The sequence below is a fragment of the Hirundo rustica genome, chromosome 5, assembly GCF_015227805.2.
Source record: "Hirundo rustica isolate bHirRus1 chromosome 5, bHirRus1.pri.v3, whole genome shotgun sequence".
Taxonomy (NCBI): Eukaryota; Metazoa; Chordata; class Aves; order Passeriformes; family Hirundinidae; genus Hirundo; species Hirundo rustica.
This window is the reverse complement of record NC_053454.1, coordinates 18,881,832-18,953,920: the sequence shown is the minus strand read 5'-3', so window position 1 is coordinate 18,953,920 and position 72,089 is coordinate 18,881,832.

Sequence of the window (72,089 nt, the reverse complement as noted above, 5' to 3'; positions counted from 1 at the left end):
AATCTTCTGCTAGACCCACAAATGTATAAAAAGTAAAAGAATAAACAAAGGGGTCTCTTCCTCTCTCGGTTTTCAGCTGTGAGCTGGGATCGGAAGGACCTCTGCCTTGCGAAATCTCGTCTGCGTGTGACTGCTTTGTGTGTCTCTGTGACACTCACCCACCAGCTGCAACAAAAAGTTGTCCTCCGTATACTCTAAAAATTTCCTGGACTGCCTCTTTTCTGCTGTATTAAGTTCCCAGCAGATGTCTGGCAGGTTGAAATCACCTACAAGAACAAGGGCTGATGATTCTGAAACACTCTCCAGCTGCTTATAGAATAAGTTGTCTACCTCTTCCTCCTGGTTGGGTGGATGATAACAGACTCCCAGTAGGATGTCAGCCTTGTTGGCTTTTCCCTTAATTCTTACCCATAGGCATTCAACTCCATTAGTTTCAATACTTTTGGTGTCAAAAGCCATCTTAATATAAAGGGCCACCCTGTGGCTGGTTCTGTCCCCGCAGTGGGCGGGCGCTGACCTCTGGCTAGCTCTGGTCAGCACAGCTACAGAATGTTCCCAGTTCGGATAGGCACGCAGGTTATTTTTACCTGCTGGTTCGGCTTCTCAGCAGCAGCTGGACCAAGTAGTGTCTTGACAGCAGCAGCAGCAGAAGAAAAGGCTGGCTCTCAGCTTGTGAAAAGATGTTTATTCAGGCCGGGCTGCGGGAAGTCCACAGCCGGTCCAAACCTCAGGCCAGAGAGGCCAGAGACCAAGAGCAGAGAGCAGAGCAGAGACAATTTGAATCTCCCTCCTCCACCTTATAAGCGGGGGAAGGGTTCAGGGGAGGTTACAACAAGACAACAAATCAGGGGATTCAGGGGGTAACAAGGTGTGCCCACCCCCAAGCCTCTGACCAACTACCTCCAGAGGAAAGGAATCCCCCCCCAGGCTACCTATTGTGGTGGTGTGCGTTTGTTTTATCTATTTAATGTAATTCATATTGAGTTTTCTGTAATGGTTTGTTCCTTGTACCCCCCTGTTTTTAGTATTGGTTGTAACCTGTCTGCCCGGAGTTAGAGAAAGTCCGTTATATGTCAGTCATCTCTTCCCCCTTTTATACCTAATTGTCAATCTCCTCTCTCTCCCCTTGGGCGCCCTGTCTGTCACCCCAGGACCCTTCCCTGGATTCTAGAAAGCTCCAGGGAGGGGGTCGAGAGATAGGCTGGGGCCCTGGCAATCCCCTCTCTTCGTTTTTTGGTTGGCCCCCAGTTATTAGGTTCATACCCCCAGTTATACCTCTCATTATTGTAATTGGCTGACTGGTTGTCGCCACCCCGGTCCCCTCCCCTGTTTTTAAGCTCGTGCACACCTGCTCCCGGGGCTCTTCTGGGCAGGGGGTCAGAGAGTGCCGAGCTCCGTGCTCCCCCTCCCTGCAATAAACACCGTTATACCCTGCCTAGAGGAGTCGCCCTTTCTTCGGCAGCCGCGGTTGCGTTCTCCATCGATCCGCTCGTCGCTGGTGTGGGGGAATTGAGAACCCACGGGGAGGAGGTGACTTGCCCGACTTGCTGCCCCGACCCATCCACGTTGCTGTAGTGCATAAACTGAGCTGGCCTGTGGCCGCGCTGGCAAGCGTGAGGACTGACACTGCATCAACCTATCACCTGAAGCCCTCTCCCCGAGATTTCACAACCTGGGAGGGCTCCTGGAGTGATAGACAGGCTGCCCCCGAGCGAGGGGGGGCAGAGGGGATGGACACGGATAGGTGGGGGGTGGGATGATTGACACAAAACACCTTATTATACAGAAAACACAAAAGGGTTACAGAATTGGGGATACAGTGAAATGAACCATAACATAAACTTCTTATAAAAACCTAACAAAACAATTCTCGCACCACCACACCACCCCTCCACCTCTTCTCCCTTTCCTTGCTCTTCTGAAGAGCTTGTTGCCATCAAGTGCAGTGCTCCAGCCATGTGACTCATCCCACCATATCTCCATGATGGCGACTACATCGTAGCTTTGCTGTTGCACCATGGCCTCCCGCTCTTCCTCTTTGTTACCCATGCTGCACACATTTAGTATACATGCACCTCAGCTGGGCTACTGATTCCACCCCTGACTCAGGCTTACCACCCTTGGGCCTGCTTCCAGAGCCCAGCTGCATCCTCTTCTCCCTTCAAACCTAGTTTAAAGCCCTCTCAATGAGTTCCACCAGTTCATGAGCTAAGAACCTTCTACCCTTAACAGAGAGATGTATCTTGTTGTAACGCATTAATTGGGTTTATATTGTGTTTCATTTGATTTGTAATGTTTTTTCTCTGTATCACACGGTCTGTCCTTGTGCAGCAGTGCCCATCCCACACACTGGAATGTAACCCAACTCTGTTCCACTCCCACTTTATCCCTGATTGGGCAGTGGCTTGTCGCTGCCTCTGGGCCCTGCCCCCTGGGGAAAAAGCCCCAGCACGGGCGGGGCCTCGAGAGATCTGGCTCTGGCCTGGACAGGAAAGGAGCTAAAACTGGCTCCCGGGCAAATAAAGCAATATTTTCCCTCCCGGATGAAGAGCAGGCTCTTTCCTTTTGCCATCAGTGGTCGTCTGGTCCCATAAAGAACCACAACAGTATCCCATCTGGTTCCAACAGAGCAGGTGCCATAAAAGTTGCCCCATGATGAAATTCAGAAATTTTGTTGATGACACCAACCCTTAAGCCACTTTTTAATGCTGTGAGTTCTCCTATTTCTTTCATTGTTTTTCTCCCCACCAAAGGGACTGAGGAGAACACTACCTGGGCCCCTGTCTTATCAGCCACTTGACCCAGCACCCTAAAGTCTCTTTTATTTGCCTTGATACGCCTCTTTTCGCTCTCATCACTGCCAGCATGGAGAATGAGCTGTAGGTAATAATCAGAGGGCTGAATCAGCCCAGGAAGTCTCTCAGTGATATTTCGTACCCAGGCCCCAGGGAGGCAGCAGACTTCCCTGTGGGATGGCTCCGGGCGACATGTGGGGCCTTCTGTAGGGAGTCACCTACTACGATTACCCTTCTTTTCTTCTTGATGTTAGAGGTGGAGATCTGTCTTACAGTTGAATCATAATTGGGAGGCTCACTGGGCAGGTAATTTCTCTCTAAATCATCCAAATCATCTGGCTGGCTCTCTAGATCCAGGGCCTCATACCTATTCTGAAGTGACACCTGGCTAGGGGATGGGGGTTGGGAGGAATTTTTATTATTACCTCCCCGAGCAGGGACCCGATTCCACTCCCCTTCATCTACCCGGTGCCCTTCTATTGCCTGGGAGTGGGAGGCATATGAATCCTCTAAATCTTGATGGGCCTCCCTTAAAGATGGAAAGGCTGAACTCCACCAGTCTATTTCCCTTTGAGTCCTTGTTTGTTTGCTGCTGTATCCCAAGTTATTCCCCCTATCTTAAGGGGAAGAGTATTAAATGACCTCCTGGTTAAGACAAATATAAAAAGGCAAAATTTATTCATACCAGCTAGAATAGATAATAGAGTAACAAATTTTCTAAAGACACAGATGAATAAACAAAAGGGAAAAAAATCACATTTAATTTGATCATATCAAGATTACCTCATAAGAATATCTCTCCCAAACAGCTGATTTGCCAACTGCTTCTTACAAGATGGCAGTCATGATTTCATGCTTCATGCTGCATTTCTATTTGGAGACTATGATAAAAGCACCCATCCAAGAGAAAGAGTGTCCTTTCTTTCACAGAGCACATTTCAGGACTGGGCCCCCAGGGACTACCCTCAGATATTCATCATGAAAAAACCTGTTAACTGAGTTAACCTGTTCTCCCTTCCATTCTTCTGGGGAGTTCAGCCATTTAATGTCTTGTCTCAAAGCTGATTTTATCTACTTTTAACCAGAAGCTACTCTGGCTGCACTTCTTAACTGAGATATGTATTGTTCTTCTTCAGATATACAAATGATACTGGCTAGACTTGGTAAGATATCCCATGATTTACTAAACAATCCACTGACTCAACAGAGGTTAAAACTTCCTGACAGAAGCCAGAATCCATCTTCAGTTCCATGAGTTTAGTTAAGACAAATTAAGGACTTCAGCTAGCCAAGGCCAATGTCATCCTCCTGGCTAAGAGCCTTTGGGAAGTGAGAGAGAAACAAGGATTTTAATATTTTTTTCCCATAGGAGCCTTGTTTAGTCAGTGGATCTGCAGCGTGATCCTGAGCTGCACCACAGCTGGAATGCTTACACCTGAACCTGGTATTATGCCTACCTGACCCAGACCTGGACATGACTTCCTGATATGACCTTGACTCATCACAATGGACTTGCTGAATTATCACTGGCCTCAGACTGGCTCTGATACCTCTTTCCAGACTTGTCTGACCCTGACACGCTGACACCTTGCAGGTGAGCCAACAACTCCAGCTGCCTTGCTGCCATTCTATCTTCCTCTGGAGTACAGCCTTCCCTGGGAGTCCCTGCCATGCCCCTTCCTACAGTGACTGAATGACATGCCTTGTTGTGGAGTGTGTTAGGACATTTTAGTCCACATGAATCGGTGAAACTATTACCTTTGACAGAAACTTCAGATGCAAGTAGTTCAACACTACTTCCTAAGAGCAGGATTTGGCTTTCCATCTTTGTGGTTTCAGTATATTTGAAATGACTGGTTCTCAATGTTTTTGCTACAACAACAAGTGCTGTATTCTCCATCCCATCCTCCAAGCACCACCTGGGGCTTGGTCCCTAAATATCTGTGCATCTGGAGCCCAGTTTCTTCAACAAGGGAGCCGTAGTCCCTGTCAGATGCAAGTGCCAGACAAACACGCTATCTACAGCATGTCCTGGACCTTTTGGCATGAGCATATGTATTATTCCTTGTAGTACAGCAACTGGCATTAAGTTTATCCCAGTTTTCCATATCTGAACATTTTGAACAGACATAAGAGAGATGTTACAGGCCATGTTCACAAGATGTTAGTCTAGATTTGCATCTAACCTCGGAGATGTACATAATGCTATTCATGTTAGCCTGAGGACAGCATGGCACAGGAGTAGAGAGAAGTACAGTGACACAGTAGGGAATAGCATAGATTAAAATAGCAAATGAGGGAAGAATTTTCAAAAATTATGGAACTAGCAAAATGCATTAAAAGAAGAATGCTAGAAAGTCAAAGGAGATATAAGCCATTTTCATGAAGGAAGATTATATTAACCCAGAAAAGCTTGATAATCATTACCACCAATATCTGGAAGAGCTGCAAGGGGACAGTTTAATAATTTATTATTACAAAGCAGAGTTCAGCTTCTCAGTCTTCTCTGCAGTGAGTGCTAGTGTGCTTCATCAAGTTCAGGATGAAGGATGTGATTGTAATTTCAGATATTACATAAAGTCCTCTAGTAACATCTCTTTCTAATTACACTGTTTATAAAATATAAAAAAAAATGCTTAAAATAACTCTACTTTTGACTATCTGTGCACACTTGAAAGGCAGTGAAATAAAATTTTTAAAATGTAGGTATGTAAGAAGTCTAAATAGGAAGAGTATTATATCCTACCTTATAATAGCTCCATCATAGTTCCTAACAATTGCTACAGAAAAATCTGTATTTTCTCACCTTTTATTCATTCTGTATTTTAACAATATTTCCCAAAATTTCTCTGTCCTACTTGTTTCCCCAAAGCAGCTTTATGGAGCTGAGACTAAGATCAGTGCTTCTATTCCTGCTCTGCTACATACACTTAAATACAGTCCTATAAATGAGTGAAGAAGTCTACCTTATTCAAGGGCCATACCCATGCTGCCAATTCAGAGTTCAAATAAAGTCACTGATGAATCAGATACTGATTTTCTACCTTGACTTCTAGAGAAAGACTACAATTTCCTGCTGCAAACCACTTTAGGAGTCCTTAGATATATCTGTGAACATTTCTGAGAGGAATTATATCTTTGTTTTCAGCAGTTCTTCTTCTTCAAATTAAATATATCCTAAAGAGATTTGCAGGCCTCAGCTCTATAAGCAGTTAAAAGTTCTACTTTATATTTATATTTATATTTAGACAATACCTACTTTAATGACTTTCTGATAGAAATTCAGCCTCATGGCTCTCAAGGAAATTTGAATTTTAAGAAATCAGGATTTTTTGTTCATTAAAGTTGAGCAGGAAGGACTTTTCATTGATATAATTTTTTTTCTTTTCTTTCTTTTTTCCCTCCCTCAGGAAGTGAAATAAATGACATGGGATGGTTTGGGCTAGAGATCCCTAGAGGATCCTCTTGCTGAAGAGCAACTCCTCATGGACATTACATTAGAACTGCCTACCTGTGTGCAGCATATCTGTCACTTCTAATGATAGGGGATCACAAAAGTGTATTATGCCATTCATATATTTCCTGAAAACACTTGCATCACCAGGTTTTATAGCATGCATTCAGGACATTGAAATTCCTTTCCTGACTGCTGGCAGCTCTGCATCTGATGCTGGATTGAGGAGAGCCTAAGCATGGGAGAGACTTGGCCTTAGGTCATCTCAGTATCTTCAAACCTTTGCAAGCAATTAAATTGGAAACCATAAGGATATTTCTTATCTACATTTATTATCTAGCATAGGAAGGAAGCTGTAGTAAAATGCAATATCTTATGCTCTCAAGTAGTATCCAATATTTAAAATCCAATTTAGAATGGCAGATTCCTAAAAAAAAAAAAAAAAAAAGATGCATGTAGTCTGAGTATAATTACCAGACCATGGGCTATATGTTTTTTTCTGGATGGTTCTTGAAAATAAAACTTAAATATGAAAAAAGCTGAAATAGTAGGAATAACTCTTTGAAGATTATTTTTATATATGCCTCAGAAAAATATAGAATGGAAGATAAATAAAAATACTCGCTGCAACACAGTATAAATCTGACACTTCAAAACAGTAGGTTCTTTTATCCCCAGGGAGATTAGCAGAAGTGTTGAAAACTACATTAAGGACACTTTATGGTATAGTCTTAACATCTAGGAAGGAAGTTTGGCTGTATGCCACAACCTTCTGAATTAGACAAGCAACTTAGAGCAAGAAAATTCATGCTTATTCAGCAGCACTTTAGGGATTTTTTCTTTAATATTTTAGCTTGCAATGAAAGTTTTCTTTGAGATGTTAGTAAAGTCAGATGAGATTTTAAAACTTTATAGAGTAGAAAACAAAATTGATGTATAATTTCTTTTCAGTTTAGACTAGTTTATTTTCTGTGTACCACATCTTGTCTCTCAGGTTCTAGCTTTCAGGTTTTGAATATGTATGTGAATTCAAAACACATTTCAGCCTAAATTTCTACAGATTTTATGAAAATTTTCATTTGGTGACTGGATGAGAGACAGACTAAATATCTCCTTCGAGGTGATAGCATGATTGTACTGCATTACTACTGTTATTCTTGTTATTCTTTTGGTTAATTATTCTTGTTGCTGCTATTATTGTATAATAAAAAATACATGAACATATGCAAAAGAAAGATGTTATAATCTCCACAGCAATTGAAAATATTAAAGCTTCTTCAGTGTAGGTGAATGCAAATAGAAAGTACAGAATCAATTAAACAAAAATTGACAGTTTGCATTGTTCATGAAATGAATTTATATGTAAATTCCCTTAGAACTACATCTTCAGGGTTTTTTGGCTTTTTTCAGTGTTTATAGGAAATGGCTACCATCCAAATAAAATTTACAAGTTAGGCAAGGCAGGCCTTTTATCCTCATTCCCTAACATAAGGTTTTATCCAGTTATGACAAAGGACAGAAGCACTCTCATTAATTTGCTCTTCCATGTTACAAATAAAGCATATGAAATAATATTAAATGATTGCTGCCACTATGTTAAAATTCTTGTATGGAAGAGAGGTTGATTTCTGTTGGTGCCTATAATTACCCAAGGAGGGAAGAAACTTCAGTAAATAATATTCCTTTCTTATTCAAATACTACAGACCACACCCTAGGGTGTAATGGGTATCTGTAATAATGTCTAGTTATTTAAATCATCTTTTTTTCTTTTGTCATTTCCATAGTTTTCTCTTTTTTTTCTGTGTGTCCTGGATAACTCCCAATTTTACCCATCTGCAGGTGGTTTTTTAATAGGTTTATTGCTACTGCAAGGACAGAGCTGAGTGGGCTGTCACATAATTGCAGATGGGTTGCACACTGTGAAAAAGCTGATGTTTTAAATGTCAAGTCAATTTTTAAGGGGAAAATGGCCCAGAAAAATATAGATCTATGATTTAGGGGCACTATTTTTAAACAGCTGGTTGCTGGTAACTGAAATGATGTTCTAACTTCAAGAAATTATGAAATAATCCTATGATTCTGAAATTCAAATTGATACCTTGTAAAAGGAGAGTCAATTTTCTTTTTAATATTACCAGATGACTGACATTAGAAGCATTGAAAAATATATTAGTAAATAATAATTTTAATGGGTGTCATAGTTTTAATTTCAAACCGGGTGGAAACACCAATTAATGTAGTGGTTTCATGTTCACTAAATTTTGGTCTTGGTACTTACTCTTTTTGTGAGAGAGAGACTAGGAGAAAAACAAAGCAGGCTCAACCTTAAAATTAACAAATCGTTTTATTAGCATACACTGAAAGAATAGAAAAAAAGAAAGTTGGAAAAAAACTAAAACAGAATGAAATTTAAAAACACTTTTCCCTCCCCTTACAAACTGTTCACTTTCTTACAAAACAACATAAAGAGAAAAAACTTGTAATTTTCAGTCAGTTTCACTATCTGACAATAGTCTTTCGTCAATTCTTTAGGGGAAGAGTATCTCTTAGAGTCATGGATCCCACTGACAACTTAGAACAGTTCTCTTGTGGGTTTTAAACTGTCACAAAAACAACCGCCCAGAGAAACTTGCTTTTGTGACCCTCCCATTAGCAGGTTCCCAAGCTGCTTATGGGTCATGGGTCTTAGACTTTTGCATACTGGGGTGTCACCTTTTAAAGATGAATAACTCTAAAACAAAGGATTCTTTACTTCAAGGTACAGAGGTATCTTCTCACTTCTTCACTGGTGCAGGGGGTTTCTCATCCTTTTCTCTGTTCAAGCATCTTACAGGATATTACTTAGTTCATCACAAACACCTTTGCTTAAATCCACACACAAATTAAAACAATCATCTCCCCAAATGCATATCTTTCCAATGATTTAAAGGAATGACCTAAATATAGAGTTCATTTCCATGGCTTAAGTAAGAATAGAACAATCAACTGTTTAACCCTGTGTCGCAATAGTCTTTTCACTCTTGCTCTACTGACTTCATCTTATTGTTCTTTATGTTCACTCTGTCCTTTTTTACTCTCTCAGAGAAGGGCTAAACTCTGGAAGCTTCATGTTGCTAAGAAAGAGTTAAATCTGCTCAGAGTCTTTGTCCCTCTCTCTGTAGCTTGTGGTGTTAGATGTTCAAGGCTGCACTGGTGAGGGAGGAAGAACTCACAGAAACATCAGAGATCAGAGCACTCGGGCAGTCCAGAATCACAAAAAACCAGGCAGGATTATAAACGACTTCTCAGCCCACCCCTCGGTGTAAATCAGGGTGGCCTCGGCCCAAATGGTGCCCATAGCTCCCATCAGGAGCTCAGTAGAGATTTCTCTCTGCTTTAGAGAAGTCTGAAGAAAGTAGTTGTTGTAAAGCAGCAACCTCTCCTTCCCCTCCGCTTCACTCAGGAGCCGATGGAATCCGGCCAGGCCTCAGGCCAGCTCCCCCCCAAAAAGGGGAGAGCAGCAGGCCCAGCTCGATGTTACCTGTCTCTCTCTGGCCAAAGGAAGGAAGAAAAAAGACCCACCTACAGGAAATTCACGGGGTTTTATATGGTACTTCTCAAAGTCACAGCTAACAATTTCAGTGGTCAGAATAGATGTCAGTATTCCAACTAACTCTGGGATAGGTCTTTGTCTCTTCTAAAGCAATTCCCAGGTCCTGACCTGGAGAATTATTTTACATTTTTCTATAGCTAGAAAACCAAACTGTACTAACCCATGACAATGGGATTATATTTTAATTTAATTCCATTAAACCTTTCAAAAAGCTTTATTTACTTTCTTCATTCTTACATACTAATTTAAATTACTCAGTTCTACTTTGTAAGAAAGTTTAAGTTGAATTGGAGCTGTAAATAGATAAAAAACTGGTAAATTCTTAACAGTTTTAAGTTTTTCCACCTGTGTGCAGTCAAATGTAATTATTGTTTTTCCCACTGCATATGCTACTTCTGTTCGTATATTTTTGTCCACTTTTTCAAGACTTTTTTAACTAGACCTTTTTTACCATGTATTATCCAAAACTGCATTTCATATAAAAGTCATTAACTGGTAGTGTTTTTAGTAAAATCTTTTTAAAAACTACTGTTATGACATCAAAAACACTTCCTAGATATACCAATGCATTTCCACAGACCCTTGAAATTAGACGAATTATTTTTTCCCTTTCTCATGTTTATAAGTAGAGATGAAAACCGAAATTAAGGAAACAAATTTTTTGTTAGTTTTGTTTTTCAAGCTTGCAAAAGAATAAACTTAGCTTTTCAGCTCCCTAAGCATTTTAATACATTAAGATATATTCAAAGCAAAAGTTTAATTAGTTTAAAATGCAATGAAAGAACCCAGAAATTCTGAAAATATGGTTTCAGGTTGCGTCTCTATGTTAATGTATTGCAAATATTGTCAGACAGAACTTTGTTCAGAAGAGAATCACAAGACAGGAAAATAATATATGTTTCCCTAGTTTGGGGGTTTTTACTCTATTTGTAAGAAATTTACCTCATTTTCTCTTTGCTTTCTACATAAATGTTTAAAATTTCTGCAACCATAATCATTGAATGTAGCATGGATCCTAAGCGTGTGGTCAAGTCATAAGTGTCATTCCGCATGTGTACAAACAGGTAAATTTACATTATAGAAATTTTTTCAAATTCCAAAAATCCTATATTTCAGCTCTTTGATTTTTTGTTTTAATTATATAGCAGAATTCACGTTGTAGTTATTGAATTGCGAAGGTCATTTACAGGAGTAGTTGTTGCTCCTGATCTGTATGGAAATACATTAAAGGTAGGCTATTTGAAGCCAGCTGTGGTTTCTAGACTTCATTTCTCTGATTTTAGACCAGCTGGATGTACAGGCATAGTTTACACAAGCTTATCAATGTGCCATGACAACTTCCTAGCTTGGGTTTGCTCCCCACTCCAGGCTGTCAGGAGCACTGGAACCCCCCGAGGGCTGCCTGGGCAGGTTTGTGGTGGATCTGGAAAGCAGCATCCTACCACACCCTGCATCAGAAATGGGAATCCCCAGGCTGGCAGCTGGGATGGATCTCCCAATGGGCTGGAGTGGGAGAACCAGACAGATGTATTTGTGTCCTCAGGACCCCAACTTTGGGAGGTGCAGTAAGGTGAGCACTCCCCTATCCCACATCACCACACTTCTGTCCTTACTTGTATAAGAAGTTTCTAAATGTGTCTGCATTTATGCAACAGAAGTTGTTTTCAGCCTTGTGTAAATGTTTTAGATCCAGCTAAAGAGCAGTTTTAAACACAGGGTACCGAGTTTGCAAACTATTATCAACCATGCAAAAGATTGGCTGGTCAGAAACAGAAAACTGATTTTCCACATTTTCTTAAAGCTGCTTTTGAAATAATGATAACATGTACAAATAAGTTAGAGGAAATCTAGTTTGTGTTTGTGCATCCTGGGATATTTAAGGGAATTAAAATATATACAATTAAAATCAGGAAAAATTTAATAACATTTAGTAACTAAGTAGTAATTTCCCTTCCAAGTATCCCAAAGCATATCATGTATTTCTGTCTAGTAATGAAATCCTAGTATTTGTTAGATGAAATGTGGCATCTGATCTGCCATAGCCCAATAAACCAGTTTGCACAAAAAATGGAGAAATATTTCTTCCTTTGCAAGGTAAAAAGTTTGCAACTGTAGAATATAAAATGAAAGTGTAAATTGGGATCCAGCCAGAACTAGAGCATAAACATTTATTTTCTACTGAAAAATATCATGAAATATCTTTCCTGGCTAGGAGTGGTTTCAGCATATCACCCTCAGTGCCCATTTGAATGATGCACTTAAAATTACAAATGTCTAAACTATTCATTGCAATAGGTAAAATATCTTTTTTTCTTTAAATTCAGGTATCAAAAATATTACAAAAGCACTTCATTTTCTTTGATTTTATATCACAATTTTTTTATGCACAATAAGAAAAATGTGTCTATAGGTTCCTTGTGTTTCACTGATTCTTTTTAAAGCCATGCATGTCTTTTGCAAGTGCTTTCATTTCAGAATCAAGATTTTCTTTGGAAAGTGATGTATTTCTAAACAGTCTATGTCTCCAAACAATTTGAAACTGTGCAAAGCAATTCTGAAGGATAATAACTTTACAGTCATTGCAAAAGAATTCATTGATTTCTCAGTTTTGAAAACCCTTTTTTATAATTATCCATTTGTAAGGATATGTCATTTGAAGTACATTATCTCAGAACAGTTTTTTCCACATTTATCCTTCACCAGTTTGAACTGGTAGAAGTTTAACAAATTATTTTGAAGCTTAGAGAATTAATTCTGGTTTCTCCGCTGGTGTTATAGGATAGATAGTATTCAAAATATCACTTTCTATTCCACTCCAGTTTTGAAGTTCATTTATTGTTTAAACTTGGTCTTTGAAAAAACTAACCAACACTGCATATTTTACAGTGTGCTTTGGACAATAGATGGTACTGGCATAGAATACCATCAAATTTCAAGTGGTTTCATGTTTCATTTTTCATGATTATCAGTAAATACTTCAAAGTTGCATACTATCATTTCCTATGTAAAACATGTGAACAATTACTATTTCTGAGAGGAGCGCACAAATAAACTATAAAACCTATTTCACATAAGCTATAAAATTTAGACTTATATAAGAGGACAAAATACATTTTGTTCAGAATCTTTTTTTCAAACTCCATTTCTATTTTTGGCCTAGTTTGAGTTTAATTAAAACAAAAACAAAAACAAAACAAAGCAAAACAAACAAACAAAAACCACAAACAAAAACAACGAAACAAGCAAACAAACAAAAAAAATGGGTGATGCCAGTGTCATGGGAAAAAGAAAGACAAAACAAAAGCACTCTTGTTCTTAATTGACTAGTTTTACTTTTTACTGATGTAGTTAAGGAAGAATACCATAATATTTCCAGGAGCCAAATGTTTTCCAAGCCTAAAGGTCCTTCCTCCATGACCCCTACAGTAGCTGAAGAGAAGGAACAGTTATGAGTACTGTACACTGGTACTCAAAAATTCACAGCCAAATTTGTTTCTAAGGAAACTGTACTAAATAAATTTTGACACTTTTTCATCAGGGCTACTGTTTCAGTCTGTCCTAGGGAGACAAATTTTGTTTCATATTTTTATTCCATCAGGATGGTAATAGCAGCAGTTTAGAGTCATTTTAACATCCTCTCTATGTCACTTTTCACTGAGTTCTTAAAACTGCTCTGGGGATTATTTTTTCTTTGTCTACTGGTGGTTTATTTCCTTTAATCCCAAATCTTTCAGACTCTGAACACTTCAGATGTACAGAATTAGCCTCTCTTTTTAAATTACTCTTCACATCATGATATTTCACAAAAACAGGTTCTCTTCCAGAAGCATACATTTCCACATATCAAAGCCTTTACGTATATGAAAGTGCTCAGAGCCTAACCTCTCTATACGTGTTAATACAAGGTATTGACACATTTGCTCCTTGCTGACTGTTTGTTGACAAGTCAACATCCACTTGAATTGCTTTAGGATATCCTTCCTGATGTCCATCTATGGTTCCAGAGTGGCACATATCTCCTGTAGGCTCTTTGTCAGATGTGTCAGCCACATTTTACGCTCTCAGGTCATCTCAGATGGCACTAGACACCTTTGTTTACAAGGCAGAATCAAACACTCCACTTCAGCACATCATTTTTCTATGGGACTTAAGATAACTGTTTAAACACAGCTCCAGGGCACCTCTGAATACGGAAGGTATCTGTGCACTGCTGGAGCCTGTTCAGTAAAACCTTGATTTGTCCTCACACAACTGGTAAAATGAGACCCAAAATAGCCACTTAAAACTTTTTCCAGGTAATACAACAAACATTGTTCTCCTGAACCTACAATGCAGCAATAAAACATACAAACCACAGGTCAGAAAAAGCACTCAAAAATAAGAAATGAGATTTCATGATCTAATAAACAGGAATACTCTATGCAGAAATGGTGATTGGTTTTGCGCATTCCAAAATGACAGTATAAGTAAGTAGATAGGTATTCTCTTTTAAAAGTTCTTTCATTTTCTGTAATTGCTTGGGGGTTAGTCTTCTCTATTGCTTTTCTCTTGGCACTTTTGTGGGGTTTTTTGTTTTTGTTTTTTTAATTCATTGCTTTACTGCCCTGATGATGGAGCAGGCTTGCTCCAAACTGGGAAAAAACCTTCAAGTGTATTTCACTCACACTTTGTCTTCAAAGAATTATTTATTCCTGTGCAGATGTTGATTTCACTTTGTAGTGCAGGAAATGTCAATAATTTTCAGTAAGAATGGGGAGATACTACCTCAGAATTTCTAACTTTGCTAATGCAGACTTGTAAAGGTCTGCACATGAACAGCAACAGTAAGTACTTGGTATGCTGATAACATAAATATATTTGATTTATATCAGCAATAAGAAACTCCTGTTCCTTTGTTCTGCAGAAACCCTTTCAAGAAACGCCTGTTGATATTTTCACCAGGCAGTCCTAATGAGTTAGAAACACAGGAGAAAATTAAATGAAAATACAAGAAAAAAAGAAAGAATATTTTCCTCTGTAGATAATTTACAAAAAGTGCATGTATGGGCTTTCTGGAAGGTCAGTTTAGACAACAAAAAGATGAGGCCTTGCAGAAACTGTTTCTGGACTAAAAAAATTTAGATGGGCAGTATATTTATGTAGAAGTTTAAGTCATACTATATTTTAAATGGGAAAAATGAAGCTTAAAATTAAAATCAGAGCTTTACCAAAGGAATCTGTAGTAGAATCTTCCTGACTCTGCTCCACAGTAAGGGGGCAGTGAGTGACAGGCTGTTTGGTACTTTGTTGCCAGCCAGAATTAAACCATGACATAGAACAACAGGTACTTTTTAAAGCTATACATATATAACTGCCTGAATTTCAGTGCAGTTTTGCTTTTACAGTGTCCTAACGTATCTTGTGATTTTTTTTGTTTGTTTGTTTTGTTTGTTTGATTTTTGTTTGTTTGTTTTATTTTTGTTCCTCCAAATGAGAAAGCTTCATAATTTTAGTGCAGTAATTTGATACTTCATCAGTTCAAGGAGATTTAAATGTTCTGAAGTGCAGACTAAAGCTTTATATTCATTTGCCCTCTTGGCAGGATTTTATGTTATTTCTAATATTTGCAGTGGGCTACATCAGACAAATCACTGTGCTTGTCTAATTATCACCTTTAGGATTTTAATTTTGTTTTCCCCACATGTCCTAGGAAAACTGTTTAGCTTATTAAAGACTGCAGTAAGAGCTTCACAGACTTCATCTTAAAAAAAAAAAGTGAAGCATTTATGTAATTATGTTATTCTCAGAAAGTAAAAAGCAAACACTGATTTAAAATCATTACAATTTTTTTTCTCAGATTCCTACTCTGACATGTGCCTATAATACAGTTATTAATCACACATATGATTAGTACATCATTTTATTAGAATTCCTGTTTGCTTGTCTTTATTTCACTGCTTCCTTCCTTTCTCTTTGTCGCCATTTCATAAAAATTCTCATTTTTTTTACTATGTTTATTTTAGAATCTCTCTCTCTCTCTCTCTCTCTCTCTTTTTTTTTTTTTTTTTTTTTTTTTTTTTCCCCCATTTTCCCTATTTATTTACCTGCTTGTCTTCTTCTTGTTAGTTGGATCTACTTTTCATATTATGTCTCTCACAGGATCCACACTGGAACAGAGGAAAGGTTTGAGGAAGAAGGAATGACAGTGAGAAACTAGCACGAACTCTCCATATTCCCCTCTTCCTGCACTGCCTGATTCCTAGCTGAAAAGACCACCAACAGGGCAGTGGCAACAATAAGGTGGGGAGGACAGGAGACTGGAGTGAAGGGCTAAAGATGAGACTGGGAAAAATGAGAGAACAGGAAAAGACTTAATGTTTGTTTTATTTGTTTCCCACTACCCAAATCTGTAAGTAATATTTATTTTAATTGACAATATAGTCAATTTTCCTGAAGCCAAGTCTGCTTTTCCTGCAATGCTAAGTTGTAAATGATCTCCCCATTTTTGTCCCAACCCCTGAGATTCCTGCTCTCCCTGTTTTCTCCACTCTTACTGTCTTCTTTCCCAGAGGTGGGTGGAGGGCAGCTGGGTGGGAGTTTGGCTGTTAGCCAAGACTAAGCAACCACACCAAATCAGATCAAGCTGTATATAAGGGGTTTTCTGCATCCTGCAGAAGAAATCACACTAAACCTTCATCTGTTACAATCTTCAGAATCAAGGGTTGTCCTTCAATATCTCTGAAAAAAGCTGGCGGAAATACCTCTACAAAATGTTCAACTTTAAACCAGATAGGAACTGATCAAAATTCAAAATTTTATCTATTTCCACTTTTTTTCTGTTTCTCCTTTCTGCCTTCTTTCTTTTCTGCCACAGTCTCTTATCTTTTAGCTTTTTTTCTCCTAATCTGTCTCCTCATTTTCCTGTGTCTTCAGTACCATAAAGGAATCAAATTTTACCCTCATATACCATCATGGCCAATATTTTAGTCATGTGTGCAATAAACTGCATTTTTTAACAGTGTGTGTGACTGAATCTCCATTAAGGTTACTGTATCTATGATAGTACATAGCTACTAAGATCTGGTCTGGAATTCCTTCTGGCACTTAATGGAGCCACTCTCTTTTTATGTTTGGGTTTTTTTATTATCCCATGATGTAATTTTATAAACTCAATGTTATTGGTTTTGTCATGTTTAAGTTATCATAGCTAACGTAAGGTATAGTTCTTTAGATAATATTTAAAAGTAATAAGAGAAAATGAAAACTAGCCTTTGCCAATTACCATGGTAGATGTTTTTCCTTCCATTTTTTCCTTCTGATATGTGCTGCAACATATGAAATTATTTATTTCTACTACTAATATAGCAAACACAAGAGAATGTAACATATATTTACATAGAACATCAGATTCTCTTTTACAGATTACTGAAACAGATGACAGTTTATTGTCAATGACATTATGTGAATTGGCTATGTCATTGCATGAACAGTATGGTTTGAGCATACATTGGCATGATGTACTGGCAATTCTCAGAACAGCAATTTGCATAAACCCCAATTAGAGATGACAATGCCAAATCATCATAAATCTTGATGAAGATTGGGAGACAACGATTTGTGTTCTAACAGCAGTATGACAAAACCAATTACAATTAGTATTCATTGAATTCCATGAAAATGAGCCGGAAATCTTTTGAAGAACAATAAATCCCTACAGAGGTGCCTGCCTCAGATAATTTGAAAGAAACGTAGGGTCCTGCAAAATGAAATTTGCCATGAATTCATTGAAGGAACATTTCCCGTGCCTCTAATTATTCAGGAGAGATTTTTGTAATAAAGATACATTTCAACATTTTTTATTTATTCTTTTATGATTTGTTGTTTTCATTGTGTTATGTTTGTAACTTGAATTTGTTTAGTCCTGAGATCTTGCAATAGAAAATGTAAGCAGATACCTCTAAGGAATAATAAACTGAAACAGAGTTGGCATAAACACATTCAGTACTGACACCCAAATGAGTAGTGTGTGGGCAGCAATTTAAACACCAGCTTGCAAAGCAAAATGGCAGTATAACAGAGCAGGAAGGTGATCATCTTTCTCCATATGGCACTGCTGAGACCACACACACAACTTTGAATGCTGAAACTTCCTGGATGTTTCAGTATGAGGGTGATACTGATTAATTGTGTCTTTATTCTCAAACAAATTCATTGATATAACATAAGGTCTTCTGGAACTGTTCATGAGGTATGCTCTTCTTTTTATCTGTCACTGACATTCCACAGTATTATCCTTGTGCTTGTATTTCTAAGTGGTTATTTTTAATATTCCACTGAAGAATATATAATTAGCATTTCAAAACAGTTCATGCATTGTTATGTTTTACAAATTAATAAATTATTTTAGGTAATGTATTTTTAATTAAAATAAGAACTATAATTTAAACAGAATTCATATAAAACTTTTCACAAAACAAAATCTCTCTATCCTTTGTCCAGCATAAAAACGTAAAGGTTCCACTTCTAGATATGTTTTTCTCTAAGCACTATGCTTTCCCAAATAAGAGAAAATTAGGGAACGTAATTTACCTACAGTGTTCTTTACTTTCAGAATTTCAGAGCTGGGTTTAGTATGTATGTAAGTAGTTTTGAGGTTTTTTGACCTAACGACAGTTGCTCTAAGTTTTTTTCCTAAAGTAAGTTTATTAAAATGGAAGAGTGAACTAAACCCTATTCTGTTCTTTTCTCTTCTGATCTATTTGTACTCTATCCTAGTCTAATTTAGTTTCTATTCTTTTCTCAGGCTGAGAGTATGTATGTTCACTACTTTAGAATCTTATTAACCCCTTGATGACTTGCTTGTGTCATGATGCTTTGTACCATGAGAACAAAATGAGCAGCCACACTACTGGGTATCCTCAGAAAATAATGAGTGCATTATAAAAGATAATCAAAGTAATAGTGTTGATATTACAGCATTTTCTAAACAACTAGTGAAATAAAACAGGCTCCTGTATTTTAGCTTTTACTTGAAATAGTTGAACTAGAGTCTAGTCACTTAACCAGGTGGAATGGATCTTTTCTTCTACCAGGAAGTATAATTTTCTATTGTGTTCAGACATATTTTAGTCTAGCACTTATTTCATCATTCATTCCTGCTCTTATTTTTCTATCTCACATTATTTCAAACAATTCATTGATTTAGAAGGGCTTTTTTTTTTTTTTTTTGGTATTTGCTTTTAGAAATAAATGTCTCCCTTTAAAACGTATGACTAATTTTCTTCTCTAGTAGTAAGTAAATCATTATCATGATGATTTATCATCAAAATCTCATTATTAGCCTTGTCCTTATTAACTTATTATTAAGAAATAAATTGAAAGTTCATGCGCTCCTGTGGCTGTGCCTCTTCCGCGCCGGGCGGACGCTGGCCCCTGGCTGGCTCAGATCTGCACAGCGGCCAGGACGTTTTCAGTCCGGATGTGCAAGCAGGTTATCTTTACCTGCTGGGCTCAGCTTGTCAGCAGCAGCTGGACCAAGTAGTGTCATGACAGCAGCGGCAGTATGAAAAGGATGGCTCTCGGCTAGGCAGGTTAAAAGATGGTTTTATTCAGGCCGAGCTGCGGGAGGTCCACAACTGGTCCAAACTGCAGGCCAGAGAGAGTTTGAATCTCCCTCTCTTCATCTTATAAGTGGGGGAGGGTTCAGGGGAGGTTACAACAAGATAACAAATCAGGGGATTCAGGGGGCAACAAGGGGGGTCCACCTCCTAGCCTCTGACCACTAAAACGAAAGGCAAAGGAATTCCCCCCGGGTGACCTATCACTCGACGCCCTCCCAGGGGATTTTCCAATCTTGGGAGGGGTCCCGAAGGGAAAGACAGGCTGCCCCGGGGGGGGGGGGGGGGGGGGGGGGGGTGTGTGGAGAGGAGATGGACAAGGATAGGTGGGGTGTGGGGTGATTGGCATACAACACCTTGTTATACAGAAAGCTCAAAAGGGGATGGACTGTTACAAAACTGGGCGTACAGTGAACTGAACCATAACATAAAACTTCTTATAAAAACTTAATAAAACAATTCTTGCACCACCACAATGCACTCCTCTTAAATGTTAATAGAAAATATAAAAATAAAAAATGTTTGCAAATGGAACACATTGATAGCACCTGACTCAACATCTAGTATTGTGCAAATCCACTATGTGGATGAAGTGATGCCAGCACATAGCTTGGAGGATATCAACTCAGAATACAAATTTATGTAAATGAATCCTGTACTTGATCAGTCAATATCAAGATACAAAGAAAAACTCTCCTAAGATTTAGGACATGCAAATAACTTAACTTTTTTGAAAATTTTATTTGAAAGGTAGTGCTAAACTAGAAAATGTCATAATATAATGCAAATGACATAATTTGAAAAGGGTGTAAGCAAGCGGTAACAACTTTCCAACATTGGATATCCCTTGGACTAGACCAGATCTTCATCTAGTTACTAAGTATAAAGTTCAAAGCATTTGGAAAGAGAATGAGATTGTAGAAACATTGAAGTACTACATAATACATAAATTTGAACTTAAGTACTACATAATAAGTAAGTTCAAATTTATGACTAAGACATATTTTGGTTATGCCAGAGGTTTTTCTGCAACTGCCTTGACACAGAGGCACAAGTGCACATAAGGTCAATGTTGTAGTACAAAAATCCCTGAAGGAACAATTTCAATTGTATAATGTCACTATGCAGGGTAAGAAGAGATCCACATAATAGATATTTGTAAAATTAGGTTGACCCATGCACCATGGAAAGAGCTCCAAATGTCTGTTATGACAAATCAAAACTGTGTCTGGGGTGAGATAGGAAGCGCTCCACCAGCAGCTTTGTAACACACTGGTCATCCTTGTGAGTCTGCTTACTACCAAAACACAGTTACACAAACACAAAACCACAATTAAATTAGCTCAGGCTATGAGTGACCCATGCAAGTCCTGAAACTTTCACTGCCACATCAATGCAGTCTTATGGACTTCTGTTAGCAAGTCAAAGCCATGCATACCAGGTTAAATGCAAAACAGAATTTAAGCAAGATAGAGAATAAGAAAATAGATTCTTCACTGAGATTGTAGTCCATCACTGGAACAAGCTTCCCAGGGAAGTGGTCAAGCCTGTCAGAGTTCAAGGACTGTCTGGACTACACTCTGCATCATATGATTTAATTTTAAGTAGTCCTGCAAGGAACAGGGAGTTCATTGATGATGCCAGTGAGTCCCTTCCAATTTGAGATATTCTAGAAATCTATGAAAATAATTTAAATTAGAAAATTGGAATTTTTTACTGCTCTATTCAGTATTTTAAGCTCTTCAACGGAAGTAAATCTTTCAGGTATTCAGACTTCAGCTAAAGTGGATAATTTTAAAATAACAAAATCTAGCCCCATTTTTCTCCTTTCCTCTCCTATTGAGTACCTCTTGCTTGGTAACCTAACATCCCCTTCCCCTTCTTTCTGCTTAGGGTTGCTCAGACCATTTTGTTTTTGACAGAACATTGGTTTTCCTTGGACAACATTTCACGTTAAAAGCTCTTTAGCTTTGCTTCCTATCATTTGTCTGCATTTTGCTCATTCAGAAATTATATTTACTACAGTTTGTTGTAGTGGGTTTACCTGACTTTTGAAAGTGTAACAATTACTAGACTATCTACACTTAGACCAAAATTTGCCTGGCAAGTAACAACACTATTATGTTGGTTGTTGTCAGTATCTCCATTATGGTATATATTTGATTGTACCTGCAATGTGCTTACCTGAGGATTAGAGGCAGACAAGCAAAAAATTATTTTGAAATATTACTCATGATTATGTTTTAGACAGTGATGCAGTGATTACAATATTGAGCAAAAGCCAAAACACTATCTTCCCTTCCTTGGTCAGGTATTTTATAGTAAATACCTTCAGGGTAATTCAATACTTTTTTTCCCTATAAATTTGGGTGTTTATGTCTGCACTACCAATAAGTGCAGCAACATCAAATATCTCTAATCTTTCATTTAGAAATTGTTGTTAGAGAAGTAAGCTAAATTATCTAGAACTGCTTGGAAGGATCTCTACATTAGATAAATTACAGGAATATAAAAAAATTATTACTTCTCTTTTCTTTCTTATCTGTTCTACATCATTCTTTTTAAAATTATTATTATTTCATCATGCATATGTGATTTTGGGTCAGACTGATATCTTGTGCTGTAGTAGAAATAATAAATTATAACATCCCAGGAAGAATCAAAAAATTAGCCAGTGGTTTTCATCATTTTGAAGGCCAGAACACTTTGTGAGACATAAAATTTTATCCAGTGATTTCCATGGTATTTCTGAGATTTAAAGCTTGACTTCAAACACTTCAAATGGTATCTTTTAAAAGGGACATATACTTTGAATTAAACATTTTGAGTAAGACCAAGCCTGTCATACTACATTTGTTCCAGCAACTAATTCTGTGTGCTAAAAGGTTCAACTTTATTTGGTAAATCTGTCTAACTATAGTTCTTAAACTGTGGATTTTTATCTGCTGCACTAATGTAGCATCATAATATGAATGGGCTGTGATTAGACATTATTAAATTCCTGTTAATGAATCTAATAAATTAAATATCTCAAGCTTCCCAGAATTCATGTGTTGGATAGTTCCCCCAGTTTTCCACATTCTCTATGAAGTCTGGGACATTATTCCATTAGTGGCCTCACTACAATGAACAAAGCAGAGGTTTTACTATTTAACACCTCACAAATGTTACTAATTTCCTGCCTTATTTATTATTCCTGTTCTTCCTGTTCAGATTTTAAAATACCTCACAATTTCATCATTGTGTTGAAGTGAAAACTCACATCTAGTTATTGCTGTCCTTGATAGAGCTTGCCATTCCATGATCACATTCTTATTCTTTTTTTTCATTCTTTAATTCCAGCAGAATTTTGTCTTGTTTCTAATTATTTCAGTTTATTGAATGGTGCTGATTGTTCCACTAGTCCTTAATGATCGAGCTGTTCATACTGTTAGGCTTCATTTTGCTATTTACTCAGACAAACAACTCCTTAATATATAGGTAGAGTTCGTTACTGCTCACAGTGTAGGAACAGGATGCTCTCTCAGTTCTGAAGATGGTGGTTTTGGAATATAATGACAGACATCGGAGATGTTGTTCACTCTGGAATTGAAGAATATAAGACCACAGATATTCTCCATTGAATATATGCAAGCATAAATGACTCTAAAATATTGGAGGCAAGCATGGAATTAGACATTTTCAATTTCATGTAATCTTTCCTACAGCTATATTTTAAATTTTTTTTTCTTTAAAAATCATGTAAGGCAAAAAAAAATTAAATTACTAGATTTTTTTTTTTTAATATCAAAACTCTTATTGTATTCACAAGCTGATATGGAAGGTTCATCCTTATGAACTATTTATGGACATGTTTTATTTATAGAAGGCTCTGACAGTTATATCATGCAGAGCACTGAAAAATTGGCAAGTAATTTTTATATTTTATAAAAATGTAGCCCTAAAGAAAAAAGTCATTATGTCTTTCTAAAATTGATAAAGAACATAATAAAACCTAGCACCTGCTCATTTTCTTAAAGAAACATCAATTAATCTCATAATGCTAGTAAGTGAGAAATATGCATGTGGAGGACACAAGACAATCATAACTACATTGAACAGATGCTTCATACTTCAGAGTTTTAAATTATGTATGATGCATGAGTGTTTCTTTTCATTAATGTGCAAATTGGAACTGAAATTTTGCCCAAGTTTTGTGTGTCCTGCATGCCAAGGAATATGACAAACTAAAATGTGGGTTATTTTATCCAGATAAAAACAAACATGCATTGGATACTCTTCATTAGAATGCCAGTGCTTTCAGTAGATCACATTTTCTCACACAGCAGATACTTTTAATGTGGTCGTTCCTAATTTCTGCCTGAAATATCGCTGCCTACTCACTTATAACCTAGGACATGATTTAGTTTTCTAGAGCATCAACATCAAGTTCCCTTCCTTCCTCCAATTTTAAAATCAGAGCCCATTAAAGATCTCTTCCCTTGCAGGAAAAAGAGAAATAACAATGAAACAAACAAAAACAAAAATCCCCTCCACACTAATTTTGTTAAAAGCATTTCTTCTGAGCAACATTCGCAAAGGATATTAAAATATCCTCTTGCGGTCTTGAACCCGTTTAGGTCAGTGTTAACAGTATCTGTCAGTAAGGGATCATTCACACCTGCAGTTGCTATCATGTAAGTAATTAAAAAATGACAAGAGGTCTCCAATTATTATGAAGTTATCATGCAAATTTTCAGCTGATAGAACATTTCAGAAAGTAGGCAGGCTCTTTTTTTAATGGCTAAATAATTAGTTTGTGAAAGGGAAGACAGTTACCAAAAGCCAGTTCTTATCAAGAAAACCTCTAACCCTAGCTTAACATTATTTCACAGCTCTTTACCATTGCAAATTTTTGTAAAATTTAGTAGCACCTCCATAACTTCCTAAAACATGTTGAAGCCATGCCTCATGGTGACAGTTCTATTTTCACTGAAACTGTAGTTATGAAATGAGAACTACTAAATAATTGCTGCTTTGTTCAGTAAATATTTTTCTCTTTTGTGGTGAAAGTTTAGTACATACCTACATCCAGTCATGTGGTCATTTCTGGAAAATATCTTTGATGCAATAGCTGTTCCCTAACCTGAGTATTATCCTTAAGACTAAATATAATAATTTTCATTTATATTTATTGCAAGCAGACAATAAATGTTACAATATTTTAGTTGACTTTAATCTTAAAGATCTTGCAGAGAAATAATAATTAAAAGCAACTTTTCTTAGCATCAGTCGTCCCCTTAACAAGCTATATACTACCATTATGTTTCAGTACTAGAATTCTAATTTGATTATTCCCATATGACTTTCATAGTCAATATACACTATTTGGTTTTGAGATCTCAAAAGCTTGCTCTTTAAAAGAAAAGATTATTCCTTCCTCACAAGAATTAAAGTATACTTTCTATTAGCTGAAATTAGAAGAGTAGAATATATTTTAAAAAGTCTAATAAAAAGTCTGTTGAAATCAATAAAAGAACATCCCATTGTTCCATGTGCATTTTATCATGCCTCTGATCTTTTTATATCTAGGGCTATTACTCTCCTTGCCACCTAGAACAATACACGATCTTGAGTTACACATCCAGAAGTAGTTATGCAATACACAGAAATATTGAACATCCAAAATAGCAGTTCCTTTATTCCTAAAGTGCAATAAGCACATTATTTAAATTAAAAGGTAATTCAGTGAACTGGGGATGGAAGGGAAAGGCAAGAAAATAAAAGCCTTGGATGTGCCAGCCTGATGAATGACCAAGGCATACTAAATGTTGCTGACTAAACTGAAGAGTAGGAAATAGAGACCAGCAACAGAAAAAAACCCAGATTTTTATATTCTGGTTTAGTAACAGACAGGAATTACCATGACACCCTTCAGTCAGCATTTGCAGTTATAAATGACTACTTGCATGCAATTAATTAGTGCTGGGGTTTCCTATTTTGCAGTTAGGAAATAGTCATTTAAGATATTCAGTATCAATGTGTGGTCAAAGGTGAAATGTCAAAATAACTGCAGTTTGTCAGTTCAGTATTTATCTGAAAGGTTCAGATTCATAATAATTATGATACGATAATTTTATTCAAAATAATGCCTCTGAATAAGCAAAACACAGCGTAGGTAAGTGAAGGGAAGGATCAAAGCAGGTGTTTACATTCAAAGTCTGAAAATCTGAGTTATGCCAGTGAAAATATCACATTTAAACAGTATTCCCCATAGGAGTGTCTGGTGAGAAGTCACAGATACTGATATCAAGATTGCAGTGACACAGGTAAGGTCTCTGATCCTATTTAGGAAAGTTTGAGCAACTCCCACTTTGTGAGTCCTTTTCATCTGTTTAATGTTGGACACTGAAATACCAGGCATGATCAATTCCTAGAAATTTTTCTGTGTAAAATCCAGCACAGTCATAGGCACCAAAAGAATTTTCTAGCAACACAGAAGATCTTCTTAATTTTTGTTTCTATCAATTGTTTACATATTTGCTTGAACAAAATATATGCTGACAGTTATTTAAATATTTGTTTAAATATAGAAGAAAATTTAAAGACCCATCTCATTCAAGATTCTCACTTGTCCAAGAATTTAATTTTTCTTCCTATGATTTTTATTGGCTTGTATATGAATATGGGAGATGATAAAGAATTTTATTTGTGAATTCAGAAAATCACTACTGGTGTCAGCTGGGATAGAGTTCATTTCCTTCATTGTGGCAGGTATGAGGCTATGTTTTGGTTTTCTGCTAAATACAAACTATTTTTATGAATTATATCTTCCAGAAAATAAAGTCTGTCCTAGAAAAGTGTTTTTATTAATATACAGACATTTTGTATAGGAAAACAATTCTCTATACTAAAATTCTGCAGAACATTTCATTTTTGAAGGCAATTTACCTTGTTTTTGGACTACACTAAAACCAAGCATTCATGCATGCTGTAAACAAAGATGGCAGGCAGGACAGCAGGCTGAAGCACTGCACAACATGCTTTATCTAAGAGAGTATAGAGAACTCACACTGTGTAATCAGTGGACCAGGATGTCCTGAAAAATCATGTAAATACACGTGGACAAAAATCATGCACTTTCAAAATACAGTTATGAAAAGGTGAAATTATAAAGAAGGCAACAGACTGATGGGCTTTAACTTGCAATATACAATAGCTGCAGCCAGCTAGCTAAGACTAAGTCATGTCATGCTGGATCTTCCTCTGAAAATAGCACCTGTGTTTGCTCTTAATTTTTTTCACTGGTTGATAGATGTTCGATAGGTATAAGAGTAACAACATTTATTTTGGATGCAGGACTATGTGTTAACAAATTCTAATAGCAGACATAAACAAAACTTCTTAGACATTTTATTGAAGACTTCAATAAGAAAATATTATAGGTGTTTTTCTTAAAAAATACTAAAAAATTGAGATTGAAATACTGAATTGGACTTGAACCTGTGACTCCTATATACAATGCAAACATCCTAAAAATTGAGAAGGTAGGAAGATTTTAGGTTTTTACATCTATTTCACTTTCTGTGTAGTGATCCCATTATGACTTTCCTATAAATCTGACTGGAGCACTCCAAGCAAGTAAAAAGGAAGCCTGTGCTAAATCTGCCATTCCCAATGAAACTTGTAGTGCACTGGCTAATCTCACCTCTTATTGCTGTTAATGCCCTCTTTAGATGAGCATGATGGAGAGAACTGATGATCTCCAGTTCCAGACATCTTATGCATCTCAAATACTGAGCAGAATCTGAATAAGAGTTCTTAACATCAATATATTCTTCAGCTTTTTTTCACATTAATGTAGTTAATATTTGGGAAATAAACACCTACTGCTTAATCTTGCCCTCTTCACTGAGCCTTTATTTCTGGCCATTGCTAAATAGGCCTGAGGCTAAATGACTCTTTAAACCAAGCTGCAATATTTTTTCCTCCAGGGATTTGCTTACTTCTATTATAGCATCCACATCTTAATCTACAATTGAATGCTCTGTATTTTTTGAATCACCTTTGAACTAGTAAATAAATATTTTAATAGATTTTATTATATGCATCTAATCTTCAAAATTTGAGAAAATTTATGAAAAATTACTATGGTTCATTTATAAAAGGAACATTTACGCAGGTCACTCAGATAATGTTTTTCAGCACATTTTTTATAATAAGTCAGAAAGCACATTTTTTATAATAAGTCCTTTAATGAGTTTATATATTTACATTAGTTTCATGTGATTTTTAGGTTAAGAAATGCACAAAAGTTTAGAAAATATTTGGGGAGGAGATTCTAACACAGATTCCCCAAATACAGTAAGAAGCTGCTGTGGAAAGATGAAATAAGAAAACCATGCAATGAAAACATCTGGCCTAACTGTAAGGAAGAACTCTGAAAAATTCCCTGAAGGACTTCTGTGCTGGCTTACAGACTTCCAGTTAAAGTATGGACTGTGATGAAATACACACACAAAAATTTTTACTCAAAACTCTCTGCAGAAAACGTATGTTAAAATAAAATAGGCAAGTTATTATTCTTATTTTGTTTGGATGAATATCTCTCCAAAGAGAAAAAATATCTCTCATGCCCAGTGCATTCATATTACAAGTCTCCAGACCATAACCAAATGTACAAATTTAGCAAAATTAAATTCAAGTTTGTAATGAATATGCAACCTATTATTTGCAAAGGAACTTTGTCATAAATTCATGTTGAGACAGCCTTCAAAGATGACTCAAAACTTGATTTACGTTTGAGGTCATTTTAGTTCAAGGTGATATATTTCAGATAATTTGCTTTATCTCCTTGTTAACATGCCCCTTTTCTCCAGAACATGCTAATGGTGCTATAATTTTAATTCTGCAGGTGTTCAAATTTACCTTCATGTAAAGGGCTCAGCAAAAGAATAATGCACTTGAAATTTTATGTGTCATTTAAAAGGTTTTCATGTTATTTCTCTGAACAGGTACAACATTCAGCTCTTTTTCTGTGTGTTGAGGTTAGTGTGTATATTTATAATTGCTATTGGCATCTGCCATTAGAATTATAATACTCATTAAAAGAAAGGCTACTTAGCATTTAACATAAAAGGGTGGGTTTAAGTAATTTTTTTTTTAGGAGTCTTGCAATGACACCCTTGCACTCTTGCACCCTTGCACTCTTGCAATGACATTCTTCTTCTTCATTCTGGTATACAACAGAACTATGCTCTTCACAAGGTTATTCCTTCCTCTTTTTCTGTGTTTTGATTTCTTCAACTTGACATGAGCCTCCTTGCAGAATACCACATAGTGGAAGTGTTAGACTGAGATTTGACACGTGGCATCACATAATAAGTGTCTTCATGAGCATCAGGCACTTGAAAGATGCATCTTCCTAGAAATGTTGAGTTTTACCACAAGAACAATAATCTGCAACATGGCAGCTTTGTGGTGGTTACATGACCTGAAGCTTACTCTCTTAAAAATTGCCTTATTTTATCAAAATTGGATGTATTTTATCAAAATAAAATTTTACAAAGAAGTTATCAGTAGGAAAAAAAAAAAAAAAGCCAAAATACACAAGTATGAAATTCATGCATGTGAAGAAAAGGACTATTTCAGCTACAGCTCCATTTATACGTGTCAGCGAGGTTAACTGGGTACTTCTTGTGGTTACAGCTACAACAAGGTTAATTTTTACAGTAGGTGGAAGCAAGTGTGGCTAAGGCCCAGATGTTATTCTATATCATCTCACATCATTGCCGAGGGCAGTGGAAAAAGGAATCTTCACTTCCAAGGAGAAGGGCTTCCCTCCAGTCAAGGAAGCGTTGTGGACAAAACAGTGGGGTAACAGTGGTTTGGGTGGTATGGCGACAGCTGGGTCAAGGACCCCACTCTCTATTTTGTACAATTTTGTTATTAATGTTGTTGCAGTTTGTTTTCTTATCTCAATGTCTCCAGTAAATTGTTTTATCACAGCCTGTGAAATCTGTCTTTTGTGCCTCCAGTTCTCCTCTCCAATGCACTGCAGCAGGGCAGGGAAGGGAAAGAGAGGGTATGGAGCAAGCAGCATGTGATTTGGAAAGTCTCAGCGGGAGCACTGAATCGGGAAATTCCTAAACCACAACAAATGTAAAAGTCAGAAAGTCATTTCTGAATTGCATTTAGGAAGCCAGAAGGCAAAGATTTAATTAAAATGACTTCTACTTCGGTGTCATATTTTAGTATGGAAAGCCTTTAACTTAATAGTATTCAAACCTTTTTTTTGATTCAAATTTTTACTGAGTTTTCATGCCCCATCTTTGATCAGGACAGTCTATTTGCTTGGTAGGGCTATAGCATAAGACAGAATGAAACACACAATATCAGAAAAAGATTTATTATTATGTACCAGAGAAGGAGTATTACTATGTGCTCCAGAGAAGGAGTACTTTGCATATGAAAGGGGGGGAAAAAGGCAAGTTCAATGTTACTTACTGTTTTTTGCTTTTTGAATGCCCAGGGAGAGTGCATTTTCAGAAGATCTTTACAATTTATATTGGTTGTAATCTGACTGTGTAAATAGTAAGGCAGCTCAGACAAGACATAAAAGAGCTGTGTTACTTGAGTAAGAGGAGAGCAATTTATTAAATGTAACATCACCCTTCAAGGGAATCTTTGTTTTTATGAAAGACTTAAACCTACTCAATATGTGTAAAAAACTAGTTTTAATATAGAAATGGGAAACATCCTTGAAGGACATAGGAAAAATAACAATGAAGAAAATATATATTAGGAAGTGTGCCAGGCATGGCCATTTAAGTTAAACGGAAAGGGAAGATATAATTTTCTCATAACAATATGGAACTTCCTACTCATTCCATCTGATGAAAGTCAAAGTAAACATATGGACAAGAAATAGGCAGCCAGCTACACAAATCAAGATTTTTTGGGCTTAATTTAAGCCTTGGTTTAACTCAAGGAATATTTGGCCCAACAGGGGATAATGGTGACAGCTGCAATGACAGTCTGTGAATAGCAACCTTTCACCTTTCAACAAGATTTCTAATTTTACTGCAAAAAACTTTTTGGTGTTCTACAATTAAAGAAAATGTCTCCTCCATTTCAAGAACCAAATCACTATTCCACTTACCTTTAAAGTTGGCACTTAAGAAAAAGTCATGGTATCCCACTAACAAAGATAAAAAGAAGCACATAAAGTGACTCTGTACCATGAACCGACACCATACTTGCTCCCTTTGCTACAAAGAAATATTCTTGGATACCTCTGTATGACTTTGTAGAAGATGTGTTGACGAAGGATGTTGGGACAGCAGGCAACTCTTCAAAATGCTGTTTATTGCATAGATGATGTTACAGCAGTCGCCAGTTGTGGGCAACAAAGCCAAGTCTATAGTTTATCAGCTTATGGCATGCCTGAAGCCACCTTAGTTTTGGTTACAATGCATTCTATGGTTTTCTTTGCCAAGCATCTTAATACGTAATAACCAATCAGCATCATACACAATACCTTTACCATTACCTACAGCCTATCATAACTACCATATTGAGTTAGCATGTCATAGTTTAAGCATAAGTTGTTTTTCTGTTTTCTTGCAGTGGAAAATTCTTAGACCTTTTTTCTAATTGGTAAAAACATGTTTTTGTTTGCCTATGCTTTTCCTGGGATTTATCTTTACTTGATGAAAATGTATTTTTGTTTGTGGCCAACATATCCTTTGCTCTAGTCATAAAGCCACCTTCCAGCTCGACTTAACCTTTGCTTTCTTACTTGTCCAGTAACTACTGGCTCAGCAATCCTTAATTTAGACATCTTTTTTCTTCTCTATCAAAACTTGCTTCCATCTCTATTCTGCTCACAGGTTCCACATTCAAAGAGCCTTCTGCTAAGCATACATGTCTGTGAAGCTTTCTTGTCAAATTTTCATCTTTCCCAACATGACTTCACTTGTATATCAAGATCAGATGGAGAGAGGACCAGACTTTTTCCACATATTAGAAATTTTTACCCTCAGTATAATGTTCTGAAAGAAAGAAATGCCATTAAAGAAAAACGTGCAGCATACACCCTTACTTTTGAGAATGACTGTTTCTGCAGCACTAACTTATCGTTCTACAACTTCCTGAAAGGTGGTTGTAGTCAGGTGGGGGTTGGTCTCTTTCTCCAGGCAGCAACTGACAGAACAAGGGGGCTGTCATGGGTTGGCACAGTTTGGTTTTTCATTAGGGAGAAATGTGATGTATTGCCCTGTCAGGACCTTGAAAATTGTTTTAGAAAGGACAAGGAAAAGAGTGGAGGGAGGAAACCCAGGTTGATCTGAGGTGCAGCCACAGGGGGAGAGACTGCTGCCCAGGGCAGAAATCACATGGCCACTGCAGGCCTGGGCAGATTGAAGCGTTTCCCAGCAACATGAAGCTTCCAAGGCCTAACCCCTCCCTGTGAGAAAAAAGAAAGAGACATGAAGTCAGTGGAGTGAGTCACTGAAAACTGATATAATTATGGATAAAGACCCTCTAACTAATTAAAGTTAGAAAGTGGTTTGTTTATTCACCAGCAGGCAGCACGGGAGTCATCTCTGAAATGCATGGCCACCCTGAACAAGGCTCTTTGCTCTCTATTTATTTTCCAAGATCTTACATACAATACATAGGCATAACCCCAGCACCTTCCATCCCCGCTCTCTGTTAAAATGAGGCTGTCAGTCCTTCACGCGTGTGGAATTCTCCTCTTGAATTGGGTCGGTGGTCTCAAATTGGGTCAGTGGTCTCAAAGGATGAAGTCAGGAGAGTCTTCATCAGGTCTCTGTGACCCTCTGGCACGATCCAAGGTCCCCTGCTTTGTGATTGATTGATACCAAGTCCAGGTGCTGGCCATTGTTCTTAGTGGTTTGAATCTGTTCTTATGACGGTTCACTTACTCCATTTTCTTCTATAAACATACTCAAAATATAACAATTAGCTCTAGCTTAGGCATCTAATAATCATTAACCTACCATTTACTAATCAATTGCTTCTAGCCCTTAGCTAAAATCTTTAATCTTTAAAATCATCATTCAGGAGCAAGAGTGAAAGAACTGATAAAGATTATTAGAAAGAGGGATTGAGGATGTGGACATTTTTAACAGGACTTCTCTGGGGTAGACTATGGAGAAATGGAATGTTTCTTGCAACATCCTAATGTTGTTTGGGGGAATGCTGGTTCTAATCAAAGTTAGGGATTGATGTGATTGAGATTTAAGTGGGAAATCTTAAAGCCTCTTGCTCCTGGGGTAAAAGGAGGTCTCTATTTATTTTGAGATAGAGACAATTTTAGAGATAGAAGAGAATCCTTGTTTTGTACTAGAAGAAGCATTCTTAAACAGTACCCCAGATAGAATGAGAGGCCCATAAGTAGCCAGGGGAAAGGCTGCTAATGGGCGGAACAGCACAGTCTGCAAAAACCTCCAGGCAATTGCAGATTTGTAACACTGAGAGCCACAAGACTGTTTTGTTGTGTCTCTCTATGTTGTTTGTAAAAAAGTTAACAGTTTTGTTAAGGGAAGGGAAGAGCATTTTGAAGTTCCGTTTTGTTTTGGTTTTTTTTTTACCTTTTCCTGTTCCATTCTTTTAGTGTGTATTAATAAAACTTTTTTTTTTATTTTTAAGCTCAAGCGTGCTTTTCTTCTCCTGATCTTCTCCCACAAAAAGAGAATAAACACTAAGATTACTACACGAAATTTGGCAAACAGAATTTGGCAGATGTGAAACCACTACAAGGACAGAGTATTAAGCTGTGCCAAGGGAAATATAGATTGGCTATTAAGAAAAGGTTTTTTACTGAAAGAGTGATAAAGTACTGGAATGGTTTGCTCACGGAGGTGGTGGAGTCACCATCCCTGGATGTGTTTGAAAAAAGATTAGATATGGCACTCAGTGCCATGGTTTAGTTGAGGTGTTAGGGCATGGATTTGACTTGATGACCTTGTAGGTCTCTTACAACCTAGTCATTCAATGAATTCTGTGAATTCTGTGAATTCTGTGAAATTTGTGAACTTCCCACTTATTTTCAATCAGCTTACACAGACAACAATAGCAACAATAGCATGGGACAGAAGTTAAACTCTAACCCAACCCAAAAAAAAGTATAAAACAGAAGCATGTTTATCCACCTGAGAAGAATAAAAGTTAATGCTTAAAACATCTTGTGTATAACTAGGAAATTATATACAGGTATATCTTACAACACTGATCCTAATAACTGATTCACTGAGATACCAGGTCGCTAAGGAAACTTGGGCAAAGGTCAAGAAAAGATAATTAGGAAGAAGGAGAGTATTGGCAAAAATGTGCTCCAGACTTGGTAAGTGCAGAATTATGCCAGGCAGGAGATTGAACAGGAGTCTGACAATATGAAGAGAAGGCTACCCTTAAACAAAAGACTTTCAACATTACAGGTCAGAGTTTAAAAAAGAAAAAGTATTTACAGTTATTGCCAGCATAGCGTATTGACAATAGATGGAAGAAATGCAATGGATTCTACAATCTTGCAAGAGTTTGCAAATCCTCAAAGAGTGTGTGAAGCAGGGATTATGAAAATAGGTTATGCTTTGAGTGCACTCAGCAAGCATAAACCAAAGGAACTGTGAATGTACTTATAAATCATTAGGGATTTCCGTAGGAATCCTTGCAGAAGGTTAGTAATACAGTGTGCTTAACATCACTCTTGTTGTTTCACAGTGTAAGCCTGCAATATTTCCTTTCATAATTTTAATGTGACTTTTAAGAAGGCTGAATCCAATTTAAAAAGCATGTATTTAATGACCTGTCTCTCTCATACTAAGCAAAGGAAATAGAATTTGAAATGTTTAAAAACTCAAGAAATCAATAAAATGAAACAAAATAAATATAAAACTATTATCACAGTCCAGGAGAAAAATCATATACAAAGATAGTAAAACTAAAATATTTTGTATTACATATGTATTGAAAAAAGACTGAGGAAGGATGTGGAAAAATGCTCTTAGAATCTGCGTCACCTGTATAGTGACTTAGGGCAAGACTCATTTTAGTGGGATTTGACAGAGGTGTAAAATGTAAGATGCAGATGGTAATTATTCTGCTCTACTTGGCACTGGTGAGGTTTCAGTTGGAATGCTGCTTTTTTGGTCACTGAACTATAAGAAAAAATGTAGACAAAACTGGAATCCAGAACACAGTGACAGAAATATTTAGAAGCTTTGAAAATTATCCACAAAGCACACACAAACCCAAAAAAACTGCTTTAATTTGGTGTTAAAAGGATTGATAAAAACAGATAGCAGCCTTCAGATATTTTAAAGGAAGTATTTCCCCATCCACAGACAGTGTACAGAGAATAGCATGCCCAAATGACAAGATGTTCTTTCTACATATGTAAAAAAAAAAGTTTCACATGGGTCAAAAATGTTTAGATCTGTTGATAAGATATTTGATAGGACAATAAAAGAATTTATGATTCCGCATGTCTACCATTATATCTATATACCAGTTCTAATGAGAGGCTTGAAATTCAAAGTGAGTGAAGGTTCAAAAGGATCAATGTCTATCTCCAATGGTGTTCTTCCAGGCTATATCAATATTTCACTTCCGTTGCTAGTAAGGCTGAAACAGTGAACTAATGACTATAATGTGATATTGGCATGAAAGTTACTCTGGTCTTATCTGCTGACCTCTGGAAAGAGTGTTTCACTTTTTTTTAATCATAATAAAACAAGAGATTCCTACATAAATTTCAATGCTCTTCACCATCTCATTGTCTTTGAACTTCTTTCTTAGCTTCTAAATTTAACCAAAATTCCAAGATTTTGCAAGTGGTTTTCATAACCAGTCATTCTGTGATTCATTACACTAATGAAAGTAACAGTGAGATATTTGCTTCAGCTTTTTACATGAATGTAGAGTGCCAATATTTTTCAGCCACAATGTTTGAAAGTATTTAGACATGTCAAAGCAGTTTCAAAGCTATTTTCTCTTTCAACATGGACTTGAAGCTTAGCATAAAGGGGTTTTTTTCAGCTGTATTTTAAACCATTGCACTTTTTTCTTGCTCTACTTGATCAAGTTTATTAAGTCATAAAAAACCCCCCGAGATCTAAGTAACCTGTTAAGCGGGGTTTCACTTTCATGTGATGTTTTAATAAAACATTCATATGATAGTTTTAATAAAAGTTCAGGAAAGTGACTTGCATTTCTGAACACTTTGGAAAAATTGACAAGTATTTTTGATAGCTAACTCTTGTTAGAATGCAAAACAAACCACCATGTTTACAATCCAGATCATCACAGAAAGTTGAAAATATGTGTGACTTCTGTCAAGCTTTAATAAGGCAAACTTCTTTTCAGTGCCACATTCAAAACACTTTTTATGTGAAGCCTATTGTTTTCTGATTGCCTGTGTATGGATTTTTTTGGTGAATACATTAAAGCTCTTACAAAACATTAGTGAACATCTTTTTAATACAGAAAAACTCCTTTTCACTGACTCCTCCTAGTCCATATAATTTTTCTGTACAAAAATTATCCACATTGTGTAAAAATATATATCTCTATCTGTAGGACAAGGATGACAAAACAAACAACTTCCAATAGTTTACATGCTAATTCTTATTTAAAGTAATGTAGAAAATTATTGGCAGTTAAACCTCTTTAGTGTCATCTAGCTGCAAAGTAAAGTAGGGTTTATTTAACCAGTAACTAGAATCAATATGTTTCTGGACAGGTCTTGAATGAATTTTATATTTACATTATTTGCAAGAGCTAATAATTTAGCTTGCCTGAATACAGTTCTTCATCCACCATAAGAATTTCCTCTTTTCTCCAGCAAGGTAGTTTCTGGTCTCCTGTTCTTTTGTGATTTTTTTTCCCTAATATTCATAATTTGTATCTCATAGAAAGAGATAATTTGAGCACATTCACAGGAGCAGCTGAATGGAAAATTTCATTTCCTGTTTTCATTTTTTTCCAGTTAATTTATGCTCAAAGGAATTTTCCCTATTGACTTTGAAATGAAGGTGCCTTCTTTCAAGGTGGTCTCAAAGATTAAACAGTTTTATTTTTGCATTAGCAAATACTTTGTAACATAGCTTTGAAATTACTGTTCATCAGTTGACACAGTCTAAGTAAAGCCCATTTAAATGTAATTTCATCTCTATGAGCTAGTTTTCATTTAGGATTCTCATACCATTCTTCCTTTTACTTTTAATGATAATAGAATTTTTAAAATTATTTCAGAGGGGTTTTTTTCTGAATAGTACTTACAGCTAAGGGTTCATTGCTAAAAGTTAGTAAAAGTGATTTTTCCTTCACTGTTCCTTTAGGCGCTGGCCCACTGTTAGTCACAAGTTGCACAACCACAGTTTTTGGTAGCATAGCTACTGGACATGACTTAAATTTGACAGACTTGTTATTACAAGAGGACTTTTATAATTATATATTGGAATACAAAGAATTATGTCCACTGACATTATGTCACTGGTGCCAGACAAATAAAAATTAAGTATCTGAAGGTGTAGAGAAACATGGGTATCGGACTCTTTGGTTCTAAGCAATTCCTTAACTGAACCTCTTACCTGGAGCAAAATAGTTTCTAGGCTCAAAACCGTGGCAGCAGTGTGACAAAAGAAAGAACTTCTCTCATCATTACTGGAATTGAGCTGTTCTACTGGCTTCCCCCTCATTTATTCCAGTAGTTGTCTTATCCTTAAACTAAAAATTTACAGCTTTTTGGAAATCTCTTCTGAACCACAGAGGCACATAAAGGGTCATTTTAAAAGTTAAGTAGATACTTACAAAAATGTTAGATATGATTGAAAAGCAGAAGTATAGAACATCTTGTACAGTTTCAGATATTCAATTTTTATTGCTCTTCCACAGATTCATAAGAAATAGCCAGTGGATTTTCTAGATTAGTTAACAACAATTTGAAAACTACAGGACTGTATGAACCTTTTCTAGTGCTTTCATGATCACTAAATTCTGATCTTAGTACTTACTCTTTCTGTGGGAGAGAGACTAGGAGAAAAACAAAGCAGGCTCAACCTTAAAATTAGCAAATAGTTTTATTAACATACACTAAAAGAATAGAAAAAAAGAAAGTTGGAAAAAAACTAAAACAGAATGAAACTTCAAAAACACTCTTCCCTCCCCTTACAAACTGTTCACTTTCTTACAAAACAACATAAAGAGAAAAAACTTGTAATTTTCAGTCAGTTTCACTATCTGACAATAGTCTTTCGTCAATTCTTTAGGGGAAGAGTATCTCTTAGAGTCATGGATCCCACTGACAACTTAGAACAGTTCTCTTGTGGGTTTTAAACTGTCACAAAAACAACCGCCCAGAGAAACTTGCTTTTGTGACCCTCCCATTAGCAGGTTCCCAAGCTGCTTATGGGTCATGGGTCTTAGACTTTTGCATACTGGGGTGTCACCTTTTAAAGATGAATAACTCTAAAACAAAGGATTCTTTACTTCAAGGTACAGAGATATCTTCTCACTTCTTCACTGGTGCAGAGAGCTTCTCATCTTTATCTCTGTTCAAGCATCTTATAGGATTAATATTATATGGCTATTACAAACACCTTTGCTTAAATCTACACACAAACCTAAACAATCATCTCCCCAAATGCATATCTTTCCCATGATTTAAAGGAATGACCTAAATATAGAGTTCATTTCCATGGCTCAAGTAAGAAGGGAACAACCAACTCTTCAACCCTCGGTTCCAATAGTCTTTTCACTCTTGCTCTACTGACTTCATGCTGTTGTTCTTTATGTTCACTCTGTCCTTTCTTACTCTCTCAGAGAAGGGCTAAGCTCTGGAAGCTTCATGTTGCTAAGAAAGAGTTAAATCTGCTTGGAGTCTTTGTCCCTCTCTCTGCAGCTTGTGGTGTTAGATGTTCAAGGCCGCGCTGGTGAGGGAGGAAGAACTCACAGAAACATCAGAGATCAGAGCACTCGGACAGTCCGGAATCACAAAAAACCAGGCAGGATTATAAACGACTTCTCAGCCCACCCCTCGGTGTAAATCAGGGTGGCTTCGGCCCAAATGGTGCCCACAGCTCTTATCAGGGGCCCAGTAGAGATCCCCCCCTGCTCCAGAGAAGTCTGAAGAAAGTAGCTGTTGCAAAACAGCAATCTCTCCTTCCCCCCTTCACTCAGGAGCCGATGGAATCCGGCCGGGCCTCAGGCCAGCTCCCCCCACAAAAGAGGAGAGCAGCAGGCCCAGCTCAATGTTACCTGTCTCTCTCTGGCCAAAGGAAGGAGGAAAAAGGACTCACCTACAGGAAATCAAGGGGTCTTATATGGTACTTCCCAAAGTTCGTAGCTAACAATTTTCAGTGGTTGGAACAGATGCCAATATTCCAACTAACTCTCTGATAGGTCCCTGTCTCTTCCAAAGCAATTCCCAGGTCCTGACCTGGAGACTTATTCTACATTCTTCTATAACTAAAAAACCAAACTGTACTAACCCATGACAGTTACTATTTTCAAGAAATTTTCAGTGAAACACATGCAAATTTCTGTACTTCAAAGTCAAATGGAAGTTTAATATAATTTGAGTCCAGACTAAGAACTGCTATGGTGAATGATCTTGGAAACCCACTGCAGTAGATCTACAGCTGAAGGACCCCATAGAAGGAAATGTATTCAAGAAATGGGTTGTGAGGAAATAAACAAAATAATTTCCTGTATTGTTTGCTTAACCATTGAAAAATCTTTGAATTTCTACCCTTCCATGTATTTCCAATACTGGCAATAAAGCCAGCACAACAGACTTTGGCCTCCTAGGTGTTAATTTATGCCTTTTTCCTTCTCCAGCTATTCATATTTTCTTCTTTAGACAGTCCACCAGGAGCTATTACCATGGGATAAATACTGGTACGGATACAGCATATTCATGGCAATCACTTCTCACCTGGTGTCACTTGCTTCCTTTTGCAGGCTTCTATGATTTTACCCTACTCTGATTTGCATTGGATTAGTGGAATTTCTGTCTTTTAATGGAAGGGAACATATGGCACATAGCTTTAAAAACATAGTGAATGTGGGATTGACATTGTTACACCTATAAGCTTTGTTGATAAAAACAAATATTTATAAACTATGACATTCTTCCGGCAAATTGCTACCCCTACTCAATGTATGATTCATGAGAAAAAGGATCAGATAAAACAGACTTGACAAATGGGTAGAAAGAGAAATAAGCACACAGTAGAACAAAATCCTGTGTTGTAGAATCCAAGGCCATGTTGTCATTCCTAGAAATTGATTATAAACTTTTTACTGATATTTCAGAGCCTCAGGACTGAGACTTGTCAAACTTGTTCTGCCTGAACTTTTCTTGACCTGCCTGTAACGTTGTTTTACTTGATTTCTCTGTGAAAGCAATTTAATTGACAAGGTCCACAACTAATTCATTTTACTTTTATCTCTCATTTTATGATCCAACCATAGTTTTGTAAAGATAAAGTGGTTATTCTATATACAATTAGATATTTATGACTGTAAAATATTGATGCAGCCCAGAGAAATATATGCCTTGTATGATACCAGAGGCCTTGAGAAGCAGAGCCCAGTATGAAGAATAGCAGAGCACAGACCTGAAATGATAAGGGATGAGTCCTAAGAAAATAAGAATTCCATTGTGTTTCAGTTAACCAGTGGCAAAATTCCATCTTCTTGCCATTCCCTCTTCTCCATTACCCCTCAAATGTCCTAACCTCTGAAATTTAAGATGCTTTATTCACTTCTTAGAGATGGGACATTCTTGTCACTCTCTACAATATATAAATGATGTTTCTTAAACTACTAAAGCAAGTAAGAATTCCTTAAGTTGCCACCATGCAAGTATAACTATCTTAGAACATGAGAGATTCCAATTTGTGCTCAACCTTGATTTATATTAAAAATCATAAGGATGGCTATTTTGCAGTGAATAGAAAATATTCTGGGTGCCACAGACGTGGTGAAATCAGTCATGGCATAGTAAGTTAGAAATTTCAGATAGAAATAATTTAATTCCCTCATTGTTTATTATTAAACTGACAAATTAAAAAAAATACAAATTTAGGTATAAAAATGGATATATGAGGTACACATGAATAATACGTATATATACACACACGTTTTATCAACTATGTTTGTATGTATGTATGTCTATGTAAACATATATGTATGCATAGATATGGTGCCTGGGATTTCACATAGGTTGATGCTTGCAATGAGAGCTTCACACATAAATAATTTGGTCATAAAATTTTTCCATTTTTTTTTTGTACAAGAAGTCTTAAGAAAACAGATCTTATTTTCTACAAATAGTAATTACTGAATGTTTTAACAGTATTTTGCAAATCTATGTATTAGAAGTGCAGAAGAAAATGTTAGTCCCATGTAAAAGTTTCTTCCATGGAAGAAGTATAATATATTCCACTATATAATTGACTATGTAGCTATGATTGGTGTAATATATATTAATAATGGAAATATTTAATATATTTCTGCTATATTGGGAATAACAGACACTTGCATAATGCAAAGTATATTATTTTTATGGATTGCTATAAGAATATATGGCAAGAGATTAAGAATATATGGCAAGAAATGTGATCTTGCTATTACCCAGAGATGGTTTTCCTGCTTCATGGAAATAACCACTGTTTTGGCTTAACCCCAATTGGCAACTAAGTGCCATGTAGCTGCCTTGCTTGCTTATTCTCCACTCCGGTGGGCCAGGATGTAGAAAAAAAAAGAAGGAAAAAAAAAAAAAAAAAAAACCCAAACCCAAACCCAAAACCAAACAAAAAACCAAAACAAAACCAAAAAAAACCCCAAAACCACCACCACCCCCCCACCCCCCCCCACAACAACAAAACAACAGCAACAACAAAAAGTGAAACTCAGGAGTTAAGAACAGTTTAACAATAGAAAAAATGAAAAAAAGGTCATAATAATAAAAGAGAGACAAAGATTAAGCCCAGGAAAAATGAGTGAGTGGCACTCAATACAGTCACTCAGCACCCTCTGTTTCTCCTTATGTGCTTTTTTTGGTAGCCGTTTCATAAGGCAGCTGGGCAACTTCATATGGTAGTATAGATATTGTGCCTCATACTGGCTATAAATCATGTGTGTGGCAGTTTCTGGGACTCCCCATTATAACAATTCTGTTTGTCTTCAGTTGTGTTTTCAAATATCTGTAAATTTCCAGTCCAGCTAACACAATTCTCACATTACAGGTATTCTTGATCTCTAAAGTCTGTTAAATGAAATATCTGTAGGTGTCAATCAGCAATTCTTTGGTACTCTTCCTGCAAGGACATGATACTACCTACCTTACTACTGCAACCTGAAGGCTTTCAATATATATTTATTATTCTGACATTGATTTCCAGTAGCCCATACTATGTAGGTTTTATGTTTAAGCCCAGATTTCATGGCATAGTATTTGAAGTAATCTACATCTTATTCTTAGACATTGCTATATTAAACCCATCATACAATGCAAAACCTGTTTTGATTTCCAGGCGGCCGTGGTTTTTTTGCTATAATATTCTTCAGAAAACTAACTTAGGGGAACATTAAAAATAGAGTTGTAAAACAGTAGACATGGAGTGTTGTGGTGCATTAATTGGGTTTATATTTGTAATGTTTTTTTCTATCTGTCCCCGCCCAGCTGTGCCCAACCCCCTCACTGAGATGTAACATAATCTTGTTTCCTCCCACTGAAAACTGATTGGGCGAAGCCGCTGGGTCTCGCCTATGGGCCCCGCCCCCTGGGGGAAAAAGCCACGGTGGGGGAGGGGCCAGCACTCTCTGGCTTAGGTTTTCCATCGGGTAGGGTCTGCAGGCTGAGCAGGACTTAAGAATAAAAGCAGAACTATCCACCAAGCCAGAGAGTCAAGACTCTTCCTTTACCTTCAGTGGTGTCTAGTCTTGTGGGCAAGGTTACAATGGAGGGTACTTGAAAGGTGTCACGGGTTAGTACAGTTTGGTTTTTTAGTTATAGAAGAATGTAGAATAAGTCTCCAGGTCAGGACCTGGGAATTGCTTTGGAAGAGACAGGGACCTATCAGAGAGTTAGTTGGAATATTGGCATCTGTTCCAACCACTGAAAATTGTTAGCTACGACTTTGGGAAGTACCATATAAGACCCCTTGATTTCCTGTAGGTGAGTCCTTTTTCCTCCTTCCTTTGGCCAGAGAGAGACAGGTAACATTGAGCTGGGCCTGCTGCTCTCCTCTTTTGTGGGGGGAGCTGGCCTGAGGCCCGGCCGGATTCCATCGGCTCCTGAGTGAAGGGGGGAAGGAGAGATTGCTGTTTTGCAACAGCTACTTTCTTCAGACTTCTCTGGAGCAGGGGGGGATCTCTACTGGGCCCCTGATAAGAGCTGTGGGCACCATTTGGGCCGAAGCCACCCTGATTTACACCGAGGGGTGGGCTGAGAAGTCGTTTATAATCCTGCCTGGTTTTTTGTGATTCCGGACTGTCCGAGTGCTCTGATCTCTGATGTTTCTGTGAGTTCTTCCTCCCTCACCAGCGCGGCCTTGAACATCTAACACCACAAGCTGCAGAGAGAGGGACAAAGACTCCAAGCAGATTTAACTCTTTCTTAGCAACATGAAGCTTCCAGAGCTTAGCCCTTCTCTGAGAGAGTAAGAAAGGACAGAGTGAACATAAAGAACAACAGCATGAAGTCAGTAGAGCAAGAGTGAAAAGACTATTGGAACCGAGGGTTGAAGAGTTGGTTGTTCCCTTCTTACTTGAGCCATGGAAATGAACTCTATATTTAGGTCATTCCTTTAAATCATGGGAAAGATATGCATTTGGGGAGATGATTGTTTAGGTTTGTGTGTAGATTTAAGCAAAGGTGTTTGTAATAGCCATATAATATTAATCCTATAAGATGCTTGAACAGAGATAAAGATGAGAAGCTCTCTGCACCAGTGAAGAAGTGAGAAGATATCTCTGTACCTTGAAGTAAAGAATCCTTTGTTTTAGAGTTATTCATCTTTAAAAGGTGACACCCCAGTATGCAAAAGTCTAAGACCCATGACCCATAAGCAGCTTGGGAACCTGCTAATGGGAGGGTCACAAAAGCAAGTTTCTCTGGGCGGTTGTTTTTGTGACAGTTTAAAACCCACAAGAGAACTGTTCTAAGTTGTCAGTGGGATCCATGACTCTAAGAGATACTCTTCCCCTAAAGAATTGACGAAAGACTATTGTCAGATAGTGAAACTGACTGAAAATTACAAGTTTTTTCTCTTTATGTTGTTTTGTAAGAAAGTGAACAGTTTGTAAGGGGAGGGAAGAGTGTTTTTGAAGTTTCATTCTGTTTTAGTTTTTTTCCAACTTTCTTTTTTTCTATTCTTTTAGTGTATGTTAATAAAACTATTTGCTAATTTTAAGGTTGAGCCTGCTTTGTTTTTCTCCTAGTCTCTCTCCCACAGAAAGAGTAAGTACTAAGACCAAAATTTAGTGAACGTGAAACCACTACATTAATTGGTGTTTCTGCCCAGTCTAAAATTAAAACTATGACAATAACATACATTTTACCTGTAATTAATCACTTTATTAGAAATTTGAAGTGCTAACTTCATAAACTAGATACTTTTTCTTTTTCCACTTTTTTCTTATGGTTTTTTTGTGGCCATTGAGAAGGTCATTCCTCTCTATTGCGTTTTCCATTTCTATTTTGCAACCACACTATATCTCATTTTGCTCTTATCTGGACTCAACAAATGAAATTCTTGTGTTCATTCTTATAAATCCAAGGTTCTTTCCATACTGCCTACACTACTGCAGGCTATCGGTTTTTGTGAGTGCATTTGTAATATCTTAAATTAAATGGCATTCTAGAAAAAGTATCATTTACACTTAAAACAATAAAATAATATCTTCCTGTTATCCTATTATACAAGATTGCTTTTCTCCAAGATATTTCATATTGTCAAGAATATGTGTAGTTTCACAGGAAAACCTGCTCAGTTAATACGGTTTAAATCAAATTTACGGATCCGTCTGTTCCTATGTGCTGAAAGACAAGCTGATGGGGAATCAGGCCAGCATGGCTGAACAGAGATTTAACTGGAACTCAGGTTAAAAAATAGGAGAGTTTACAATCTATGAAAGAAGAGGCAGGATGACTCAAGAGAACTCAGGAAAGCTTACAAGGATGTTGTGATGTTTTACAGAGAAAAAATTACAAGGGCAAAAGCCCAACTAGAATTTAATCTGGCTACTGCTATAAAAAACAATAAAAATGTTACTCTAGATTTGCAACAAAAAGGGAGGCTCAGGATAATCTCCATTCTTTATGGAATCAGGGGGAACACATGACAGATGAGGAAAAGGCTGAGGTACTCAGTGTTTTCTTGGCCTTATTTTATAATACTGTGTCGCGGTGCCGTCCTTCGCGCAGGTGAGCACGGCCACGGGCTAGCTCAGATACGTGCACCACTCCAACGTAGGTAGGCCGGGGTGGCAGGCTAGGCAAGCCACCTCCTCCCTGTGGGGCCTTGTTTCCCCCACGCCAGTGACAGGCAATAGATGGTAAAGACGACCATGGCAGCTGAATGAAAGGCGACTCTCCTGAGCAGGGTACAACTCGGGTTTATTGAGGGGGAGAGGGAGCACGGAGCTCTGCACTCTCAGACCTGCTGCCCAGAAGAGCATTGAGAGCAGGCGTGCAGCAACTTTTAAGGGGGGGTGGAAACAGGGGCGGCGACAACCGGTCAGCCAATTACAGAACTTGGGGGTGTAACCAGGGGTGTAAACCACAGAACAGGGGACCAACCACAAAACGCTGGGAGGGGATTTCCAGGGCCCCAGCCTATCACTCGACACCCTCCCTGGAGCTTTCCAGAAGCCAGGGAAGGGTCCTGGAGTGATAGACAGGGCGCCCAAGGGGAGAGAGAGAGGACTGACAACCTGGGTACAGGGGGAAGGGATGATTGACAGAAAACCAACTGGGAGCACTTTGGAGTAAACAAGTCTGAACCAATACAGAAATAGGGGGGTACAAGGAACAAACCATTACATAAAATGTGTATAAACTCATATAAAACAAAGAAAACAAATTGCACACCACCACAATACTGAGATTACTTGTCATCAAGGTACCCAGCAATATGATATGGAAGACAGGGAGCAGGGAGCAGGATGGAGTCCCCATTATCTAGGAGGGTATGGTGGGTGACCTGCTACACCACTCAGACATACACAAGTGCATAGGGCCAGCTGACATGCAGCAAGGTACTAAAGAGCTGGTGCATGTTCTCAGAGTCACTTTCAATAGCCAGAAGGAGAAGGAAGGGAACTACAGGCCTATCAGCACCATCCTCAGTGCTGGGGAATGTCATGGAGCAGAACCTTGAATGCCATCACATAACACATGCAGGTAAACTGGGGCATCAAGCCCAGCCAGCATGGGTTTATGAAAGGCAGGTTCTCTTTGATCAACCTGGTCTGCTTCTATGACAAAGTGACCCACTTAGCAGACAAGGGAAAGGCTGTGGATATTGTCTACCTGGATTTCAGTAATGCCTTTGACACTGTTTCCCATTGCAATCTCCTGGAGAAACTGGCTGCTCATGGCTTGGACAGGTGCACTGGCTAAAAAATTTATCTGGATATCCAGGCCCAGCAAGTGGTGGTGAGTGGAGTTAAATCCAGTTGGCAACCAGCTGCGAGTGGTGCTCCCCTTGGATCAGTATTGGGTCCAGTTTTTAATGCTTCTCTGTTTTTCATCCTCCCTCTTGACATTACTAAACATTTTTCTGGTTCTGTTTGATTCCCTTTTGAATTTTCTTAGCTGATTTCTTCATTATTTATAAAGTTCCCTGATAACCCCTTGTTAGTGTATCCTTATGTTGTAGTAGTTTATAGCTTTTTTTTTAGCATATTCTCTTTTGGCAAACACCATAAGAGCAGAATGCTTTGGCTGTAGTATACAAATGCAATCTGTACATTTGCATTCCATTGTATCATCTATTGTTTTCCGGGCCACTTTAGCAAGGAGGGAGGACGTGCCAGCAGCATGAACATTATGAGCTGCTGTTCTGTATGTGGCTCATGGTCATTTTCAGGCCTGTTTTTTCTCCAGCTCATACTCTTCATTTTATTTGTCTTGAAATATTGTTCTTTTTAGTACTGTTATTATGTTTTTGTTTTAATTTTAAACTAGAATTTTAGTTTGTCAATGTCATTGTATATTATTATCTTGTCCTGCTTCTTGTCTTGGTGTATGAAGTGTCACAGCAAGCTTAGTGTCATCCATAAATTTTATACAGAGGCTCCAAAGTACCCTCTCTGAAATGTCCAGGTCAATCAGGAAATGTTGAAAAAAAACCCAAATTTTTCCACCAAATGTATATCATTCTCCAATCAGCTTTACTTCTAGCTCTTACTTCCATATTTTCAGACAATTAACAGATAATTTTCTAACCAGTTTCTATATTTGCATCTGTGCAGCTTTTCACAGAACTCTTTCATTTAATACATTAATTTGCTTCAATGCTGTTTTTGCAAACAATGTATAAAAGAATTTTTACTGAAATAACTGACTGATTATAAAATACATATTTTGTTTGGCCTCAAACTGTACTAGTGCATGAATTAGAACAGCCTTTTTCAGTAGCAGAATATCTCATTAATTCTTTAATATTTTTCCATTAATCAGTATGTGCAATTGATGCTGGATGAAACTAGAAATTGAATATCATTAAAGCTCTTGCTAAGAAATATTGGAAGAGTTTAATTATTTTAATTTAGGTTCCCTCAATAAGAAAATTTTTAGAGATCATATTTCTCTTAAAAATTTCAAACACTGAGAAGTGAACCTGCTGTAATTTTTAGCCCTAACTGGTGGTTGGAGGATATTTTAGTGTGTTCCTGGTTCAGGTTTTGGTTTTTTTGTTTGTGGTTTTTTTGTGGGGTTTTTGTTTGTTTGGGATTTTTTGGAGGGGAGGGTGTTTTGTTTTTTGAGGGTTTTGTTTTTGTTTGTTTGTTTGTTGGTTTGTTATATAATGGAATTGAATTGTTTTGTTTTCTCCATGTATGTGGAAAGCTACAAAATATTTGAGTAAATATAAAAGGAATACTGATTGTATAGAATTAGCATCAGTATTGTGTTATCATTCTGTGTTTTCATATCAAAGTACCATTTGTTGTTCTGATGTTCAAATTCCATAGTAAGAATGGAGCTGAACAATAAATTGAAGCTTTTACTAATCATCTGTTACCTATGTTATGAAATAGATATAAATCTTCATTTTTTTTAATAAGACTTTTGAAACATACATAAATAAAAAAACGACAACTTATTATAATGTATTTTACTTGTAGCTGAATGCAGTACAAGGAAAAACAAATAGATGAAGACATAGCAAATCACCTAAGACTAGAAAAATGGTAGTCCATAATTGGGACAGCAATTTTCTGAAGCAAACTGAATATTGATTTATATAGTCACACCTTCATATCTCTAACTGGCATTTCATTTGTTTCAGTGGAATATAGATACAATTAATATTCATATAATAATATAAATAATAGAGTACTATTATTGGTACTAAATAAAACTAATAAGGCTATTTTACAAAAAATGGCTATAATTTAATATAGAAGTTTATCTATCTTTGCAATCACATTGTGTTAACATCTATTTTTATATACTTTATAATTTTTTTTAATAACTTTCATTCTTTAATATCAGGTCTAGTATTGAGAAGAATAACACAAAAGAAAAGTAAAACAAGTTTACATTAGAAGTCATGTAAGAACAAGAGGTGAATTATAAGTTATTATATCCCATTAATTTGTCTAGATGAGTAGTAAAAATTTGTAATGAAATTTCCCATTCAAAGCCTTTATTACCTGAGATTTTGAGAAACAGATGATGTAAAAAACTTACCTTTTTTTAGTTTAACTTAATATATTATGTATTCTGATATTTTAGGTCTCATTGTTAGCTATTTAATCTCCTAAAAATTTCAGCCTGTAAAATTATTGTACTTTGAGTTGTGATTTACACCTAACATACAGAAAACATTATATTCAACGGAAGTTTACTTGGTTGAATTAAAATTGCATATGGGCAGAAAGAGTCAGAAATATTGCCACTGAATGGATCTCAGAGGGTCATCCACGAAGATACTTCACTTGTGCAAAGGAGTTTAGACCCACCATTCAATATATAAACTGGAGCAGTTGCTGCTAATGTGGGAGAGGTATTGATTTGGGGATGGGTTTGGCATTGGTGAGCAACTGCATTGTGCATAACTTGTTCTTCTTGTGTTTTGTCTTTCTCTCTCTCTTCTTTTTCTTATATTTTAATTTGTTCCAATTAATAAACTCTGCTTATCTCAACCCACAAGTTATATTTTTTATTCTTCTCCCAATCCCACAGGAGTGCTAGGTAAGTGAGCAAGATACTGCATGTGGCTTAGTTGCCAGCTGAGCTTAAACCACAACAGGAACCTACTTTCTAAAGCACCCAAATATTCAAATCAGTCAACTCATAATTTCTTTTGATATTTCCAATCAATTTTGAAAAGGATTTATCACCTTTTCCCATTCAAGACATTTTACTTTTGGACTGCAAAAAAAAACCTGATAACCTCTACTTGCTTTTTTCTTCAACTAACCATGCTCCTGAAATTGCTTAACATTTTCTCCTTCCCTTATTTCTTGAATGAGAAAAATTAGGTTCTTGGAAAATAGTTGTTTTAAAGAATAACACACATTGTTTCAGGGAGTGACATGAGGAGGTACAGAAAAGGCATAAGTTTGGGAATGTTGTTTAGGCCATGCAACAATAAAATAGTGTGGATTCCTTAAAGCTTTCGGGTGAATAGGCTAGCTCAGCACCCCAGTGTCTCCACAGGAGTGGGGAACTGTGCTCCTGCAGCAAGCCTTAGGACACATGGAACCTGTAGGAGTGGAGGCACACTCCTTGAGCCTTTGGAGTCCACAAGGACGAGGACAAAGGATTTGAGGAGACCTTCTTCTCTCAGGTAAATCCACGTCTTTATTGTGAATGGGTCCACGAGGGAAGAACAGGCCCAGAGCACTTCTGTGCACGGGGTTTTATGCAGGGGGTGTAACAGGGGTTGATATAAACAATTCACCAATGGGAAATAACTGGGGAGGAGGAGAGGGGAGGATAGTACAATTTGGGAAACCAATAGGGTTACTCTGTGGGAGGGATTGTGTTAGAGTCCAGTGGGATCAGAGTCCAGTGTATCAAAGGATACATAACAGACATAGAACTTTCTGGATAAAAGGGATAGGTTTTATAGTAACTGATAGGGAGTTTAGGCAGGGTTTAGGTGATGGACAAGGAAGGTGCTGGAACAAAGGGTGTGGAATAACTATACAGGAAGCAAAAGGGAGTATACAAATTCTGGGGTAAACCATTAACACATGAAATATAGGGAAAGCAAAAATAAACCATTCCAGCAGAATACAACAAAATAAGACTATCTTGTTCTGTAAATAAACCTAAAGCATTTAAAAAAAATAGGAATTTCAAAAGATAAATGGTGCTTCCAATTTAATATTGGAACTGTGTTAAGAACATCATATTGACACAAAGATCATTGTTTTGAAAGTATCTCTTATTATATTGTAAATGAAAACCAAAAAAATTCTATTCTGCTTTCAAAAATGAGGAGTTTTTCCCAAATTTGGTGAGCTGAGACTTGAGTGTGTCACTGGCCTTGCTGAGAATATGACCGGAAATACTGTTTGAAAGAGAAGAGGAAATCAGTCCTTACTGACATAGTAAGTGTTGAAATTTATCAGAACTTTGACTGAGAGGGTAAACTTTTGAAGACTTTTATTAAGTACATTATTTTCACTAGTTCCATATTATGTTCTCCTCATCAAACTTATTGTAAATAGATAATTTTCTTCTTTCAGGAGGAAGCTGGAAAAGCATTTCAAACTTTCTCCCTTTCCCTTAATTTGGTTTTGCATATGCTTAAAAGATAGCCAATTCAGCAGAAAGCAAAAGACTGAAGAAATATTAGGGAACAGCATTTTTCTTTTGTTTCAATGAGAAATGTCATGAATGTCCATGAGAAATGTCCTACTTTTTTTTATGTTGAAATATGTACTAAATCATTAATTGTACATCTTGTTTCTTTATGGCAAATTACCCAATGGTGTAACAGACTGCAAATTTCACTATGTCTTTGCAACACATACCAAATGTTACTAACCTGAGAATTAGATTGAGAATAATGAACTGAGATGCAGATCATTGCAAAGAAATAAACTGAGAACTCAACCTCTGATTTCCCATTTCCCCTATAAAATAATGTTTTAAAATTGCCTGAATATGTCTATCTGAAACAAAATTTCTAACATATGTAAGAAAGAGGGTGAGGGAAAGCATAAAATTAATTATTAACTGCAAATGGTAGTAGAAAGGAAAAATGTTTCAGTTGAAATTCAGATCACTTAGTGCTGTTCATGTCAAAACCAAATATTTGAACTTCATTAAGTATTAGATTGCTGGCACAAATGGTTTTGTAACAATATAATGTACTAATGTGCTGAGCAAAAAGTCTACTTTTAAGGCAGATAGTGCAGCAAGTATAATTGCAGTTGCCAAATGGATGTCCTGGTGTACATATGCTTTCTATCCAAAATTTATATGATGATACTTTTAGGCGCCACCATTAGCATACAACAATCCATTGCACGGTATCACTATCAAAAAGAGAGAACTGAAAATAAAAAAGTACCTGTTTTATCAAAGTACTGTTATGAAGAATGGATGTAGAAGGTTCTGTTTGTTAGAGATCTTTGCCACTAAAATGAATTTGTAAAGGGATACATAAGAATGTTTTCTTAATATATCAGAACATTTTTAGATTTAATGACAAGTAAAATAATCTACCCTGTAAATAAATAAATAAAGCTAGAATTATAATTTTTCTGTCAGGCATTAGGAAGATGACTAGCATCTTCAGATGTTTTGATTATACAATCCTCTAATTTTGAACTTTATTAAAAGTCGATTGTACAAAACAATCCTTCATAGGCACATAAGACCAGCAAGAAGTACAGAAGTGAACCGACAAATATTTGATATAGAATGGAAAAAATATACTTATCTTTTATTGAGATACTTTTTTCATATATTTCTAAAAGGTTGCTATTCTTCCTATATTTTCTTTGATCTTAGTGCTCATGAGTACAAAATAACTGATCTTAAAAGCATGAAATTTAAATGTCTAGTTATTCAAATATGGACTTAAATAAGAGGTAATTTTAAAGCCTCTCATCAGAGAAAATTTTAGATACTATAAACAATCACTCAGAAAAAAACTTAGACATATCATATATCTTTCATGCCAATCTCAAATTAAATAAAAGCACTGTTTAGTACATAGATTTAAACATCTAGCTTAATTATAATTCAGAGTATAAGAGACAACAGAAGACAATAAGAAGTGTGACAGATTGATGTTACAGAAAAAAAGAAATTTAAAAGATATGATGTGCTGGTTTCAGCTCTGGTAGAGTTAATTTTGTTCACAGTTGCTGGTATGTGGCTGTGTTTTGGACTTGTGCTGAGCACAGGGCTGATAATATGAAGATCTTTTTGTTATTGCTGATCAGGGCTTACACAAAGCCAAAGCCTTTTCTGCTTTCTGTACTGCCGTGCTGGCAAGGAAGTTGGGGATGCCTGGGAGGTTGGGAGGAGACAAAGCCAGGACAGGTGACCCAAACTGACCAAAGGGATATCCCAGACCATGGGACATCATGCTCAGTGTATAAAGTGGAGGAAAGAAAGAGGAAGAAGGGAACATTTGTTCTTTGTCTTCCCAAGTCACTGTTACCTGTGACAGAGCTCTGCTCTTCCAGGGATGGTTAAGCACCTGACTGTCTATGGGAAACAGTGAATTAATTCCCTGTTCTGCTTCGCTTGTGTGTGTGGCTTCTGCTTTCCCTATTAAACTGCCTTTATCTCAACCCACAAGTTCTTTATGTTTTACCCTTTTGATTTTCCCCATTATCTCACTGGTGAGGGAGTGAGCAAGCAGCTGTGTGGGGCTTGGCTGCTGACTGGGTTTAAACCATGACAAATAGGAACTGAAAAGATGTATTTTATGAACTTCTATGGTGATTCATGAATAGAGGAAGTAGAAGGGTAGACACTAGTTTGAATCTGATTGTGTGGTCATTTTCCAGTAAATGTTTCTGCTGCAGGAATGTAGCATGGATAAAATTGCAGGCAAATTAAGACATCCATAGCACTTCACTGCAGAGAATCTAAAGACATTGTATCAACAAATTTACACGGATCTGCCATGGTGGGTAACAGCATTATAAGCAAAGCATTAAAACGTGTTCTACATTTAGGAATGTTATACATTAGGAACAGATTTTGTTGTCATTAAACAAAAATACAGAACTGGATTTGGGACAGACATATTCAGCAATCTGATATACTTTCCTTTGAAGAAAGGGTATGTCCATTTCTATCCTTAAGGTTTCTTGGATTAGATACACAGCGAAGTGTGAATAGAGATAGCCAGTCTCAAACAGAATGCACATGAACTTATATCAGCATCACAAAAAATTACATAGAGAGTACATGATACAACTGGGGTTGTTTTTTACCAGTTTTATGTCTCTCTCAGTGAAACAACTGCCAAAACAAAAAACCCATCAGGTGTGAGAAGCCACAGTAGAACAGCATTGTGAGTGAGAGGAAAATCAAGTATTTCTGTTCCATAATTGACAGCAGAAAACAGGATGTTTGTGAGGCCTCCATATCCTTCATATGTGGGAAACTTAGGTCTGTGACACACTACAAAAATAGATTTAGAGAAATTATCAGGGATAGTGATGGATATAAGAGCAGTTAAAAACGGGAATAGGAATAAACTGGAGGGATTTTTTAATTTATTTAAGCAACTGATATAGTTGGATGAAATGGACAAATTTCTGCTATATAAAATTAAAATACAACTACTCTCCACCAAAGTTTTCTTTTAGAGAATATCATAGAATCATACAATGCTTTGGGTTAGAAGGGACCTTAAGGATCTAACCTCACTGACACTTTTCACTAGACCAAGTTTCTCAGATATGCGGATGTTTAGTTCATCACTTGGTTTTGATATAGGAATAGATGATACAGAGCATCTCAAACTTGTTTATAATGTACCATAACATTTTCTTTATGCGCACTTGAACACAGAGGTATAATAGAGCCATTTGAAATAGTCTTGTGACACACATAGATAAATTAGAATCGCAGTAGCTCTTCTAGTCAATATACATTATGAGAAAAACATTGCTCATGATGCATTGCTCTGTATTTAAGAATGTATTAGAGTAAAAAGGATCAAGAAATATATACCTGAGTCCTAAATAGTTCATCTTTGATTAAAAATGTCTACTAGGACTGTTGTCTGTAAATATACATCAGGGGAGCTTGTGGTAGAAAGGGTTGTGGTCTCAGTGCTGCCTGCTGCTGCTGACCTATAGTAATATAGGCATTAAAACCTTAGGACATGGTTAGGAAATGCCAATGAGGAGACAGCCTTAAAGAGATCATATAATCTTTTATGATCTTTCCCCTACAGTGTCAAGGTACAGATGACTATCAACAACAGAATAAATCATAGGAATATTTTGAAATAATTGAATTTGAAGACTTATTTATAGAAATAAATCAGATCAGAAGTCACATGATTTTAGTCTTTATGAATTATACGGCATTTTTTAATTCAGACTATGCTCAGTTATAGCCTGTAGCAAATCTAAGTAAACTATAATGAAAGAATATGGTATATTTGTGTGTGTGTGTATATATATATATGTGTGTATAATGAAAGAATATGGTATTTGATTTAAGACTGGAGAAAATATATTTTTAAATGGACTTTCTATTCTTTCTTTCCCCCAAATTTTAAGCTCCTTATTTGTCTTTAAAATCTACATAATTAATATGGTAACTGTCATATTATTTTTCCATTGATATCTTGGATAAATCCTAGATGGAATGGAAAACCCTAGTTTAGTAGGAAATATTTCTTTCTAATAATTAAAAAACCCTCCAAACAACCTCAAAAATACTTAATCAGTGCTGTCTTAAATTTCTTTAAAAGTGAATTAAAGCTTCAGCTCTATTTGCTCAGAAAATTTGGCAAAAGGGGCTGCAGTTATAAATGTCGTTACTTAAAACAGACAAAGAGATTGAGTACACCCTCATCAAGTTTGCAGACAACTCCAAGCTGAGGGTACAGTTGACACACCTGAAGGAGGAGATGCCATCCAGAGGAATCTGGACAAGCTCAAGAATCAGGCCCGTGCAAATCTCATGTAGTGTAGTAGTTTTACGTTTGCCAAATACCAGTTGCTAAATTTAGTGTTTATTCTTTTTTCTGCAGAAGAGAGATTAGGAGAAAAAGCAATGCAGGCTCAAGCCTAAAAATGAACAAAATAGTTTGATTAACACACACTAAAAGAATGGAAAAAAATGAAGCTGGGAAAAAGAAAACCCAAACCAAAACAGAATGAAACTTCAAAACACTCTTCCCTCCCTCTACAAACAATTAACTTTCTTATAAAATAACATAGAAAGATACAACTAGGGATTTTCAGTCAGTTTCACTATTTAAACATAATCATTCATTACTTTAGGAGAAGAGTCTCTCTAGGGTTTCATGGAGACATTTGCCATGAGACAAGATAGTCTAGTAGCTCCCAATAGCACACATCTGCAACCACACGGAGTTTTTTGCAGATTATGATGTTCTATCAGCAAGGCCTCTCAGTGTATCTGGGGTACTGTTTATGAATACTTCTTCTAGTCTAAAATCATCTTTGTCTCAAAGGCTGAGACCTCCTTTTGACCCAGGAGCGGGGGCTTTAAAGTTCTCAAATAAATCTCAATCATATCAGACTTCAGTTTTGATTAGAATTAGCATTCCCTCCAACACCAAGATGCTACAAAGAACAGTCCATTTCTCCATAGTTTGCCCCAGAGAAGTCCGGTTAAAAATGTCCACTTCTTTAATCCTATTCCAATATTATCAGTTCTTTCATTTCTAATCTACTGACTTCATGCGGGGTCTGTTCTACGTACCCTCTGTTTTCTTTCTTATCTCTCTCAAGCAAGAGTTGTGCTTTAAGAGCTCCATGTTGCTAGGAAAGAGTTAAATCTGCCCCAGCCTGCAGCGGCCATGTGCTCTCTGCCCCGGCCTGCAGGGCTGTAGAGATGTAAAGCTGCACCAACAGGGGAAGCCGGTGGAGGTCCTCTCTTCCACCCCTCGGTCTCATCCAGGGCAGCCTGGCTCAGAGCTGCCACAAAGTTGCAGCATTCCTTTCTCCGCTGCCAGCAGCCACCAAGCCGGGCCATGCCTGCCCCGACCCCTGCCATGGCCCCAGGCATGTGGCCAGCATTGCCGAGCTGCAGCCTCCCCTCTCCCCTGCCAGCAACCGGGGGAAAGGGGGCTCAGCCAGCCTGGGATACTCCCTGTGTGAGCAGCAGCTCCTGGAGGTGTGGCTGGGCCCGGCCTGGCCACCCACGATATTACCTCACAGCCATCTTGACAGAAAGAGAGCGATCTGCCGGAGATGAGAGGTTTAAATGTGTCCTTTCCAAAGTCACAATGGTATCTTTACTGGTTAAATTAGTGGCTAATATCTTGGATAGCTTTCTGATAGGTCCCTGTCCTCCCCCTGCAAAGCAACTCTAAGGTCCTGGCAGGGAAAAAGCATTCAACATTTCTCTATAACTAGAAATAAAACTGTGCCAGCCCATGATATGTAGTTTAACAAAACCGTGTACAAGATGCTGCACCTGAGTCAGGACAACCTCTGGTATCGACACAGACTGAGGGAGTAACAGACAAAGAGCAGTCCTTCAAGAAGGACTTGGGATCACAGATGAGTGAGCAGCTAGACATGACCTGGCCATGCACACTCACAGCCCAGAAGGCCAAACACATCCTGGGCTGCGTCAGAAGCAATGTGGGCAACAGGGCAAGGGAGGGAAGCCTCTCTGCTCCACTCTCCTGAGACCTCACTGGAGTAACTGCATCCAGCTCTGGGGTCCTCAGCACAGGAAGGAGATGGACATATTGGAGTAAGTCCAGAGGAGTGCCACAAAGCTGATCAGAGGGATAGAGTACCTCTCTTACAAAGACAGGCTGAGAAAGCTGAGGTTGTTCAGCCTGAAGAAGGCTCTGGTGAGACCTTATAGCAGCTTTTCAGTACCTAAAGGGGACCTACAAGAAAGCTGGGGATGGTTTTTGACTATGGCAAGTAGTAGTAGGATATGGAGTAATGGCTTTAAACTGAAAGAGAGTAGGTTTAGATGTAGAGGTTTTCTGTGAGGGTGGTGAGGCACTGGAACAGATTGCCCAGAGAAGCTGTGGATTCCCTATCCCTGAAGGCTGTGTTCTGCCACTGGAACTCATATTGAGTGGAAAACTTTTTTCTTTTGTTTTGCTAACCATGAAATGGAAACTTGTATTTGATGGACATGTACAATGACTAATTCACAATCTGTTTTAATGGCATATAAACTGTGGATTCATGACACAGGAATTTTACGTTATATATCTGAATACAAAATAAGACATTTTATTTTTATTTTATTTAGATAATGTTAATTCACTTTTGTGAATTAAAATTAAAATTAAAATTAAAATTAAAAGGCCCAGCAGAAAATTTATCCTTTTTATATAATGCAGAGGGAAAAGAAAATATAATGGACTTGTTTGATATTATGGATGAATCTGTATAACTACAGGTTTAAATCTGTCAGTCCTCCACTAATGAGACAAAAGACTGTTTGCAATGAAATGATGTTAACAGCAAAATGAATGCTGCAATGGTCTTTTAGCTCTAATTGTATTGTGCTGACATTTGGTATAATTATATGTAGTTGAGTATAATTTTCATGCCACTCTAAGAAATTCTGGAGTAAATTGAGGCAGCTATCTGTTTTCAGATGAGTTTGATCACTTTATTTTACCCCAGTCTCAAAATTTAGAGAGGTCTGAAACCCCATATTTATCATAATCTGCTTCGTTTTTTCAGTCCCCATGCGGCAATTCCAATTAGAATTTTATCAAAGTCGTCCTTACAGCAATAATGATAATCCTTTAGCATCTATCTGGATTAGGCCTCTGTTTTATTCTACTAATGAATACTCTAGAGGGGTCTGGGCAATTTTACAGAACAAATTAACCTTGGAGCATAGCCATTTAAAGTGTTCATTATACTGGACACCTGCAAAGTGTACTGGGCTTAAATGCAATTTAATAGACCCTTCTAGGCCTTTTTTAAAGTATCCTGAAGAGAGTATGAATAAGATGATATTTAAATAGATGGTTAGAATGGGGGTTTTCCTAGCATTTTCAATAAATATCAGATGTCCTATGTATGAAATATCTCTTTTGGAATACATCAAATTTCATCATGTAATTGCAGCTTTTGAAATTTAAAATGAAAAGTATCAAAACACTGAAATCTGAAATGAATGTCTCTTCAATTCCACCTTTGTGTATAGCATGCTCAAAAATGAATGTCCTACATGTGATACATTTTGTTTCTGATTCAAATAATCCTATTATTGCAAAAATACACAAACTATAATTCTTAAATAGGCTATCATAAAAAGGGATTGGGGAAGTGAGGGCAAAAGAGCAGAGGGAAATGGAAAAGCTAATTGGTATTCGCTGTTTTCAGCTGTTAATATCCCCAAGCCTACCCTTTTTTTTTTTTTTTTTTAAATTTAAAGTCAAAGTCTCTTCGTTATCTCATTACACTACAATTATAACATACTCCAGTGCCAAGGACCCAGAATGATTCATCTGCATTGATCATCAATCTAAATGTTGCCACTAGAGCTAAATGCAAGCTCAATCTGAACACAACGGACACTGCTTGCATGACTATTGTTATCAGACTAATTCAACAGGCAAATCATTTGCTCTTTACTAATGGTTATGAGAGTTAAATAAATAGACTTTTTATTTTAATACATTAAGCTAATTTCTAAAAAACCTGAACATGTTTTCCATGCATGGCCAAGTATTTGTAGTTCCATGTCATAAATCTTGCAGGCAGCACTACATTACAGGAAAACTTGCTGCATCCTTGGATAGAATGAGACAGAAAATGCAAACAAAATCCAAAAACATTCATTATTTTGGAGCAGAAAATCTTAAGCAAAAACAGAAGTATATACATAGAGTGTGGAAACATATGTGTAAAATCAAGCCAGTAAATGCTTTCCTCATTGAAATCCCAAATATACTACAGTGGTAGAAGACAGTGACAAAACTGAAAGCACAGATTAGACTAGGTTTTCCAAATTCAGAAGGCACTGGTGGAAAAACAGCAGAGTTCCAGGATCTAGAATTTCTGAAAAAAACTCGACATTATCCTAAAATCTCTGCTGGAAATTTTGCTTAGGCCTGAAAAACCTATTGTGATCTCAAAAATGTTTTTTCCACTCTTAACAAATCCTCAAAATTTAGTTAATATAAACAATATAATTTTTCCCCACATTATCTTTTGCCCTTTTTTAAATAAGCATATTGTAAGTATATTTTAGCTATTAATTGATATTAATATGTCTCTAGCATTTAAAGGTTTTATTTCAATGTCTTCTAAAAGATTATTTTCCTCCTCTGCTGTTGATGAAGTAATGAAATTGTTCATATTACTTTCATTCACCCATTCGCAGTGATACAACAGCTGCTATTCTGCAAAGTACTGTACTGAAATCTCTTGCTAAGGAAATCTGAGTTGAGTCAAGATTACAGTTATTTGTAAGTATTTTGGTTTTTTGACTAATGTGATATACTTGTAAAGTCATGATATAGACAGAGCTGATGTAGCTCAGGTACAGTGATACGTAAATTAGACAAAAATGAAGATGAGACAGCTGTGACAGCTGTGTTGACATGACACAGGAGGGATTTAGAGTGGGTTTACAGGAAAAAAGAACCACATTACTTAGTGACATAATCTGAAATTTATTTACTAAGTAGCATGGGTTTAGCAGGTGAAGAGCAATGCCTATTATAAAGCTTCTAGTGTAAGATTTCTATGCTATGGCACTCACAACATGAGAAGGATCATGCCTCCCCAGCCCAGTTTAGCTAGCCAGCACAAACCAGTTGAACAGCTCTTACTGATCAATATGTTTGAGTCTTGGATAGCATTCTGGCCCATACCTGTTGCCCATGCCCATACACAGAGCCTTTTTCCCCCCATTCACGAAGGGTATTTTCTAAACAGTACACTTCTTTAAAATTAGATAATTAGACTAAGTCATGGATGATATTGTTAGTTTTATAACTCAAGGCAAATTTCTTTGGCTTTCCCTATATTTAGAACCAATTAATGGGTTTTTTTAGAGTTATCTCCTTCTGGCTTCCTATTCCAGATGCGCTAAAAAGATGTTATCTCCTTGCTTCAAAGCTGTCTCAGCTCATACCAGAGTACTTTAGTGTTAGAAGTCAGAGATGGTATGAGCATATCTTGGCCTCATTTTATTACATTAAAATTCTGGAAGTTTTTAGTTCATAACAATCCATAACAAAGATATAATCAAAAACGAAAAGCAACCAAACCCACCTTTTATAGCATTTTTATTTTCCGTAATTGAGGTAGTCTCATGCACATACATAGAGGAATGTGTAATGTTATCACAGCTGTGAGTTTCTTTCCCTTTCGAGGAAAATTGCTATGGCTTTTTCCTATTTCAGTATGCAGGCTGCTGTGTAAGGCCCTCATTATCACACAACAACAGAGAGTAAGCTAGAAATTTTTAGCTAAGTTTAGACACAATATTTGAATTTGTCTAGGCTAGGGTTGTACTCCTGTTGGCTGTTTTCTTTTTTATTCAATTAAAACTATCATCATTACCATGTTATTTTGACCATACCATCTTTACTATTTTTTTCAGTCAGAAACTATTTAAAAAACCCTAAAAATTCAAAAGCCACACTGCTTTCCCAGCTGCAGATAATAACTTATTTATTAAATTATATGAAATATTGTATAAATCTGATTGACGGCATTATAAAGGTATTAAATATCCACATTCTGATTTTCTGAGGAGTACACAGTTAGAAGGAAGTCAGTTATCATATCTTCCTTGCTTCTGATCTTAGCACACTCTAGAAATACATTCAGCCTACTTAAGAAACTAGTATAATAGCTACAATAGCTACATATTTAGGCATATCTCAGTTTTCTCACACATTTCATTTTCATTCTCTTTACACCAAGTGCTACTTTTATTTTCTGCAAGTTTCATCAGGGCATGAATTCTTATCCTTATGATTTTTTCCTGAGGGTGAACATACTCATGTTATGTGAGGGTGAACATGTGATAGTTTCTTAGAGGTATTTTTATGGAGTACAATGGCTTTAGCCAACATTAGAACTTTTCCTATTCCCACTGCTTCTATATGTGGCAAATAGGTTCTCATTTTTTCTTCTGGTTTCCAACAACTTACTCATTGTCTGAGTAAAGATGTGCCTTGACCAGAATCTTTGCTCCCAAGTGCAACATATAGAAAAAAATAAAAGACATTTTGGAAGGACTTATACTGATGTGTTGTGGCCTGTTTTCAGCAAGAGTTTAGCTTTCAACTGGGAGACACTGAGTGTAGAATTTATTTATGTAAATGTTGACTACATGAAATGCTCTAGGGTATCTGAAATGAAGTCAGTAGGTATGACACAAGACCTACAGGATAACCATACCTTAGTAAGGTAACAGGTGAAGGACTAACGGATCTGAAACCTCTGAAGTTGCACTAATTACCTGTGTTTAGGCAACTGACTGCCACACTCAGATGATTTGAAAAGCCAGTGCCTGACAGCTGGCCTGAGCTGAGTCAAAATGAGTTATAAGTAATCATGAATAATAACTTCTTAGTATTCAGACCAGACTTTTATTTCGTTTTTATTTTTCTTAAATTAAGGAAATAATATAAAGTATAAAAATCACAGATAATATACCTTTGTTATGAGTATGCTGGAACAGTATTTCTTCCAAGTTTCTTCACTTACACCTTCAGTTTTCTTAGACATTCTGGTAGTCACACCACTAAGATCCTCTGTCACTGCATTTCATCAGAGACTTGTTAAATAATCCCATCTGCCTGAAGCAATAACTACTACAGGAATAAAGCGATTATCTATTGTTACCTGATTTGCACCTCCTCTAAATCTAATGAATTTAAACACATTTTACTTGATGTAAAATATCACCATAACATTAAGAAGCTGCCATTTAAATATGTTCACACAGTATCTACAATTCAAACTAATTTGTTTTGTGATATAAAACTGGTCACTTAATGCAGCATGGAAAACAATTTGAATGAAAATGAGAAAAAAATTAAAACTATTTTAAAATTACTTGAAAGGAGAGAGGGTAAGTAACAAATGAGAACATACCTGTTGCTGGTCTAAAAGCTGTTTGACATTGTGCACATGTATGTGTGGGGAGCCCAAAACACAGGCAAAATGACCATTAAAATCAGATAGGAAAAATAGGCAATTCGATTGGAGCTTGAAACCTACAATACTGAGAAGTCTAGGTGCTCAGAAATTTCACAAGACAACTGTCATGTCAGTCATCTAACTTGCAACTGCAGGAGAGTTGAATTTATTCAGTCATTGGATTGCAAGTTCATTCCAGAGGCCAGTTTGAAAATCCAAGATCTTTTTAAATTTTTCTTCCCTTATGGCAGAGAAAAATAAGTAATTTTCCTAGAGTTCAGAGTCCTTGGTTCTGCTCACATAATTTCTTGGTTTACATATGAGATGGGCCCAGCTCCACACATATCCTCCTACTTGCTTCTGCATACACAGTTTTTGATACAGCAAGCATCACTATGTGTTTGTCAAAGATGATTTTAAGAGGAACAGTTAAAGTACATGTCTATATTTCTAGGCTGTGGAGTGGAAATGTGTATTTACACGGCAGCAGTGCACATGAAGTGTAGTAGCAATGCACGTTTGGCAATGTCCACACGAGAGAGACAAGGGATGCATATCAGACCTCTGTAGGACAAGAGTGAGATGGGGCAGAAAATTGCTAATTATTTTGCGCTACTTTTACTCTTTTTGTAGTTGAAAGAATAATTTCAAGTTTTGAAAACAATGTTCAGTATAGTGAATTGTCATTTAATACTAAAAAACTACTTAGTTAACCACTAACTCTATTCAACACAACAGCAACTAAAGTTGAGATAAACCATTGTGATCAATTCCAATAAATTAAGTATGTGCACAAAATATTTACTAAGCACAAATGCAAAAGGAATGCAAGAGGCTTTTTCTTCACATAATTGAAAATAGTAGATGAACTCACGACTAAAAGATTTAGGTGTCAATAAAATGCCTGGTTCACACATCAAAATACATCAGAAAATTTACTAAACACTCCTGGGACAATACTGTGGAAAACACAATAGAAGAAGACTGGAAAGTAAACACCAGTACCAAAATCATTATTTTTTATTCCAGGGGCAAGGAACCTGCCTCTGACCTGCCCCACTCTGGCATACTTATTAGACTACTAGTAGTAATGAAAATACCCTAAAAAAACAACAACAACAACAACAAAAAAAAAACAGTACGGATTCAGAAGCTAAGATAAACCACTAATGGGTTCAGAAGCTAAGATAAAAAAATGAGGAAGAGGTGGATGGTATTAGTCATCTGGCTCACTATTTCACAGGCAGATTTTCAGATCCTGACATTATATACAAGAGAATAGGCTAAATAGGTAACAAAGCAAATGAACAAGTTCATTTATTATCTATGTAGCCTGTTCTACTGTTCATTCTGAAGACAATTTTTTGGTGACTCATAAAGTCCAAGTGATTTGACATGTCTGTCTGTCTCTCTATTTTAGTGGAAAACTTTCATCTCCATCTTAATTTGGGCTGAGACATTCTATTTGTTGTCATGCTGACTGAAGGGCTACACAAGAGTAGTCCACAGCAGGGTAAAAGAGAAAATGTTCAGAACAAATGACACAACACTCTATTGCTTTTCTGCACCCACCTATGAAACTTTTACTTAATAATCTCTCCAGTATTATTCCAGGAGATTTATAATTACATTTCAGTCAATGCTCCAAGCATTGCCTGAAAACAGTCATTTACATTTTCTTACCACTGGCTTTGGGTTTTGGTTTTAGTTAATTCTTACCTATCAGCTGATGCACTTTTGAAGTCAGAATAGCATTTCTGACCAAAACAAAAACATCTTCAAAGCTATTTAATACACAAGAGAACTTTGTCAGTCCTAGAGAGAACAATAGAACCTATTTGAGAAGAGCGTAAAATTTAAGGAAAACAGTCTATCAAGTATTTATCCTATGAAATATTATTTATTTGGTGTGCATTCCATTTTCAGAAAATAAATGGTATTCAGAAGATGAAGTAGATAAATGCTTTATTTATAAGATAACATATTGGCTTTCAGCAGCAGCTTTTCTTATATTGTCCTCTGAAGTTGGTGAAAACTAATGCTACAGCATAAATAAAATGTCTCTTAAACCTGCATAGAACTTGAAATAGCATTTTTTCTGCTTAACAATGGAACACACAATAATATTCCTTGCAGAAAATGAACTTGCTGCAGCTGAATTTAAGACACCAATCTTGTCCACAAAAGGGAGAGAAGGGAAAAAATTTAATATGTATTGTCATTGTATGCATAGAAAAACTGACAAAGGGGAGCCAAGATGAGGCAGTTAAAATTACACATTGAAAAATATGCATTACTTTCACAATCATATCTTCCAGTAAACCCTGGATTAAACTAGTCTGGGACTACCAGAAGCTCATGTTTAGTGCTGGCATCTATGGCTGTCTAAGTCCAGCATAACTGCTGTTTCCATTCCTTTTAAGTTTCATGTGCTTTAATATCAGGTGCTTTACAGTTTCTTTTTTCTGCTTTCCTCCAATCATCATCTTTTTGGTCACAAGACTGCGCACATTGTGATTTGACATGGCCAATTGCAGTTGACATTTCCAGTTGCCCAGGGTTAGCCCAATATTAATTAAAACATCATTTGTCCTCATCACTGTAATGGATTTTATGCTATTTTTAAAATTTTGCTTCTTTCAGATAGAAATAAATTCTAGTCTTACATTCTTAAGCAGAAATATCAGCTTGAATTAGTAATTTCGGTGCAACTTAATGAAATCTTAACATTAATCTTCACTCTCCAATTCCATTTTCAAAACAGCTAAAGCTAACCTCCATATAGAAATAGCTTTGGAAATCTAAGTCTGATTAAAATCCTAGTTGATCATTCAGTGCACTTAGAAGACACCTGGAATGGCTGCTATTTCTCACAAGCTCATGGGTCTCATTACCAACCAACTTCTAATAAAATTCCCATGTTGAAGGATAGATTTACTTTGAAAAGCCACTTCTCAATGATTGTACATTCAGATACACCCCACTAATTCCCTAGCCATATCAGATCAAGGTCATACTCGCTTATCTTCATGAGAATAATTAGAGTTAATTGTTTATTGCCTCAATTACAACACCAAAACAGCTGAGAGCAAGTATTGGAACTTACTCCATCTGGTACCTTAGTCCCTTAATATGCCTAGGTGGAAACAGGGGAAGTGTTTCTACATGTGTCAGTGATGGCATGATTTGAAGTCACTGAACCAAATCCCCTTAACTTCATATCAGTGTCGTCTGGATTTCTTCATTATTAGTGAAGATCCATTACACCATAAGAGAAATGTATCTGACAGGTTTAGATGGGCCGAGAGTCAAGGCAGACTATTACACTGTTGTCTAGATTTCAAAAGGTAAGCATGTATTCCTTTTTGTGTTCAGAATAACTGAAAATCTCTTGAAGAATGAAACCCTAGAGCCTCTAAGCCCATAACATCATTCCTGCAGCAAAACTGGAGTTTAAATTTTGATTTTTAATATCTTTTTTAAGAGAAGACAAAAGAAGATAGGATGTGACTCAGGACCACTGATCCTTTAGAATACATTTTATTCCACCCAGAAAAAAATTTATGGGTTTGTTCAAACATATTTATATGTACAAATGTTCTTGTACTAGCAATATAGAATTTGCTAGCTTGCAAATACAAGATTTACTAGTATCATCAAATAATCTAAAGGGAATTGTGGACCCTTGTTTTGAGTAATTAACCGCTACAGGTCTGGAATTTTCTGCAAAATCTCTGCTTTAGCAGTTTACATCATCATTTTCTCAAACATCAGAATCTCAGAAAGGCTTCAGGTGTGACTGTTTTGCAGTACCCACCTTCAAACTAGATTATCATAGGGTACATTTGTGAATTCGCTGTAGAAAGATGTCATGTACACTGTTTAGTAGAGAACATAAAATTGATTAAGAATTGTTTAGTTCAGGCTAACCCCTTTTGCCATTTTCAATTTTCATAATGTAAATGGAAGAGAAGATTTCTGACTGCAAACCACTTTTGCTGCAGGAAAGATATTTGCAGTTTCTTCTCACAAAATCTTACAAAAATTGTTCTCCTGTAAAATTCCCACTGAAACACATCTTCACCTAGCATTTCTCTGCTATATAACTCAGCTGGAAGTGGTTATTATTTAGAACTGCAAGTATGACTTTAGGAATCACCTAATGTGTTAGCCATCTCTACAGATTTTTCACCTAATCTCATGTGCTCAGTGAGCTATGTTTTATCTACTAGTTCTAATAAATTTTGCTATATATTCTACACAAAACAAAACACAAAAATTATTATTTTAATATCAGCTTTCTATAGTGCTAGTTCACATTCTAGGTTTCTGATTTTAACATTTTTTTTAAACTATCAATAATGGTAGTTCAAAAGAATTTTTTCTTTTTCCTAATGAAAAATTAGTTGCTTAAAAGTTCACTTCTTTTCATAACTACCAATAAATAGTACTTACTATTTATCTTGATTTTAAATTTGTATATGCCTAATATTTAGCAGTTATGCTTGGAAATGTAAAATCTGTCAATAGATATTATCAATTAAAACTGATTCATTTTATTACCTAACAGTAATGTTTTCAATTTCTAGTGTAAAAATGAGTTTGCATTCACTCTGGTTGTCATGACAACAATACGGATTAGTTGTCCTCCATTAGAACATTCTCATAGCATTTCATCATTTTGCAGTTCAAGTTTATTTGATAGAAAGGGTCTGTGTTTTAAATTCCTTAGTTCTTTAATTTGGTTTTGAAAAGACTATTTTTATATCCTCTTGGGAAGATGTAGTTTGATGGGAAGAACCTAGATGGAGACTATTTATGTCACACAAAGCCTAAACAGAAATTTTGTGTTCTTAAACAATTTAGTTCTAGTTATTTCTGTATCTTTTAAATTGTGACAAAAGAGGCACACTCACTGTCATGCTCATTTTAATAAGATTTGTTAGAGAAGTTAGACCTTAAACATAATAATGATTTTAATTGAAGCAATCAGAACAAAACATTATATAAACATCAAGAGAAGTGCTCATAAAAATTTGACCACAATCAAAAGAATAATGAAAGACAAAACTACCATGAGTCTCTTGAACTTAAGAGATTTAATGTGATACATAATTTAATAGGATTTAATAAATTAATTCAGAAAATAGAAAAGTTTTTACTTTCAGTTGTGCTTAGTCTGTACTCAAAAGGCCAGATTTAGATGCATTGACTATATTAGTATTAAGAAATTTTAGATTCAAGAAGTAGATGCACAAAAGCGTTCACATGGTAGTGTTGGAAATTTTGCAGAATATGATGCATGCTGAAGGCTAAATATTAAATATATTACATGCAAGTTTTAAGCAGCACATTATGGATTTACAACAGATTCCATCTTGAGCTGGCCAACAGAAAATGAGAAATCAGAGTGGAGTGGACACAAAACCTTTATACATTTTAGGGTCTATAAATTTGATTCTGAGCTGTAAGAAGAGGTTATCTTCAGATTAGTATTACATCTTGAGATCCTCTTCTCAGGTTAAACGTGCAACCTTTTCTTTCTGTAAATGAGATGACACTCTATTTTTAATTCTGTTGGTGGTTGTGCCAGTCTTTTTATGTATCATGTCAGAGATTAGACCAGTGATACAAGAAGTAAAAAGACTGCATTCTGTACAATCATCAATTTTAGAGAATTTTTACCCATTGTTCTCAAATCCTTGAAGGGGATTTAGCCTGCTCATGTTGTCTTCCTGTGCTGCTGAACTCTGCCATCCTGGCATGCACTTCAAGACTTAAGGGATCAGAGAGAGAAAAGTATGGGGATGAAAGAGTCTAGAGATCTGAGATAGGTTTGGCAGAATGGATCCTCTAGCTCCAGCTCTGTCAAGGGGTACTACAAGAAAGATGGACGGGGACTTCTTACAAGTGCATGTAGCAATAGGACAAAGGGTGATGGCTTAAAACTGATTTAGATGAAACATTAGGATGAAATTCTTCACTGAGGGTGGTGTAACACTGAAACATATTGCTCAGAAAACTCTGAATGCCCCACCCCTAGAAGTATTCAAGGTCAGGTTGGATAGTATTTTGAGCAACCTGATCTAATGGACAGTGTTCCTGCCTGTGGCATGGAGGATGGAACTAGATGACATTTAAGGTCCCTTTCAGCTCAAACCATTCTATGATTCTATGATTTCATGCATTTGCTTTAATAACTGCTTAATGTCAATGGCATTATCTGAAACTTCTGTTCTGATGGACAGTTTCCAGAAGAATCTATCTTAACATGGTTTTTACAGTTTCTTATGGCTCAGATAAAAAGTATCAGAACTAATTTTTAGCAAGAAAAAAAAGAAAAAAGAAAAAGAAAGAAAATTATAAAGATAAGGAAAAAGAGCAAGAGAAAAAGAAAAGGAAAAAGATAAACATAAGGAAAAAGAGAAAGAGAAAAAGAAAGAGAAAAGGAAAAAAAGAGAAAGAAAGAGAAAGAAAGAAAGATAGAGAAAGAGAAGGAAAGCAAAAGAGGAAAGGAAAAAAAATGAGAAAGAGAAAAGGAAATAAAAGAAAAAGAAAGAGAAAAGGAAAAAAAGAAAGAGAAAAGGAACAAAACAAAGAGAAAAGTAAAAAAAGAAACAAAAAGAGAAACGGAAAAAAGAAAAAGAGAAAAAGGAAAAAAAGAAAGAGAAAGAGAAAAGGAAAAAAGGAAAAAGAAAGAGAAAAGGAAAAAGAAAGAGAAAGGAAAAACAAAGAGAAAAGAGAAAAGATGAGAAAAAGAAGCTGAACAGAAAGGAGATAGAGAAAACGAAAGAGCAAAAAAGAACAAGAAAAAAAGAAAAAACCCACATCTTGCTTTCTATCAGGATGGAGAGTTGCTTTGTCAGCAAGCAGTACTGCAGTCTCTGCTAGCTTGGAAGTAAGTGGTTTTTCCTATTGATAAGGACCCTCTGTTTGAACTGACAAGCTACTTTAAGCCTCCATAGTCCATGGTTATACATTGTTTGTACAGGTCACATACCGTGTTTTGCACCTCAGTTATTCTGAATGTAAGAAACCCCCTATAATCTAATTAGGATTCCTTTATTTTCCTCCAAGATTACCTTCTCCACCTCACTACAGATATGCTGTAGTTGTGACATTCTGTTGCAACGTTCTGTTGATGCAACATTCAAGGCAAAATTATTAAATAATCTCAGTGTAATATATCTGAGTAGCGAAACCTGGTCTGAGGTCTTATGAGTCTTATAGACCTATATGCAACACCTGTTGTTATTGAATATGTCATTTCCATCATATGCTTATTTATAGATGGAATTACAGAAAACTTGTAATTGTGGTACAATCAGCCTTGATGTATGAGTGCAGTTGAACTAAATTATTCCCTCACAGAACTAGAACTGTGGCTGTTAGCTGAACTTGAACTACAAATGTGGAAGCACTTCACATTTTAGTTAAAAGTATTACAACAAAATGTTTCAGGCAATTAATTTTTTATTCTCATTCTACATCGCCAAGATTTCCACAATTTAAAAACCATTTGTTGGCATGGCAACATCAGCTTAATTAAATATGGATTAAACTAATTAACCTAAAACATATCATACTATAGACTGTTTGATTTAGAATCCATTAAATGAAATAGAGCATTTTTCATAATTTTGTGTCCTCTATCTACTGAAAATGTTTTGCTTTCATGAGAATTTACATGCTTGATCTTCAGGCTATCTCCTGTAAGGATGCCATTGACAAATAATGTTAAAAATTCCTGTTTCAACAATAGTAGACCCTGTGTGTATATATGTTGTCTATCCCTCATGACAGTCAGACACCACCATGTGTCCAGCTACAAATTTTATTTCAGATTTGATGTGCAAACACACCAAAAATGGATAGGGTTAAATACAAAATGAAGATATAAAACAGCAAAATGATCCATACTTTTCAGTTAATCTGTTAGATTGCAAGATGGCAGAAGAAATCAGTAAGTATTTAGCTAAAAACCTTGCCTGGAAAAAGAACATTTAAAGATGCAGAGTTTCTTTCCGGTAACTGGCTTCTCCCCCTAAAATTGCATCATTGCTGTATGATCTTCTACATGTATTAAGATTAATAAGCAGTTGTTTCTCATGTACAATTTCCTTTTTGTTTCAATGGCTTTGAAGTGGTAGTACTAGTCACAGTTTTCAAAGGAAGTATCAATAATTTCATTTAGTGTCTGACATTACATCAGTTATTGTGTCAGCATTACTTCATGGATCCACAAATATTACTTAGTGAAATTCTGGCTAGATTCTTTGTTACTCTCTATTAATTTCAATATGAAGTCTTAAAGCAGTCTCCAGGCTTCAGGAAAACTGACATTTTTTGCAAGGGCAAAGAATAATGACACTGAGGTCAGGCTGAGGGATAAAAGAACAGGATCAGTCTTGTGAGTTTCCTTGTTTTTATACAATTTAAAATTAAATAAGAGTGTATTTGAAGATATTTTTCCCTGTGAGGTAACAGTTCCTCATAGTAGAAAGCTTATAGTACAGCAAGCAGCTGCTGCTTCATTCAAATGCAGAATTTAAGTAATGTCAAAATGTCGTATCTATGGTATGTAACGTGACTATAAATGTGGAATAAAACATGCAAATATCTCAATGCTGCTTGAATTCTTGGGTTTCACTCCTCAGTTCTTCTTACTCTTCTTATTCCCAGCTGAGGGTTGAGGGAGATAGAAGGCTGAAATTCCACTTAAAGAATATAAATATTGCAGTGTTCTCTTGGGTGGTTATAGATGCTTGTCCTGAAACACTAGGGTTTCATTTCTTGGAGGATGTGAAAAATCTATTTTATTGAGCAGCTCAGTGTCAACCTTGCCATTCAGCCTTTAGTATGGCACATAGTGAATCCTGCTATGCCTAGCAGGTGGCCTGAGGCTTCCCTGTCAGCATTTTTGTCATGCTCTGCAGGAACAGTAAAACCATTCATAGAACTCTGAGAACTCCAAATGCTTTATTATTGCTCTGAGTTTGCACTTAAAATATAAATATCAGTGAACTTTCAGAAGACTTTCTATTTCAAAAAATTAATTTTATTTTAAAAATATCTTGTTTGTATGACTGGTTGGTGAAGTGACATCCATGCTCAAAGCATTTAATGCATGTTTCCTCTTTGATGGAATAAAGCTTGTTGGCTAAAGCATCATAATAATATATCAGGGTCAAAAGTATATACACAAGTTCAGAGTCATAGCATAAGAATTTGATGAAGAAACACAGGAAAATCCAATGTACCTGAGCCTTACGGTGGTTTAGATGAGGCTTCCAACAAGCAGAGAAAATCTCTCATACTCTGTACTAAAAAGGTGTAAGGTAAGATACATTCTAGACACTTAATAGTGATTTTATCTCCCATGCTCAAGTCGAACTTGGATTATGGCCCATTGAGAAAAAAAAAAAAAAAAAAAGAAAGCTTCTGAGTCTACATTTTGAAAGGAAGCTCCAAATTCTAAAAAATATTAGATGAGACTCAGTTCTAAATCTAAATCTCTTAAGATTTAGGGCAAAATATTGATACCTATGTGACCTGAAACTATGACTGTGATTCTAAGTGGAAAAGCTTATAGAACCAGAAGTAAAAAAGAATTTAAGAATCTAAGGTTATAGACAGTAACTTAGTGGGGTTTTGCAAGCATCTTGAGCACCTGGTATTTAATTCCCACATGGAGTTGCCTAAATTTTGTATCACACTAGCACATTTTTATAATATGACTTAAGCTTTAGTATCTCAGGAGCCCATGATAAAATATCTGAGGGGAAAAAAAAAAAAAATATATATATATATATATATATATATATATATACTAAGCCCTTTCTTCAAATACAATATGAACCATTTAGGAGACAAACCCCCGAAAATGATACCAACTGTGAAAGAGAAGAACTAGAAATACGATAATTCTTTGTCCAGCATCTGTATCCTTTCCAACTATATATTTTTAAAATGTCTCTGCACACACTTATGTCACTCTTTATTTTTCTAAGACTTTGTCCCTCAGGAAAAGAAAATAATTGTTTTCTTTTATGGCCTGAGAGGTATCTGATAAATAGTTAAATATCTGGTACTTTCACTACAATATATCCCCCCAGGTAAAGGGGACCAA